We start from the raw sequence: 72089 nt of genomic DNA, 5'->3' as shown, positions 1-72089 counted from the left end.
GACAAGCTCAAGCAAGCTATGTAACTTCTCTGGGTCTCAGTTTCTGCCTTTGTAAAATGGGGACGTTGTAATAGATGCGCGCTAAGAGCCATACTCAAAATGAATAATACGCAATTTTATGCATAATTAGATACTGTCTTCTTTATCAAGATTGCTTCATTTCTTTTTACAGAAATCTGTAAGCCAGACTGTATATTTCTTTTATAACCCTGTAAGACCTAGTCCACTAATATATTTGACTATCCTTTTTTTTTTTTTTTTCCTGATCGATGGATTGGTTGCAAACTCACTTTGCTGATCATTACATTAAGTCTTTTGAGGGAGTGTCTAAATTGAATTCAAATTAACTGTGGACTTGTAAACGTGTCTTCTCCCAGAAATGGACAGTACGTGAAGGAATAATGATAAGAGATAACATTTACTGCGGACGTATTAACTGCCGGGCTCTGTTCTGGGTGTCTTGGTTTTTTTGTTTGTTTGTTTATGTATTTGCTCATTTAATTCCCACAAGAATCATAAGAGATGGGCACTCTTGTTATCTGTGCTGTAGCAAAGAAGGAGAGGTTGAGGATGTTGCTCCATGTTGCCAATTCAGTAAGTGGGCATTGGGATTTGAATGGGACTCTGGAACCTGTGCTTTCCTCCTGCCCTGCACTGCTTTCTGGCTGTGCCTAGAGGAGCAGACTGGTTTCCTCCTGTCCGGCTGTGTGTACAGGAGGAGCATGCCAGAGAGCAGACGGACAGGTGATGTTGGCCCATGGATTCTTGTCCTAGGCTTGGAGCGGGAAAGAGAAGCGAGGTTCGAGCGAACGATCTCTAAGCTCCTTCGTTCTGCGGCATGTTATTGCGATTTCACTCTAAGATAGCAATGGTTGACCTTCCTACCACTGGATAAATGTGTTTCAACCTCATCCCAGTCTTTGTCATTCCTCCAGTGAAAATGATAGGGTACACAGTGTATAAAATATTTACATAGTTAGGTACCTCTGAGTGCATACATGACCTATATGTGGGTATATATGATATATATAATGGAAAGAAATCTAAAGTGTAAACGGCCATATCTCAGGAGTGGGATTATTTTGTACCAATGATTCTCTTTCCTTATAATTTTTGAAAATGTGAATGTGCTTCCAAACGAACCGCATTTTGAACCGTGTAGATGACGGCCCCCGCATTAACCCTGGGCTGAGTCTTAGCACCCCACTTCCCCCCCCGCCCCCCCCACCCCCCACGGCAGTTTGCTGCTTTGGCTCCTTCAACACCATTTTCACTTCCTCCTTGAACTGAGTGTGTTCAGCAAAGTAAAATATCTTGCAGGCCTAAATCGTGTCTCACTTGCCTCACAATTGAAGTGGCATGGGGCTTGGGGAGGGACCTGTGGTTTCCAGAAGTGTAAAGAAGCTGAGAACGCAAGGAGAAAGACAGTAGCCTGGTGGTGAGTGAAATGAAATTGCTTTAAAAGACAAAACACGATACCTCTTTCACCCGGGATCTTCCCCTCTCTGTGACAGTCGTGCAGAAAAGAATATCGCAGATTTTTAGGAGAAAAGCTATTGACATCTGAATCCCAATTAGCCGGACGGATCTCCTCCCCTGAGTTGTACAACATGAAGTTCCTTTCACTTAGTAATTTCGTCTCCCCTAAAAGAGAAAATCTGGGGTCACAGCCTGAATTCAGGGCTCTCCTCTCAACAAGGACGTCCTTTGCTAATAAGCCTAAATATCTGAAACTGTACCTCTCCAGGTAATAATTGCTACTTAAAACTGTCTGCTTTTTTAAGGCCTACAGAACTGGAAAAGCCATTCTTTTTTTTTTTTTTTTAATTTTTTTTTTAACGTTTTATTTATTTTTGAGACAGAGAGAGACAGAGCATGAACAGGGGAGGGGCAGAGAGAGGGAGACACAGAATCGGAAGCAGGCTCCAGGCTCCAAGCCATCAGCCCAGAGCCCGACGTGGGGCTCGAACTCATGGACCGCAAGATCGTGACCTGAGCCAAAGTCGGACGCTCAACCGACTGAGCCACCCAGGCGCCCCAAGCCATTCTTTACAATAGACACTATGTAGGGGCGCTCGGGTGGCTCAGTCGGTTAAGCATCTGACTCTTGATTTCAGTTCAGGTCACGATCTCATGGCTTGTGGGATCAAGTCCTACATTGGGTTCTGTGCTTGGGATTCTTTCTCTGCCCCTCCCCCACTCATGCTCTTTCTCTTTCTCTCTCTCCAAAAAAATGAAAAACATTTTAAAAATCATTTAAAGTAGGGGCTCCTGGGTAGCTCAGTCAGTTGAGCGTCCGGCTTCGACTCAGGTCATGATCCCCCGGTCCGTGGGTTCGAGCCCCGCGTCAGGCTCTGCACTAACAGCTCGGAGCCTGGTGCCTGCTTCGGATTTTGTGTCTCCCTCTCCCTCTGCCCCTAACCCACTCACATTCTGTCTCTGTCTCTCTCAAAAATAAATAAACATTAAAAAAATGTTTTTTGATCGTTTAAAATAGACAGTATGTGTACCCAACTTGCGCAAGTTTGTGATTACAGGATAGGTCAACGGACCTGGGTTATGCTCCATTCATTCATTGCTTCCTTTACCTCTTCAACAAACATTTATCCATTGCCTGTGTGTCCTGTCCTGAGCCAGGCAGAGGGCACACAAAGAAAAGCAGTGCATCGAGTCTGTTCCATGGAGCGAAGAGTCTAATGAGGGTCTACGGTTAAGTACATAGACAATTGCAGGGTGACAGTCAGTTGCAATGCTGGATTTGTGACCTAGTTTTTCAGACAGATACCAAAATAGTGCAGGGCGTACAAGACTTTGCACAAAAGTACTCGTGCGGCAGTACAAATGAGCTTGCTTAAATGAGTGCCGACTATTGTTGAGAGCAATTTATTTCTCTTCCCAAATAAAGTGCTATTTTGTTGAAAAGGGGTCCAGCATGCCACCTACTTATACTGAGTGAACTCAAAGAGCAGATGCACATTCTAAATAATAGCAACGTTATTTGCAAAACATCTTTTATCTTGTTAGCCCATAACATGCTGTACAAACTCAATAAATGACTGTAATATATTTTTATCAACATTGGTTAAAACACTGACGTTTTAATATATTTCATGTCATAAAGTATATTCGTTTCCTAAAAAAGCCATCCAACAGTAATTTTGCCGGTACTTACTTAAAGGCTGTCACTTGCACTTCATAAAACATGTCAATCTGCTGACAGACAGAAGGTGAAGATGTTTTTCTCTTGACAGGGACAGAGTTTCCTGTGATGTTTCAGGCATGGGTCTTCGGTAGGTCTCTAGCCTCATTTTCCCTGACCCAATTTTAAAGAAGTGAATGTCGAAAGGATGCTGAGAGGAGAAGACACGCACAAAATCACCTTGCTGGGTGATAATCCTACTGTGATCTTAGTGTAACGTTAATGGGCCAAAAATGTATGTGATGTTAATTTAGTGACTTGTGAGAAAGCATCTGGAGTTTAATGTAGCAACATCGACTATGCAAAAAAAAAAAAAAAAAAAAAAAAATGTAATCATAATGCCGGCAAGGCTCAGTGCTCTGGATGAAGCCCAAATTGTTAGTCAGTGCCACGAGGGCATTTAAAGCCAAGCTGGAGAGAGGGGAATGTGCAGAAAATGCCACGACACGTCCCCCGATGCCTCCGATCGGCTACCATTTGGTTACAATACAAAAACAATTTGAGAAAGAGCTTGGCAAAAACAGATAGAAAAGAGCCCTGGGAAAGTGAAGGGAATAAAGGAACGCTCTGTTTTTGCTTTTGCTTTTCTTTATGTCATTTTACGTATGCCTCGTCTGATAGGTTATGAAGATCTATTAATAAATACTTTTTCAGAGAATGTAGACTCAGTTTGCATGCTGACATCACACTTAGAGATGTCTCTGGGTATTGCATAATGTAGGAAGGAGAGCTGGAAGTTGGCTCTGAAAATGGCGGAATGGGTCCCGTCAATCATGGTTATCAGGTAATTTTTTGGAAAAATAAAATGTTACTGAGGCACCAGGTCATCGAAGCCATTACAAACTCCTGCGATAAATCGGAGTTGGGCTTACCTGGATACTTATTACCTGGAAACAAAGTGGGAGGGGGAGAAGGCAGAAACATGCATGAACGTTTGGGGTCATATTTTCTTTCTTCAAAATACAGACAGGCTGAGAGCAAGTGTTTGAGCATTTGCTTGCTTAAGCTATGCCTGTAATAGCCTGACCTTATCACTCTCAATGCAGCTAAATAATTTGATGTCTAAATGTGCTTGTATTGGGGCGCCTGGGTGCCTCAGTCTGTTGAGCATCCCACTCTTAATTCCAGCAAGGGTCACGATCCCAAGGTCGGGGGATTGAGCCCCATGTCGGGCTCTATGCTGAGTGTGGAGCATGCTTAAGATTCTCTCCGTGTCTCCCTCTGCCCCTCTCTCCTCTGCCTGCTCATACTCTCTCTATCACAAATACTAAATAAATAAATAAGTAAGTAAGTAAATAAATAAATAAATAAATAAAATGTGTTTGTATTATGTTAGAATTTCCTGGAGCTAATGGCTGAACATATTGAGAATTTACATCATCAAAAGGACTTATTTGGCCTAAATCTTATTATAAGTTATGCACAAAATTGCTTCACAGATGTGACATGCCATTCTTCAGGGGTAGGTAGTGGGAAGGAAGCGGAGAAGGGGTCACTAACATGAGGGGCAGGGGCTATATTCACATGTATCTGAGTCCAATTTTCCTTTAAGTATAAGTGTCTCAGTGTTAGGCCTGGTTCCATCTCCTAGTTCATTTGGTGACCTTAGGCAAGTGATCTGACCCCTTTGCATATCACTTTTCCCAGCTGCAAATTGGGGACGTGTTGCACCCACCCTATGTATTTTTATAAGGTTCTAAGTAGGGCGAAAGAAGAAAATGTATACAACGTTATTGTGAAAAATATAAGGATAGATAGATAGATGTTATATATATGTATTTAACAATTTGTTGTTATTCCGAAGTGATTTTAGTACACCAGCTCACTGTCCTGAGGGTCGGAGGTGGGATATGAAAGCTCTATTGAGGAGCTATTTCCAATGAGTTTTTCCAATAGACTTTTTCTATAGAAAATAGATACCCCTAGAAGGAACGAGGAGGAGTGTATAAATGAGGATGTGGGCAGAGGTGCCGGCAGCCAGAATAGACTTCACAGCGATTCATTCTCTCCCTGTAAACTCCAGGAGGGTGGGAGAGAAACTGGTTTCAATGTGAGAGACTTCTTTTTCGCCTTGCTCAACATACAATGACATTGCTTCGTCATATATAACGATACGCCTGCGTGCAAGTCATGATTTCCAGGCTATTTTAAGGATCTCTGCCTACATACAGAGGTATGCATCATTCAATTTGTCAGAATCCTGATGGCAACAAAAATTGATGTCTGGTCAGATGTTCTTTCTCATGTTCTCACGCAGACCATATGCGACTGAACTACAGGAGTCAGGTGGGCAGAAAGAGACATGGAAAGTTTTACTCTTTTCTTCCTTCCACTTCCTATCCACCCCCGTTCTCTTCCGCTAACAAAATAGTATGAGAAATCAGGGGCATCTAAAATAGAAGGGAGAGTGTCAAAATGCTTTTTATTGTCTAGAAGCTCTTCTAGAAGGGAATCGCGGGTCTCTAAAGAGGAATCAGCATCTTCACCTATCTAGTGGCATCCTTCCTCAAACCCCACTACAGAGAGGGAACACTCTGTCTAGGAACAAGTGGCACTTTATGTCAAGTCGCCAAATAACTAGGGAAGCAACCTAGGGCATAACTACCCGCGCTTGATACAGTGTTTATAAAGTGGAAAACTGAGACCGTTGACTGATTTACCTCGAACAAAAATGGAACACCCAGAGGTTCTTGGCGGGGTGGAGCAGAGAAGGCTATAAATTGACTGAAATACCTTTCCTCTTCCTCTGGGGCACATTCTCTTCCATCCTTCCAGTGATACAAGCCACTCCTGGGCCAGAGTGCTTCAGAAGCAATACACTCCCCCCTACTCTCTTTCCCTGCACGCTAGCTGAAAGGAAAAGCTTCCAAGAAGCTACAGAAGGACAGAAGCAACCCAAAATAGAGCACCAAAAAGGAATTGTATGAGTAAGAAGATAGACGACCCTGATTGATAAAAAGGGAGAGACATTCGCTCTCTTTACGCTGAATTCATAGGATAATTCAACTGACCACTAAAAGCAGCGACTTGAAACTGTGACCTAATGAACATCTAAAGTCTACACCAGTGGTCTTCAAGGCATGGTTTCCAAACCAGCAGCATTAACATTACCCGGAAACACATGAGAAATGCAAACCCTTGGGTCCCACCCCAGATCTACTGAATCAGATTCTCTGTAGGTGGAGCCAGCATTTTCATGACGCCCTCCTTGTGGTTCTGATGCACGCTGAAGTTTGAGCACCTCTGTTCTGGAGGTTTCAGGACCAGGGTGGAGTTTGAAACATGTTCACAAAGGTAAATGGCTCAATGTTCCAAAATCTGAACTGTTGGTATATACTGTTCAGGCATATTTGCAAATAACAAACAAAACAAAACAAAACAAAACAAAAACAAATTGGAACAAAGGCATTACTGATGCTCTGCTTTAAGCTAGAATCTACTTAAAGAAAAAAAAAAAAAGCATTGTATCAGATTAAAGGACATCAGATTTGTCTAGCAACTTGTATGATCCCGAGCTCCTACATGACCTGGTTAGGGCAAGGTTCGGTAGAAGATTCGTCTGGAATTGGAAGACATAGAAGAGTCTCAACATTTAGTAAAGAGTAGCTTCTTCTAGGGCATATTTAAAGGGGCTGAGACTCCCCTGTAACCTCAAAGCTTAGAAAAGTTTTGCATAATTTTCAAACAGTATCCTGAAGGCTCAAGGAAGGTGGGTTCAGTGCTGCGGTAGGTGGTCCTATTAGCCGGGGAGTTTAGAAGCTTGCCAGGTCCACCTCTCATTTGCCCAGCAGCTGCCCTTTCATTCTTAAATCAAAAGAACTGGGGCGTCTGGGTGGCGCAGTCGGTTAACCATCCGACTTCAGCCAGGTCACGATCTCACGGTCCGTGAGTTCGAGCCCCGCGTCAGGCTCTGGGCTGATGGCTCGGAGCCTGGAGCCTGTTTCCGATTCTGTGTCTCCCTCTCTCTCTCTGCCCCTCCCCCGTTCATGCTCTGTCTCTCTCTGTCCCAAAAATAAATAAAAAACATTAAAAAAAAATTAAAAAAAAAAAAAAAAAAAGAACTGTAAAGGATAAATTCTGTGCAGGTCCTACTTTATCATGGGGCACAGCAGAAGACCCCCTAAAAACGCTTAACCCCAAGGGCTGAGTCTTAGTCACTTGGATGAAAATGAGAGAGGAAAAGCTACGCCATCTGAATTCTGCTGTCTGACCCTGCCAGCTGAGCCATCTTGCACCCAGAGTGTCAGGTTCATAAATAACCCCGCCTCCAGTCTGGCCCCTCTTCGTGTCCCATCAAGGGAGGCAAGACCAGATTTCATGGATCAGCTGGGGAGATTTGAAGGCCTAACCTTGAGGTCACATGGATCTCAAATGTGTTCCCCTGCCTGCCTTTGTTGCCTGCTGAGGCCAAAGAGATTTTCCTTTCTGGGTTAAAAATGACTCTCCCTTCCCTTCCCCTGCAAAGCCCAATACCAGGTGGGTGGCCGTTTGTCGAGAAGGTATGTACTGCTATGAGGGTCCACATGAGAAAAGCTCGGGCAAGTAAAAGACGGTGGATTTCTGTGGCTTCACCTGTGGCAAGGCAGGTGAAGGCCATGATGCACTTGCCTTGGGCAGAAATTCAAGCGTTGCCAAAAAGCTCAACCATCAGGGTAAAGGATATTTTCATGTGCCATTTTCAAAAGTCAAACTTAAAGCCAAAACAAAAAAAAATCCAGGAAGAACAAATATCAAAAAATACAAATAGAGACGGCAACAGCATCACTGAGTTTTCTTTTTGCCTCTGGCCCTGAGGGTTCTACCTAGCACTGTCTGTGACTACCAGCCACAACCGTGGGACGATGCTCAGTTCTGTACACAACAGATGGGTGAGTAATGAGTGAAGTAAAGCTAATTCTCTGGGGTCAGAACTGCCAGTGGTAAAAAAAAAAAAAAAAAGGCAAGTGGGTGATAAACAAAACAGGAAAAAAGGCAGAAGAAAAGGACGAGGAAGAAAACGACGGGTTGAGCGCTTGTAAAGGGTGAGTAGGCGTTGTCCTAGGCACGTTGCATGTGTTAATTCATGCGGTCCTCAAAACATAATTATGAAGCAAATACTGTTATTTGTCACCGCTCCATAGGTGAGGACACAGACACGGAGAGGTTAGTTCCCCGAGATCGCGTGAGTCAATGGCAGGGCTGCGATAAGGCTTGGGGGCCCGTGTTTCTGACCAGCAGGAAGACGAGGAAGAAAGGAAGGAACCAGGGAGGAAATGCAACGGAGAGAAAGCTCCCGGGTTTCCAGTCCTTTGTGAAGTCCCCAGTAGCAGAGCACTGGCGAAGAAAGAAGAAACGGAGACGCGGTGGCTGTTTGAAGACCAGTTTAGCATCTTTGAACAGGAGACAAAAGCATATTGGAGACACGTGCTGTTGTGCTGGCACAGAATATCTACTTAATGTTGGTTGTTTTCACATCCTGACATCTCCCAGTTGACAAGGAAATGCTTAGCGTGCCATGAAATGAACAGGAGCCAGAGCCGAGCAGACGGCGGTGGCAGCGGACAGCGGGACTGCAGCGCGCCCGCTTCTTTGGCCCCCTCCTTCCCAAACGGGTCTCACTCTGCCTCGCAGTCTCTAAATCTTCCTCCGTAGACCTCAAGGAACAGCACACAGGGATGGGTATATATTATTTATTTACTTACTTCTTTATAGGTGATATCTGCGTGCACTGTGTAAGTATTTAAAACCCGACTCGACCCAGAGCCACGAGAATGATGTCTCCATCGCAGGGCAGGGGGGTGGCGGGGCACGTTGCACAGGTTTAAGCATGATAGATGGGGCAACCTCCCTTGCTCTAGCAAACTGCCGTGAGAGAAAGGGAATAACCCTGAAATTAGACCCGGGGTGGGAGGGGGAGGGTCGCGCTGGTGTAATATTACTGGAACAAGATGCAGAGAGAAGTAATTTACTCTGAAGTGACAGTCTGAAGGCGAAAAATAAACTAACAGGAGGGAGTTTAGGCTCATTAGCAGCCTGGTCTCAATATTTCATTATTAATGATAATAAAAAGAAGAAAGGAGGGAGAAAAGGCATATGAGCATGTGCGTCCCCCTCCCCAAAACACACACACACACACACACACACACACACACACACACACACACAGGAGTCAGCGCACAATAGCTCCGGGACTTGGTTTCAGTCCGGCACAACAAAGGCACCTCCAAGAGAAAGGAAATGCCAGGCAGGATGAAGAATGGTTTAGCTCTGGTTCTGGTCTGCTCTCGTCTAAATGCCTGAATCAGTGGGGCCCCTCTGCGGGATTCTGCCTGATTTATTAGAACCTCTGGTACAGGCAACGAAGCCCCCAACCGATGCTCCGCAGGCCAGCCTGAAGGAGCAACACCGAAAGGGGAGACCACGCGGAGCTGCCCATGGGATTTCTCGGGCAACACCCCTCTGGGTGGGAGGCAATCACTCCTTCCTGAGATTGTATATTGTCTGCACCCAGACAGGGAAGGAACAAAGATACGGGGAATCGATAGCTACGGTCTGAATATAAAAGGAAACAGGATACATCTCAGAGATGGTAACGAAAACCTAAAAATGAAATTCTGCAGTAAGCAAACATGCTGGAATCCATTTAATTTAAAATGGCTCTCAGGGTCTACCTGTTGGCCCAGTAAAGAAAATGATAATTGTCTTCTCTGCCACCAGACTGCCACTCCTGACAAATATTTTGCTGTGAATAACTGATACATTTCCTTCTTGACTTTGACTTTCAGAACGCGGCCAGTCTGGCCTGGCCCATTTGTCTGTTTTCTTGGACAATTTCTGAAATTGTCAATATGGTTATGTTAACGTTAATCTGGTTGGGAGAAACAGTAGCTCCCCAACGGCTTTGAGCGATTAAAAACATGTTCAAAGTGGGGCGCCTGGGCGGCTCAGTCGGCTAAGCGTCTGACTTTGGCTCAGGTCATGCTCTCACCGTTCGTGAGTTCAAGCCCCGCATCCGGCTCTGTGCTGACAGCTCACAGCCTGGAGCCTGCTTCGGATTCTGTGTCTCCCTCTCTCTGCCCCTTCCCTGATTGCACTCTGTATCTCTCTCAAAAGAAAAAAATATATTCAAGATCATCTCCTCTATTGTCAGTGTCCCTGTAATGTGTTAACATGACAGAATTCTCCGTCCAACCAACGGACACAGGAGGGTCCACCCTGTTCTGGGCACCAGGCTAAGTTATAATGAATACAGAAATGAACAGATACGAGGTTTCTTTCCTCTTGTTGCTGATAGACCATCCGGGGGACCGATATGAAGCCGTAAATGCACAAATAATTATGGTATAAGTGTAAAGAAAATGATCCCTTGCTATAAGAAGCCTGGTGGATGGAAATGCTACTTTCCAGAGTGTGGTTCAATCAGCTTCTCAGAGGAAGTGCATTTAAGTTGAGACCGGAAGAAATGGCCATCTCAACAAATCAGAGGAGGAAGAGAATTCCGAGCAAAGGGACCATCCCAGGGAGGGCTCGGGGTCGGAAAAGAGCTTATTGGTTTCTTGCTCAAACAGGAGGAAGAGGCCAGCTGCAGGGAGGGCAGTGTCATATGTGACTGCAGAATGGGCGAAGAGTGCCGTGAAGTGCATCAAATATCTTTCTGGCTGCAGTGTGCAGAATAACTTGGGGGTGGGCAAGCCCAGAAGCAGGGAGAGCTGTCAGGGGGCTTCTCAGTGGGACAGGAGGGAAGTGGAACACAGGACGGGCTCACAGATGTCTGGTCGCCCCCTCTGGAGCAAATCTATAGTATAACAGTGAAAACTGCCATCAGTGGGTCTAGACGCAGACACACACTCTTAGTAAATGGTTATTTTACTTATTATTATACACGCGAGGTCAAACCTGCATACCGATTTGCCTTGCTGTGGACAACAACTGTATCCGGGCCCCAGAGACCATCCTACATAGAAAATCTGTGTTCTTTCTTCTGGTTCTGATTTTTTTTTTTCCCCCTCCCACATTCCTGAGTCCTCCTTATGTTTCTCCTTTTAGTCCAGAACCTGATGATTTCTCAGGTGAGGCGACAATTCTCTTAGTGTGGTCCCGGGACCAACCGCAGCAGCGTGACCTGGGAACTTGTTAGAAATATAAACGCAGATCTACTGAACCAGCAACTCCAGATGTGGCCACTCAGCCATCTGTGTTTTAACAGCCCCCCACGCGTAATTTTACTTGTTGTTTTGTTTGTTTGTTTTTACCTTTTGAATGTCTGTAAGAAAACTCAGCATTACATTGTAATATCTATTGGACAGCACTGCGCAAAAGCATTGTTTCCCTGAATGCAAGGTGCACAGGAATTGCCGAGAGGGGTCTTGTTAAAATGCAGATTCGGACTTCATAGGTCTGGGATGAGGACTGATGGTCCGCCCTGGGAGCAAGCGCCCAGGAGATGTTCCTGGTGCCGGTCTGCGGACCACACTTGGAGTAGCAGGGCACTGACACATGTTGGGGAGGTGCCTGAAACTAGATCTCGTGTCACTGCCCAACCACTAGATGTGAAATCAGTACGCCTGGCTTCAAGTCCCATCTCTGCTTCGTAGTAGCTACATGACTTCAGGCAAGTCATTTTTTTTTAATGGAAAATGTAGGTAATAGAAATAACAAATCACGTTTGATTATTGCATGGTTTCAATAAAATAATATTGACAGAATTATTTTCCTATGTTATCAAGGCCAAACAGGGCTAGATAATTATTCCACACACCCCCCCCCCACACACACGCATGCATGCACACACGTGCACACACACGCACATACGTGCACACACACAGGGTGAGGCACTGACCATGCTGGAGTCCGTGATACGTAGGCAATTTCCCAGTTTCTAAAATAACCGAAGGCTGGGGCGCCTGGGTGGTTCAGTCGGTTGGGTGTCTGACTCTTGGTTTCGGCTCAGGTCATGATCTCGCAGTTCAGGAGTCTGAGCCCCGCGCTGGGCTCTGCGCTGACAGTGCAGAGCCTGCTTGGGATTCCGTCTCTCTCCCTCTCTCTCTGCCCCTCCCCTGCTCATGTTCTCTTTCTCTCAAAATAAATGAATAAACTTAAATTAAAAAAAAAAAATAAAACAATTGAAGACTACATAGAGAGATCATAAGTACGTGGATGTTCCACATTTCCTCCCAGTTATCTCTGCCTGGATTCTCTGAGTCATCGTGACCAGGGAGAAGCTATCTGAGAGGGACGATTGTATTTCGCCAGAGTTTTTTTCAGAAGCATTTGGTAATTCGATGCTTTGATACTTTCCCAAGGGGCGAGGCCCCCAGGGGATGTTATTCTAAATACCCATCTAAATACTCAGCTCCAAGTCTCCGAGAATCTGAACATCCACAGAGCGAGGGGCTCCAGTAAATTAGACTTCATCAGTAATTAACAAGCAACCAGACTCTTAGAAGGAGTCACTTTGTGACCAGAGGGAAAAGAGAACAGAGCTAGCCTGTGACTTTGTCATCATTAGGAAGATGGGGAAGGCGGAGAAAGATGCATAAAGCAATAGTCCCTCAAAGCATAATTGTCATGCTGTGGTGACAACATCCATATGGCTGAGTTTAGCCCACGTCTCCCTCTAGGGCTGTAGTGCTGGGAATCCAAGATGGCAGGAGAGGGCACAACGGCTCAGAAGCTGAACGTATATTGTGCGGGAGCACTTGTGCTAGGTCCTGGAATCGAAAGTATTGCAATTAGCTGTGACGGCAAGAGAAACCGTTTTGTTACCTGCTGTCCCCAAATCCTCCCTCACCTCCTCCCACCTGACAGAATTCACCTGTTTCATCGCTTCCCCAGCAAAGAGGGTGTGGAATGGTTTCTTCTTTCATGAAGGTTATTGATACGTTGGTTTTGAATTTCTGGACAGGGAAGGGGGTCCCCCTCAATCTTTCTAACAGCAGTTTTCTCTCGAAGGGAAAGACTAGGTTGTTTAGACTAAGGCAAGATCCCTGCCTTGCCACGTCTACCGCTGGCCTTGTTGGTGCCACATCCCATGCACAGCATGGAAATCCACGTAAAACCAGAACGGCAGCTCCGAGAAGCGGTGGGTGCAGAAGACCCAGCTCTATTTATGAGTCGTACTAGCCCAGGGACCTATGGCAAATCGTTCCTCTTCCCCAGGTCTTGGTGCAACATCTTTAAGATAAGAGCGCTTGAGGACGCGACCTAGAAAGTCCTTTTCGGCCACAGTATCCTGCTATTGCAAAGGGTAATTTGCTTATATAAAATGACCCCGTGGTAGGGGCCGCTTTGCTGACAGGGTACCCGTGCATGCCTGTGGAAAGCACACACTACCGCAGACAGGCTGAGGCAGCACGAACACCACCCCCACGGCTTAAAGAAGTGAGACCTTCGCCACTGCAGAAGGAATGGTCACTGGCAAGTTCCAGGGCCACCAAGCAGGGTCAAAATGGACGTGAAGTTCGCCACCAGGGCCTTCCCCATTTCCTCTCTTGCCGCTCAGGCCCTAGCCAAGGGCAGTGGGTCCCTGGGAAAGATCTCATTAGATAGTCTGGAGCAAAAGAAGGAAATTTGTACTTAATAACCTAGAATATGCCCGTAACTTGAGTACAGGTTCTTATTTAGTTTAGTCTTTGCTATAAGGGACAACATAGTGCAAGGAGGCCCTGGCTCCTGAGGGCCGCGAGTAGGGGGTTGACTCACGTACCACTTTGAGGGCGAGCGCCTCCTTAAATTTTGCATCTACACGCCTCCTTTGCCTCACCTAGCTCTGGTCCTCTTACGTCTGTACTTATTATTCCCATGTCATAAATACGGAATCAGCCATAGAGAGACCCCAAGTCGCACAGCCCCACATCTGACATTAAGATCCATCCGTTTGGGGCACCTGGGTGGCTTAGTCAGTTACGTGTCCAGCTCTTGCTTTCGGCTCAGGTCACAATCTCACGGTTCATAGGAGATCAAGCCCCGTGTCAGGGTCTGTGCTGGGAGCACAGAGCTTGCTTGGGATTCTCCCTCCCTCTCTCTCTCCTCCCCTCTCCCACTCCCTCTCTGTCTCTGTCTCTCTCTCTCTCAAAATAAATAAACATTTTTACCAAAAAGATCCGTGTGTTTCCTCTATCCCAGCAGTGCAGTAGTGAGTCAAGGCACAGACCCTAGATAGTTTAGAAGAGCCTGCTAGTTTGGAATTCTGGTACCAATATTTGCTAACCAGTAGCCTCAGCCAACTTACTTGAATGCGCCACTCCAGTTTCCTGGTCTTCCAAAAATAGGCGATGCCAGCACCTACCTCCTAATGTGGTCATTAAGATTAAAGGCGCATCACACAGGGAACGCTGAAAACAGTGTCAGGAACGAGTATGTATTGAGATACGTGTTACCTACTTGGTAATGCGGATGACGGTGGTGGGGGTGATGATGGAGATGATGATGATGATGATAATGACGACGATGACAGTGTCTCGATAAATGTTAGTCGCTCTTACTAATGCTCTGATTATATTATCGACATATAATGCTCAGGGAATTATCCTCTGATAAGTTGTTTGCATTTTAGCAGGAATTACTTACCTAAATGCTGGACCCCCAGCCGTAAATTACTAGCTCTCATCACCGAGTCCAGGCAGATTATCTTGTGGAGGAACGAGAGAGGCGGCCACAAATCATACAACGAATGTCATTCCCAGCTCAGACGGCCAGCCCGCAAACCGATGGCTTTGCACATTACGGAAATGACTTTTTCTTCGGAATCAGGAGCTTAACTCGACAGGGAGAATTTGGCAGGCGTGGCAGTTTGGGCCCACGTGGACTCCCGCACGAGGCTAGCATTTTCCTAGACTTTTGCCCCGTGGACGCCAAGATGTTGCTCCTCGTCCGTTCACTGGCTGCTTGTCTGGGATGTAGTCTACTCCCTTGGGAGGCCCTGGCCCCAAGAATATAAGGTTGGATTGTCCCTGCCGCCCTAGCTGGCTTCCTTTCACAGTTGATTACTCCCCCATTAATTGTTGGTGTTGATAATCTGCAGAACATGTTTTATCAGCAGTGCCAAGTGCCGGAAGGAAGACAAGCGGTGGCTGGCATTATTTCATCGGCCTCCCCATTAGCAGTGCTTGTGAGCGTGGTCATGGGGCCAGGATCACAAACAGGCTAACTGCTGGTCCCCAAGCACAGCTCTCGTCAAGCAGACTCAAGCTGATCCAAGGGTGCCTTGCAGCTGCGGTGGCTATGAAGGAACTGACCGAACCAAACTGGGGTCCCCATGGTGACAGGTGAGCTAGGCATCTAGCCTGCAACGGAGCGGCCGTCTGACTCGTTCCTCTGAACTAGACCACCTTGAGGGAAGACAGACAGAGAGCAGGGGTGACAAATGAAAAGGGAAGGCTGAATCACCGCCCTTGGGGCACGGAGCCCGGCACCCAGCCAAACCACCCTGAAGAGACCATGTGCTGTGGCTTTACTTCCTCAGGCTGGTGTCCCTGGTCCCCGCCACTGCCTGTCTCTACGCTGACAACTCCAATTGCATCAGCCCAAAAAGGACCCCAAAGGAGCACTTGATGGGTGTCACCCTGGACGTCTCACTGGACAATGCCCAAACGCCCACTGAGCCCTTGAGCAGAAGGAGGCCTTGAAAGGATCTGACGTTGAAAACAGTACTCCGGGGGTAGGATATTGAAGCCTTGGGGCGCCATTACTAACGGGTCTTATGGCCCAAGCTCCTTCTCTCTTGGGCTTCTACTTTCTCTTCCTTTGCTTCTTCCCCCTTTGTTTTTTTTTTTTTTGTCTCGTTTTTCTCCTGTGATGAACTGTACCATTCCCCAACCCCCCCCCACGCACATCCCCCCCCATCCTAAGCCCAAGAACATGCGGTACCTCATACGCAGTTATGTTTATGCGGCATGCCTGAAAGAGGGCAGAAGCGTTAATAATGCGTCTCTGATTGTGACTTAGAAAAACAAGAGCCTCCTCCCCGCCTCCTTGAAAAGAGCCTTCAATGCTGACGACTCCCTTTGTGAGAAGAACAAAGACAGCCCATGTGGCGGGCCTGTGGGAGCAGGGAGGACAGTTATAGAAAAGACCAGAGAAAGAACGTGATGAAATCAGACTTCCCTGCAGCCGAATGGAAGCCCAGCTCCAAACCAAATCAGAGAGACAGATGACACGGAGGCCAGATACGGGACAGGCTACAGGTTGAGCGGGCACCCGCAGGGAGGGCTTGGGGCTGAGGAAAAGCTACAGGCACCACCTCCCAAGGGTGCACGTGTTCCCGGCGTGCTTCTTACCAATGGTAGACAACTTCTTCCTAACAAGAATCAGGACTTGGGCTACACGCCATGGTGGGCTGAGATTTTATGATGGGCCAATGCCCTACAATAAAGAGGACGGGAGGAGGATTTAAGGGGACGCTGGCTGGGTTTTGAATTTCAGGGAGCTGTACCACAGAGGAAGGTCCTGTACATAAATACAGGGAGACAGTGGTCAGCCAGCAGTGGGCCATCTTATTATACTTGCACTTTGCCCATTATAATGATCTTTTCCCTGCTGCTCACTATGCCTTCCACCACCACCCCCATACACACACACACACACACACACACACACACACACACACACGCCTTCTTGGGTACCTTTGTTTTTTTAAGTTTTATTTATTTCTTTTGAGAGAGTGAGGGAAAGAGAGTGTGTGTGTGTGTGTGTGTGTGCACATGTACAAGCAGGGAGGGGGCAGAAAGAGAGGGAGAAAGAGAATCCCAAATAGGTTCCATGCTGTCAGTGCAGAGCCCAACCCGGGGCTTCATCCTGCAAACTGGGAGATCATGACCTGAGTCAGATGCTTAATGGAATGAGTCACCCAGGCACCCCCTTCCTGGGTATCTTTTTGCCCAGGGATGGCTATCACCTGCGTGCCTGCCCTTGAATGTGCTGAATGACCAAGTCTTCAGACGCGCAATGGGAGGGGATATTTCAAAGGAAATTCAAGCACCAAGGGACTGCCTTGCCCACACCTGGAAAAGTCCAGAAGGATACAGAGAAGGCACTGCCTAAACTGGAGACAAGAGGCCCTAAATAAATGTCCCCAGCTCCTACATAGTGGTAGTGGACTGGTCTCCTGAGCTTGGTACTTCATCCTAACCATGCCAGAGGAGGCTCTGTGTTGCCCCACCATCTCCCAAGGTCACGGCGGCCGGGCTGCGGGAACAGCTGAACCGCAATCTAAACAAGCTCCAATCTTGCCTTTGATTTTTTAATGATGCAGACAAGTCAGTTTCAGATAAGAAAGAAATTACAAGACAGGAGGAGGAGGAACTAACTTAGATGAAACAGTTGGTTAACAATTTTTGCTGGGTTTGATCTTGGGAGACAGAGTGCTGAGATGGAAAGACTTGGGTTTTATTGTTAGACAAACCCGGCCGTGAATCCAATCTCAGCAACTTCTGTGAAGTCTTGGATAAACATTTCACCCTATCTGAGCCCAGTTTCTCGAGTCAAATACATATATTATTACCTGCCTCGTAGGTGTATGAGGAATAAATGTGATAATACAGGTAGAAAACCTTGAGCGTATTTGGTTATAAATAAATGTTAGCTTTATGTGCTAATATATTGAGCTATTAAAATGTATCCCCGCCACCCTCTATTTCCCCCCTTTCCTGTTTTCTTTTCCGGCAGGTAATTGTCCTTGGATTCCTTCATTCAAAGAAGATTTATTGAGAGCCTACTACATGACAGATACCACTCTAGGCGCTGGGAACATTGTGGTTTATAAAATATACAAAGCATTATTTCCTTGGAGGACAGACACGGAAAAGCAAAACATAACCAACCTTCAAAAGAAAAACAAAAGCAAGAAGTATAATGGATTTGCTTTCAAAAGCCCAAGCCACCAATAGGAGAAAGGATTGGAGTCTAGATACAGTGCTCTGGCAGAAACAGTGGGGTAAGCATGGTTTCCAGACTGAAAAGCGACTGTGCGGGCAAGAAACTGGGGAGGCAAAGACAGACGGGGGCACTGCGCGCAGTCTTCCTTGCTCCTGGGAGGCTGCTGAACTCCGGAGAGATGTGGATCCGGGGTCCATCAGGGACATTTTGGCAACTGGCCGCCTGGCACGTAGGTTTTGTTTGGCCCAGGCTCCATTTGAAAAAAAAGGATTATGGCCTGAAACACTTAAGAGGTAATCGGGCCCACCTCTTCTGTTATAGAGGAGGAATGTGAAGCTGAGAAGAGTGAAGTATCTTAGCCAATTCACATAGTAAGAGAGTGGGTCACTGTGAGTGTAACCTAGATGTAGATAGTACTGACCAAGGGGGCGGGGCAGGCTCAGAAAGACGGTCTCATTCAGTGTGTATAAAGGCCACTTGGAGGGGCGCCTGGGTGGCTCAGTCGGTTAAGCGTCCGACTTCAGCTCAGGTCACGATCTCACACTCCGTGAGTTCGAGCCCCGCATCGGGCTCTGGGCCGATGGCTCAGAGCCTGGAGCCTGCTTCCGATTCTATGTCTCCCTCTCTCTCTGCCCCTCCCCCGTTCATGATCTGTCTCTCTCTGTCTCAAAAATAAATAAATGTTAAAAAAAATTAAAAAAATAATAATAATAAAGGCCACTTGGTTGGGGGGGTAATTAAAATGCAGATTCTCAAGCCCCACGCTAAGGGCTTCTGATTCAATGGGTCTGTAACAGAGGCAGCGGAAACTGCATTTAATACGCACCCTGGGGTGATTCTGCTGCAGAGGGTCTGAAGACTAATGGCCACCCTGAGCCTCTCCAGTGCTAATTTGTATGGAAACCCACAACCTCTGAGATGTAATAAGGTGGCATGAATTCCATCAAATCCCTGGCTAGTGCAGCTCCCTTCCATAGGTACCGGCCGAACCTCTTCAGCTGAGTTATGGCGTGTATTTGCATAAATTACCATGAGAAACTTGTTAATATTTCCTAGATATCTCTTCTCATTGCTCCATTAGACAAGGCTTTGTGCTTTTGTTTGGGGCTGAATGTCAGCCAATTGGAAGCCGCAACTGCGATGGCAGAGAACTCGAGGTGGTAATTTATTCCCCTCATGGAGCCCTGGTGTCACCTATCTGTTCTAAGAAACGCTATCTGAAATCGGTTGAATTTTATCATGCAAATTATAGGAAGTGTTATCATTATAAGCAGCAGGAGGTTCCTGATTTGCTATCATTTACACGGTAAATGAGTTCGACCAGTTAGGGATAGGGAACGAGTTTGGGAAGTAGATGGGAAGGGATTCCACCAGGGGTTGAGCACCCCCTCCCCTCCCCAGGGCTTTGTGCCTTCAGGAAAATGAGGCTTCCAAAAGATGATTGGATTTGCTGGATAGAAAAGACTCAAGAAGTTTGCTTTTTGGAGAAGCTAGTCCACCAGCCCGCAGTGTAATCTGGGCTGGCAAGTATTGTCTCCAGCGGTCCTGCTCAGATATGTTCTCCTCCCAGGGTAATTGCAAATAAAAGAAAGTGTAAAGGAAACCATGATACTTTAACCTTTGATATTGAAATTTCAGCCACAATTACAGCAAGCACATTAGAAACATCTCCAGGAAGAGCTGCTTCTTAATGACTTCCCTCGGGCTGGGTTGGCAAGGAATGAAGAATTTATTTTCCATTCGGCCAGTTCTGTGTATCCTCCTAAAGGTGAGGGAACAACAGCGAGTGATAGTGGTAGCTGGGTGTGGAGGAAACACGGGGAGAGAAGGCACAGGGACCGTAAAGAACAAGACGGATAAAAAAAAAAATGAGTTGTAAGATGCTCAAGCGAGTGAACGGGGGAAAGCAGAAATTTAACCCTGGAGTTGGAGTAGAGGCATTGAAAGCGGCTAGTAGGGGACTCACTGACCAGAATGATCAGTGATTTGGGATTTTAGAACGCCTAAATTCTCTTCCCTGTTCAGCCACAATTATCCATTTAAACCTGGATAATCCATTACAGCTCTCTGGCCTCTGTGTCCCATTCTAGAACTAAAATGTTAAAAGTGAATGATCTCTATCATTGTATAATTCTAAATGACCTTATGTCTATGGGAATCATTGGCAACAGGCCTGTACTAACACTAGGATTTCTGGAAGAGACACAGCCCCTGTGGTGGCTAAAGATTTCAGGAAACTGGCCAAAATAAAGAGAGGATCATTAATAACCAAGAGCTAGCAGGACAATGATGGGTAGTCAGATGACAGAGACAAGAAGAGAACAGGAGAGGGAAGGGTGTGCTGGTTTCATATTCAGCCTTTCTCAGAAACCATCCATATCATCGCTCAAGAAAAGTAAGGAAGGGGACGCCTGGGTGGCTCAGTCGGTTAAGCATCCGACTTCGACCCAGGTCATGATCTCACGGTTCATGAGTCCGAGCCCCGCATCGGGTTCTGGGCTGACAGCTCGGAGCCTGGAGCCTGCTTCGGATTCTGTGTCTCCCCCTCTCTCTCGCTGCACCTCCCCAGCTCATGCTCGCACTCTGTCTCTGTCAAAAATAAATAAATTAAAACAATTTTTTTTTGAAAAAAAAAAAGAAAGAAAGAAAGAAAAGTGAGGAAGTCACCTTCCGCCTGACTAGCAAGGTGATAGAGCACATGGGGCCAGGCTTCACCAAAGACCTGAATTACAGTGATCAGAGTCCAAATGCACTGGACCAGTTACTCCAGTCCCCCAGGTCTGTCTTTCCCTATTATTAGGTCTAATATCGGTGACCAGAATCTTCCTTTAGATGGCATCACTTATTTTCCTCCGGAAGAATTTTGAGCTCAGTTGGCAAATGGAAAAGGAATACTTATTTGGGGAGTGCCCCAGAGCTGCAAGGCCATGCAGAGTTTTGGGGAGGTGGCAGGATTAGGAAGGGGGGGGGTGCTAATAGCAGGGATTAAGAGCTTCTCTCATTCCAAATCTGGAAGCTACTTTTAATTCTAGCTTCCTGGGTTGGTATATATATATATGAATGGGATGCACAAAGAATCTGGGAGATCTGTTCCCTTCAGTCCAGCTCCACCTGTGACTGTATTATGATGGAAGAATAGAAGAATCTCTCTCTTTAAAAAAAAAATATATTTATTTTTGAGGGCTAGAGAGAGTGCGCACATGCACACGAGGTAGGGGGGGGCAGAGAGAGAGAGGGAGAGAGAGAATCCCAAGCAGGCTCCATGCCGTCAGCCCAGAGCCCGATGACTCAGGGCTTGAACTCATGAACCGCACGATGGTGATGCGAGCCGAAATCAAGAGTCGGTCGCTCAACCCACTGAGCCACCCCAGGCACCCCAAGAATCTCTTCCTCATAAATTATAAGCAGAGAAAACAAAGTCAAGACCTGTATTCTTCCTTGAAGCCTTAATATCCATTATGCAGTAAGCCCTAGGACTGAAAGTCAAGAGTTCCTTGAGAATGAAATGTTCTTCCGAATCTGAGTTGTTGAGTAGTATGAAACTATGTACTAATCTCCCTTATTAATTCAGTGTGCTGATTCTTCTCTGTCAGTGACCAAACCCGTGTGTTTTGACAGCTCCCAAGCTGCAATCGTTTGGTTACTTTCCCCCTTCCTTGTTCCTCATACATTCTGTCAAACATTTGGTTCAGGAAGTTTAATCCCTAGACAAAGACGAGAGTGTGTTGTACGTCTACGAGGATCCAGCTGGGGGTTGAGGTTGTAACACATTTAATTACTGGGAAAACAGCACTCAAAATAAAGGAGTGGTGTTTTGCCTCCCGCCAACATCTTCTTGGCCAGACAGACAAAAGTAGGGAGCCCAGGGAAGCCAGCCTGCAAGCGAACCTCGGTGCTTTGTCTCTGTGATACTCTTCATGCACGGGAGGTATCAGTGCCTAGTAGCCATCCCCCGGCTGCCATGTTTGACAGGATCTCAGACACACATCCTGAACATGGGCTGTCCCTGGAGAAGCTTCAGCACTTAATCCTGTCACCGTAAAGCATCCATGCACAGCCAGGCTACAGGCAGACCCGATGTTCTCAGGGAATGGCTGTCAGTCATCAGTAATCCTACAGCCAGCAAGATTACACACGGAACCGGCGTGCAGATGGGCTTGAGCAGAAGTAGGAGAGGACTCGGGCTGTAACGGGCACCCCCCACGCAACCAGCGTGAGATTCTCTTGTGCTTTGAGGAGTTGCAGATGGAAATTGTTTCCAGGATGGTGTCCTTCCAGGGTTTGTTACTGGCATGCTTGGAAGGGGTTACCTCCGTGGTGTCTGAGACATAACCTGCTGTGGCTCATCAGGCCATCGCTTTGAGGAAAATATCTAGAAGCTCCTTAAAAAAGCCAGTCATTCATCCATCCATTTATTTCCCCTGTAACCTGTAGTGAGCAACTGTTATCAGGCATCGCATGGACCATATAAAGTTGGAGTGTGGAAAAATGTGTCTCAGGAAAGATCACACTTCATATCTTTGGCCACCAAAATGAAGAGACTATTGTTCAGGGTCTGGGGAACTGTCCTGCAGCCATCACTCTGTTCTCTCTTTACACGCTCCAGCCCCGCCCCCAAATTCCTTTCTCTTTGGATAATGGGAGGCCTAGATTAAGCAACTATTTCTTGAAATATGCTATTTTCCTGATAAGCTGGCACACAAAATATCTTAACCCGACACACCCATGGGGATATGTCATAATGCTATTAGAGTCACTCATCGATAATGTATCAGAAAGTAAATAAGCCTAATTGACAATAGTAAATCCCCAGCCAAATCTCTGAATCTTCTGCCTCCCAGTCCAGCTCTGGAGTCCTCTTTCCACACCTCTGGGTGACTACAGGTCTCGCCTGTTGCCTGCTTGTCGCCGGCTGGACGAGCGAGTCATGTGCTTGGCTGAGCGACGGCCTCTACAGAGCAGCCTGGGCTGGTGGCCGTGTCCACCACAGGACTAGAGGCACCCTAAGAAAGGAATTCCTGGCTCTTGAGAAAGTTTCCAACACCCTCTAACAGAAAATGCGCATCCAAGATTGTTGGCAGTTTCTTCACAGGGAATTGTTTTCAGCAAGCTAGGTGGCTTGAACTTATCAGGTGACACCAGGCCGGGCTACAAAAGTGACTCTGAACAACCCCTGGTGAAACATGTATCCTGAAAGCTGTCCAGGAGATAAAAGCTCTCAAGGTTATCGTGTCTGTTTTTCTTGTCTCTGTCACCTTTGATTTGAGATGGGAGGACATTTGTGATGGCCTAACCTTTTGGTCTCTAGGGATTTGTGTTTGACATTTGATTGAAGGGTGATTAAAAAAAAAATGGGTGCATATATTTCCAGAGCTGTGAACTTTTCAACAGGGTTTAGTCCCCGGTGGGGTGGGGAAGTGGGTGAGATTTACTTCAGGACTCTGCACCTGCCTTTTGCGGCCCTGCCCTTAGCGTCTCTTGCAATTTCTTCCTTGATTCCTTTTCTCCGCCAGGAGCAGTAATCTCACATCCCGCTACCCTTCCCCCCTCACCCAGCCACACGAACACATTCTTAGGCTTTATGAGGAGGGGATTATGTATATCTAGGAGTCAAGAGTATTTCTGTTATTTTTAAATTTTTTTTAAGTGTATTTGTTTTGAGAGAGAAGGAGCAAAAGACAGAGAGGGAAGGGGAGAGAGAGAGAATCCCAAGAAGGTTCTGCACTGTCAGTGTGGAGCGTGACACGGGGCTCGAAATCACAAACCACGAGATCAACCAACTGAGCCACCTGGGCACCCCTAGAGTATTTCTATTTTAAAGATGCTACCCAATAACGCGTCCACAAAGCCGAGCACCAGCTGGATGGGAAGGATAAATCTACGGGAGGGCTGGGGAATTTTCCCATGCCTCCTCCCCACCCCCCCATCCCATCCTTGAGTCTACCACGGGCTTGGGCTGAATGGCTGGTCGTGCCCCCCGATCTCAAGGTTGATGTGACAATACCTACACATATATTTTCACTTACTCGGGGATACCAGAAAAGAGTATGTTGGGACAACAGAGTGGTTTTTCATTGTTGCCTGTAAGTCTTCCCATGGTCTGAGGGAAAGGCTCAGTTCACACGGAACCTCAAAGGAACAACTCTTCACTCGTCTCGTTACATTGTGCTTCTGATGCCAACGTATCTAAGAAAACTGGGAAGGCTGGAGGGGAAGCAAGCACACACTGAAAGGGGTGGCGAATAGAATTCCCAAGTAAGGATGAAAAGATTTGTCGTAAGCAAGGGATTTCTAAAGGGCTTAATGATGGGCTTTAAATATATGAAGGTGTATTATGGACAGAGCAGGGGCCACCTGCTCCCCATTCCTCCCTCTGAAATCCTACAGCACACATTGTCTGTAACTTTCTCTCAGCCATTCATCGAATGCTGCCGTAGGACTCGTCTTCTGTTGTCCAGAAAATCCATTTAACTTTATCATGAGCTTCTCTTTCTTCTTTCCAATTAAGACCATCGCTCCTTGAGAGTAGGAACGAGTTGCTTCTGGTCTTCCTACCTCTCTCAGTTCTGACCACCAAACTTCGCAGATGCTAGATATTAAAAAAAACCAATAATAAATACGATTTTTTGACTTGGTGATTGATACTGAGGGGAAAAAATAACTTTCACTCTCAGGGATCTAGCTTGGAGATAAGAACATAAGATTTGACTGCAATGAGTTCGAGAGGCAGTAGGCTGAGAAAGACAGTACTCTGAGGAGTGAAGTACTTTGGTACTCGGTAAGCCTGAGTATAAATGCAAAATAACCTCTTCCTAGCTACATTCTCTTAGTCAAATACTTAATTTCTAGACCTCAGTTTTCCTACATATAAAATGGAGATAATAATGCCTACTACGAAGGATATCTGGGTGGCTCAGTCGGTTGAGGGACCAACTCGATTTTGGCTCAGGTCATGAGTTCAGGGTTCACGAGTTCCAGCCCCATGTCAGACTCCACACTAACAGTGCAAAGCCTCCTTGGGATTCTCTCTCTCTCCCTCTCTCTCTCTGCCCCTCCCCTGCTCACTCCCTCTCCTTCTCTCTCTCAAAATAAAGAAATAAACTTTTAAAATTTTTTCCAGAAAAAATGCCTACTAGTTAAGAACTGCTCAGCAGTTATGTGGCCTTAATGTATGGCCCTCAGTAGCCACACAATCACGGGGATTTTTGAGTCAACCTTCAACGTGAAACATGGTTCCGCTCCTTACAGATGGTGGGACCTCCAGTGTGTTACTTTCCTCACTAAGCCTCAGTTTCTTGACAAGAGTAAGTACTCCTCAGGGTTGTTGTGCATGTTACATGAGTTTGTGTCTCTAAAATGCTTAGCACAGTTCAGCACACATTAGGTGTTGGATAAACATGAAATATTATTAGGTTCTTTTCGTAAAATTCCTCATTTTCTCTGGGACAAAGCCTTACGAAGAAAAAGATGATCTCACCCCTTTCTTCATGTCTCTGCATGGCTTTCTTACTAAGAGCAAACGGGCGGATGACGGCACCTCTTCCAGAGTGAGGTAAAGTAAACTCTCAGCTGCTGTGAAAGTGCCTTGAAGTCGATCATCAAAGAGGCATTGGAGAATTCTGTTGCGGAACCAGAGGTAGTTAAGAGTAAAGTCCAGGTCCGGCTAGTCTGGTATAGACTGTTACAGAAATTACAAACTGGTTAGAGATCATCTGTTATGTCCACTGGAATAGTCCCCATCTTGGATAATTGTTTGTTTTATGGAAAACATCCTGCTTACATTAGAGACTGGAATTAATGGCTTCGGTTTGGGTTTCTTTTTCTTTGGCCTGGCGTAACACTGGAAAAGAGAGGCACTTAGTCATTATTTCATAAAAGTGTGGAGGATTATATGGCCTGTTGGACAAAGTTGATCATCCCTTAGAACAGAGGCACATGGCCAGATATGAGCGATAAGGCTGGTCCACAGACAGACATGTAGATAGAAAAACCAAAACTAATACAGAGAGAAAGAAATGGAATCGGAGATAAAGCTAAAGGTAGGAAAGAGAGAGAAAGAGAGACACATCGAGGAAAAATAGGTACTGCTTATCTTCGAAGGTATGCAACCCACCTTTAAATGGAAGGGCTGGGGCACCTGGCTGGCTCAGGGAGGAACATGTAACTCTTGATCTCAGGGTCATGAGTTCTAGCCCCACTTTGGGTGTAGAGATTACTTAAAAAACAAAAAACCAAACTTTTATTTTCTTTTTCTTTCTTTCTCTTTCTTTCTTTCTTTCTTTCTTTCTTTCTTTCTTTCTTTCTTTCTCTTTCCTTCCTTCCTTCTTTCCTTCCTTCCTTCTTTATTTTTTCTTTCTTTCTTTCCTTCCTTTCTCCTTTCTTTCTTTCTTTCTTTCTTTCTTTCTTTCTTTCTTTCTTTCTTTCTTTCATAGAGAGAGAGAATACGAGTGGGGGAGAGGGGCAGAAGAAGAGAAAGAGACTCTTAAGCAGACTCTATGCTCAGCTTGGAGCCTGACATGGGACTCAAATCACACGACCCTGGGATCATGACCTGAGCTGAAACCAAGAGTCAGATATCAACCAACTGAGCCACCCAGGTGTCCCCCCACCAAAAAAATAAATAAACTTTAAATGAAAGGGGGTCCTCTCCCTAGAAATTTCATTTTTCTTCTCTTTTCTTTGCTGAAATGGTTTTAAGCAATACCTTACCTTTGAGTTAGTCCCAATATCTCACCCGCACATACCTTTCTGAGAGAGAAAATAGGAACTTTCTAGTTAAAGTCTTTGCTTGCAGCCCATTACAGTAATAATTACACTGTAATCTTCTCAAGAGATGCAGGGTGCCATCGTGCAGCCTCCAAGGTCACAAGCCTCATCATAAACAAACCACTTTATGACAATTTCTGAAATGCAATCTCTCTCTCTCTCTCAAAGGTCCATCGCTTCATTAATGAACCTGTAATCCCATGCACACCTGTTTGCCTGATTTATAGGTGTTTCTGTCTCTTCAACAGACCCATACATTTCCATGCCAGTCTCAAGTGCCTTCTCGTTTGTCCTATGGTATAAAATGTTGAGAATGGTCCACCATTTTTCTCCGATCCCACACCCTGAGACCCACACACCCTCTCTGGGGCACTGGCCACAATACTCTCTTGCTTTCAAGCCTTTGTGAAACCTAAAACCATTCACTGGCAGCTCCAAATCAGAGTAACACTCTCTGCAGGTCACACTGAATCAAGACTCTGTATTTAACCCTATAAACTGTTTTATTGAGGGGCTAGCAGAGATAAAGGGTGCCCTTGGTGGTCTTAGAAGACAGTGCAAAGGGCATATCTAGAAGATCATGTGCGTTGTCGTTTGGGAGAGCACTGACCGAGAAGAGCCCCTCCACTCACATCAAAGTGTGACACAAGCAACCAATAAACACTTATTATGTTGAGCGCCTCTTCTTTTGGGGTTTTTTGCTGCCGTTGACATTAATTACTGTGAGCGACATACCTATCCATCCTTCAGGGTTAAGATCAAATATTACCTCTCTCAAGAGAGCTTTCTCTACATTTGTAACCATCAAAACATTCATTCCTGCATACATCTAATAACTAGATCTGAGTCATTTTGCTTCATATCCAACTGTTGGAAGGGTGACATTTTAGCTTCATAATTAAATTTTAAGCTCATGGGACAGTTTCTTCCAAGTCTATTAAATCTCCTACACATGGTCTTTTAGGTCGACAATAAAGACACGGAACGAAGGAAGGAAGGAAGGTCTGATTATTTGACACCAGGTACTGGTAACACCCACGTTGTCAATTGCGCGGCCCAAGGTGAACAATTGCTATTTGTTTCGCAAAATGCATGGAAAATAAAAGCAGAGGTGAAAATACCTGAGGGCAGGTGGTAGGGTAGGAAAGACGGAAGAAATAAATTCTGTAATTTGTAAGAAATTTTGGTAGTCTCTGTTTAGGGAGAATAGACTCCGTGGATATTTATTGAATGTGTATTTCATGCCAAGTGTTACAATAGGATATTTTGCAAACATGACTCCTTACAACAGTACCATAAATTAGGTTTTGCTATACGACTGTATGGCTGAGGAAATATAGCTGGGATGTTCCAGAGACTTGCCTAAGGTCACACAGCTAATAAATGGAAAAACCTGTTTGGGAGACCAAACCAGGTTCTCATTTAATCGCTTCTTCAACAAATATCAGTTAAACACCAGCCACATGCCAGGCACTTTTCTAGGAACAGAGAACCAAAGATAGAATCCTTGCTGTTATGAAGTTTGCATTCTAGGACAAAGAGATATAACCAATAAATGAATGTGCTTTAAAAACATCATGCCACGTGTTGATGACTGTTATGGTAACAATACAGTTTGGAAAGGCATAGCGAGTGGGGGGCTGTGGGAATGTGGTGGCTACAATATTAAATATAATGGTCAGCAAACACCTGAGAAGTGAAATTTGAGTAACTTCAGTAGAAGAGGGGGTATGCTACAGAGATGCCAGCAAGGACAAAGATACCGGGGTGGTAGTCTGTCTGACCCAACTGAAGAATAATGAGGAGGTCATCGGGATTGGAGTAAAGTGGAAAAGGGGGAGGAGAGGAGGAAATGATGAGGTCATGGAGATACTGTGGGGTCTGACCATGCCAAGCCTTATAGGCTTTTACTGAGTGGGTTCTGAAGTTATTAGTGGATCTTAAACAAAGAATAACCAATATAATTCAATTCTTGGAAGAATCACTTTGGAGGTGAGATTAAACTTCACAGAGGAAAGGCCAGCAGCAGAAGACCAGTTAGGAGGCTATCACGGTAATCCAGGCGAGAAATAACAGCGGCTTAGACCAGCCTGGTTGTTGACTTCAGTTGTAGTTTGAGTGTGGGAGCTTAGAAGATTTGCTGACGGATTTGAGATAATATGTGACAAAAGCATAGGCATACAGATAGCTACAAGGTTTTGGAATGGACAGTTGGAAGGATGGAGTTTCTGTTTACTGAGACGGAGAGATTGAAAGGAAGGAGCAGCCTTGAGTGAGAAGATCATGTGTTTTGGGTTTACGCATCTGAGATTTGATATGTCTTTTGGACCTCCGCATAGAGCTGTTGAACAGGAGTTGGGTATATTATTCTAGAGATCAGGGAGAAGTTTAGACTACAGATATAAATTTGGACTTCCCAGCAGACAGGTGGTAATTAAAGCTGGGAGCTTGATTAAAGACACGAGAGTAGATAAAGAGCATATAGACATTGGAATCAGATATAAACAGAGACTAATAATGGTGTTGAATTCAGCCCAGACATTTCCAATCTTAGAGTTTCCAGAGATGAAGAGGGAGATTGAGAAGAAGGCATCAGTGAGTTAAAACGATTACCAAAAATAATACTGTCTAGTGGGGAACATATAGCAAGGGAAAGAAAGGGATCAGCTTGAGCTCCATGCAGCTACGAGTAAGATGAGGGACGAGAACCAGCCATTGGGTTTATTAATATGGATATATCAATATTGGCATTTACAAGTGGTTTATTGTTGCAGTGGTGGTGAGGGAAACTTGATTGACATTGATTTAGGAGATAAGATGAGGAAAATGGTGGACGATAAGTATAAAAGACTATTTTGAGGTGTTTTGCTATAAAGGGGAGCAAAAACAAAGAGGCAAAAGTTTGAGGGGGGTGTGATCTCGAGAAAATATCTTTAGCACAGGAGGAATACTTACCATGTTTGTGTCTCGATGAAAGTGGCCTAGGGAAAAACAGATGATGTAGGGGAAAGAGCAAAGAATTAGTTCTGTCCTCAGGGAAGCAAGAGGGGACAGCCCCCAGCACAAAACTCAGCCGTTGAGATATGACCCTGAGGTGAATATTCAGGCAAAAAGTAACAGGAGGGTACAGATGCACAAGGGAGACGGCTGCACTGTGGAAACTTGGAAGGTTCTCTTCTGAGTGATTCAGTTCCTCAAAGAAGCAATGTAACCAGTTGAGTGTGAGGGTGGGGTAGATTTTGGAGGCTTAAAGAGAGAGAAGATGGTATGTCTAAAATACAATGAGGATGGGGCGCCTGGGTGGCTCAGTCGGTTAAGCGGCCGACTTCGGCTCAGGTCATGATTTCGCGGTCCGTGAGTTCGAGCCCCGAGTCGGGCTCCGTGCTGACAGCTCAGAGCCTGGAGCCTGTTCCGGATTCTGTGTCTCCCTCTCTCTGCCCCTCCCCCGTTCATGCTCTGTGTCTCTCTGTCTCAAAAATAAATAAATGTTAAAAAAATAAGTAAATAAAATAAAATAAAATAAAATAAAATAAAATAAAATACAATGAGGCTACACGCATAAATTAGACAGACGTTTGGACTTGACTAAGGAATGGGATTTTTCCAGACTAGCACAATTTGAAGAGAGAGAGGCAAGAGAGTTGAGGAAATACCCAAGGGTATGATTACGATGATGGCGAAGGAGGGAAATGACGCCTTGAAGGGGATGTGTGACAGAGAAAGAATGGTTGTGTCAATGTGTGACGGCTTCCGATGTGATAAAACAATTATTAGGTTGGGGGCCCGGAGGGAGTGAGAGAGCCAGGACAGGGCTGGACGGTGGGACGTTATGAGGTAATATAGAAATTGCTACCAACAGATGCTGCAGTGGGGGTAATACAACCTCATCAGAGAAGACAAAGTCAGGGGCTGAGAGGCAGAGGGGCAGATGCTGTGGGTGCCCTCCTACACCTCCTTGGTCCCCCCTGGAGGTCACCCTAGACAGTTCTCAGAAATGCTCGTAGCTTTCCGCATCTCTGCCTGGGGATGTTCTCTGACCACAGACGTTTCCTTGGCCTACATGACGTGCAAAGTTCATGTCTCAAAAGCGACTTCTAATCACGGAGGGAAGGAAATTAATGGGGAAATTCCCCAACCTCACCACCCCTCTGACACCCTGTTCTGAAGTATGTTTTACAATGTCTCAGAAGGCCCTTAGTTGTACTGAGCCCCAGTTCCCACACAAGAAACCCATTCAGTCATTCACCTATGATCGGTCTCACTGTCTTACTGGGCCACCTGGAATCACATCCTAAATAAATCACCTACCTCAAAATCCTTGTTTCGGGATTTGTTCGGGGGAAACCCATTTTCTTTTCTTTTCTTTTATTTTCTTTTCTTTTATTTAAGTTTATTTATTTTGATAGAGATAGCATAAGTAGGGGAGGGGCAGAGAGAGAGGGAGAGAGAGAATCCCAAGCAGGCTCCACGCTGTCAGCGCAGAGCCCAACACAGGGCTTGAACTCACGAAACCACGAGATCATAATCCGAACCTCAATCAAGAGTCGGATGCTGACTGACTGAGCCATCCAGGCGCCCCAGGGGAACTCATTTTAAAATAGTTGGGATTTGGGAAAGATAAGCTATGCGGACATTGACGTCAACTAGGAGCAATCGGAAGATCTTCAATTATATATGATAATGGTGTTATTTGCAGGCCCATTTTTAAAAGCAACAATATGCCGTGTATGTATATATGGAGGCAACCGTTGGAGATTGGCTGAATGCAGCATAGAATAGTTTTATCGTGAAACACCACGCATCTTGAAAAAATAATTACAGCTCTAGGGGCGCCTGGGTGGCTCAGTCGGTCAACCGTCCGCCTTCGGCTCAGGTCATGATCTCACAGTTTGTGAGTTCGAGCCCCGCGTCGGGCTCTGTGCTGACAGCTCAGAGCCTGGAGGCTGCTTCACATTCTGTGTCTCCCTCTCTCTCTGCCCCTTCCCTGCTCATGCTGTGTCTCTCTCTGTCTCAAAAATAAATAAACATTAAAAAAAATTTTAAAAATAATAATTACAGCTCTAGATACAATATAGTCTTGAAAAGATATTCATGCTAAGGTACATGAAGAATGAAAAACGGGTAACAAAGCAGTATGTGGGAGGGCATTTGTGTGTGTATATATATATATATATACACACACACAAATATACAATTCCATAAATACAAATATATATATATGTGTATATATAATACATGCATATATATGTCTATGCTTTCCTCTCTTTCCACATACGTGCATGCACACACACACACACACACACGTCTTAATTTTTCTTTAACAAGTATACAATATTTGTATCTATACATTTAAAAAACAATAGCAGGTCCTCTTACCCCTAGTGCTGGGAACTGTGTCACCACAGAACTCAGAAATCTCACATAAAACATTGGGAGAAATTCTGTTGACCAACAGTCCCTGTCCCGATTTGCCCTTGACTGAGGGCTTCCTGGGGATGCCATGAGACTGACTCTCAGTACTGAAACCCGTCACACCGAGGTGGTTGGTCACCCTAGGAAACATTTACAGTCTCTCTTCCCTCCTTCCCCATAAGTGGACAAATGACAAAATAGAATCCTTCAGAGTCCTGGAAAGGAAGGCATGATGGGAGTGCAAGACATCATTACTATTCAGGAGACATACATTTTTTGCTGCAAAGACCCAGGGATAAAATCAACACATTTGGTTGATAATCCCTTTCACATGTGCATGCTAGTTTGGCTTTCATTTTCATCTGCAGGGAGTCTTTAACAGCTGTTACTGTCAGGCCTTTGCACTCTGTTTCCAAACCTATAGGAACCACACAAGGGCACGAATGTTCAGAGAATGAAGTCGGAGGGGCTTAAGGAAAACTAGTTCGTCTGCATTGTTATCTAGAAATTCACACCCGTTCTCTCCCTCTGCTTCAGTTCCTTGCTCTCCTGCTTTCTCTCCCTGTGTACCAGGCAGAGATCCTGGGATGAACACCAGCGTGCCTGTTTGGTATGCATACCGTGTGGATGGTCCAGACAGGAGGCTCTCTCACTTCATTGTTCATGAAGGCTCTCTGTTAAATAATTTTTAATGTTATCTAAGGAGTTTAATGGCACAGTTATTGGAAATATTACAAAGGCAAGAGGAAAAAGAAGTCATCCCTCTTACATTTTCCAGACCTGTCACAGGCTCACTCAGCCCCAAATCTGCCCCTGTTAGCTCCGGAAGCCGTGTTCATTTTTGTTTAATTTATTGAAATTATGTAGGATCGCCTTCTGTCCTAAAAGAATTGAGTTGCCCATAGGTCCATTTAAAGAAAGCGTGTGACCCTCGTCCCACACGCATTTATGTGGTGATATGACTTTGGCTGGGGAAGGTCTATGGGAGGCCTAGATGGTAACCTTTGCCATGGGTGGAAAAACCCAACACAAATAGGAAATCTCTGGTATGGATCCTAGGCATTAGTATGTTTAGATACTCCACTAGGTAATTCTTTTTTTTTTTTAAGTTTATAATTTACTTTGAGAGACAGCGAGAGAGAGAATGAGAGAGAGAGAGAGAGAGAGGTGGGGGGGGGGGGAAGGAAGGAGCAGAGGGGGAGGGGGACAGAGGATCCAAAGAGGGCTCTGGGCTCACAGCAGAGAGCCCAATGTGGGGCTTGTACTCACGAACCACGTGATCATGACCTGAGCAGAAATCAAACACTTAACCAACTGAGACGCCCAGGTGCCCCATCTGCTAGGTGATTCTACTGTGCAGTTTGTTCCAGTTCCTTCTTGTATTTCAACTCATTCATTCATTCGTTCATTCAAACACACAGGTGAAGTGCCCTATAGAAGATGCTATTGTCATTAGTGAGAGTAACTAGGACATACTTTACCTACGAGGCCATATTCCACAAGGTGAGAATTTAAGTCTGCAAGCCCAGAGACCTGAGTTTGAGTCCTGGCTCCACCATGGCTAACACTGTAAGCATATGCAAGTCATTCCCTTCTATGAAACATTGTATTCCCTCCATACAAAACATCCTCCCAAGTTTGTGAGGATCAGCTTAGATAATGCATGAGAACAAGTTTTGTAAGCTTTCGAGTGGACCAGATATTTTCATTGTTAGTGACTGCATACTTTCTATAGAGCTCTATTCCCTCTAATCCGTCCCCGACCTAGCTTTCCAAATGTACGTTCAAGTTTCTAGCTTTAAATCCGAGGCTTTTTCTTTATTGCATATTCATCTATAGCTGGACTGATTTATTCTTTCCTAAAACCTGCCATGTGTATTCCCATAGTCACGTCTTTGCTAATGCCATTTAGTCCTGAGAATAGCTCTTGTCCCCAGTTCCTTAATCTTTACTTAGCTTTCCCAAGTCGAGTTATTGATTGACTTGAATATCAGGGACTTTCTAACTATGCTAATGCACACTGAACCCCCTTTCCAAGGATCTTACAGCCAATAATGCATTGCATCATAACATGCCTTGGTTGAATTGTTTTCCACATGTTTCTATCTTATTTCTCCAGCTGGTTTGTAAATTCCTTCAAGAATAGGTACCATGGGTTACATTGCTTTGCTCAACTACAAAGGCTTATGCCAAATTGATTTGTATCAATGCATACTTAGAAGAAAGGAAGAAGGAAGGAAAAAAGGAACAAAGGAGGGAAGGAAGGAATGGATATGTCTTGGCAACTTGGTTAAAAATAAATTGATTATTGATTTTTAGACCTGTTTCTAGATTCTGTGTTCTATTTTATTGGCCTGTGTCTCTATACTTCCATCAATATCACTCTGTCTCAATAGCTACAGCTTTACAGTGAGTTTTAAAACCATATACTGTGAGTCCTTAAAAAAGGAAAGAGGGAAGGAAGGAAGGAAGGAAGGAAGGAAGGAAGGAAGGAAGGAAGAGGAGAAGATAAAAGGATTGGAAGGAAGAATTATTCCTCTGAGAGTCCTCTCATGATAGCTTCCTGGCAAAAGTATTTGAGATGCCTACCCTTTGGTCAATGCAGCTCTCAGACCAGGGAGAGAGAGTTCCAGACCCTGGCTGGAATCCTGTATTAGAGGCCCTTTTCTGCTTGTCATCCGGCTACAATCTCCCCATCAGGCAACTAGTCCTTGGAACCACGACTGGTGCTTACCTAGATCCCATGTCCCTCTCTAGATCAGGTTGTGAGACTGTAACTTCCCACTCACCTGACCCCAAGCCACTCTCCAGGGCCTGTATGTACCTCCTCCTGGGTCTGTCTTTGCAAGAGTGAACTACACTCTCAGTGTGCAACCCCACAGGAATGGCCAATAGGCAGTGCTTTGTGGGCCAGGTGGGCAGAATTTGCACATAGAAGTTGAGATGTCCATGTGCGTTATGTGAAGCATAGATAGATAGAAGGAAAATTGGGGTGGATGAAAAGCTAACAGTCTATATATATGACAGTGCTCTAGGTCATGGGAGTCCCAGAATCCTAAGCTCAAATCTGGCTTCCAGGTCATAATTCAGGTATTTGTGTGAGGGTAAGAGGTCAAGAATATATTTTATGTGAGACTTTTTATCTCAGTATGATACTTCCTAAATCTTCAGACATACAGGAATCCCTGTTTATACTCTTGCTATGCTATGGGACCAACAAATTAAGGACATGCCTAAATTTGAGAATTTTAAAGCCCTTCCCACTCTTCACTTTTTCTTATTAACTTTGAAATAGAACTTAATGAGATACCACTTATCAATAATGAAATGCATAGATTTAAAGTGTACAATTCACTGAGTTTTAACAAATAGAGACCTGTGTAATCACCATGCCCGTCAAGATAGATCATATTTCCATAATCCCTCAAAATTTCCCTGGGACCCCCCTCCCTTTTTTTTTTGTTTTGTTTTGTTTTGTTTTGTTTTGTTTTGTTTTCAATCAATTCTCCCTCATTCATGATCCAGAAAACCACTGATTTGTTTTCTGTTGCTATAGATGCGTTTTCCTTGTTTCAGAATCTTATCTAAACTGAATCACATGGTATTTATTCTTTTGTATGTAGCTTCTCTTGTTCAGCGTAACGCTTTAGCTTTATCTTCTTAACTTTAGTAAATATAAGTTGTAGCATTGTTTAAATTTGCATTTTCCTGATGTCAAATGATGCCAAGCATCTTTTAATGTGCCTATTGGCCATGATTAGATCTTGCTTTGTGAAGTGTTCGTTCAAATATTTCGCCTTTTCTTTTTAACTGTGTTTTTTTTTTTTTTTCTAAGTTGTAAGAGTTCTTTATTCTGGATACAAGTCCTTTGTCCAAGGTACGTGCTATAAATATATTTTCCCCTTGTAAACTTTGTCTTTTAAAAAATCTTTTCAATGGTGTCTTCCGAAGAACGGAAATTTAAATTCTGGCGAAGTCCAAATTACAGGATTTTTGTGCTTTGTCTAAAAAATGTTTGCCTATCCCAAATTACAAGTATTTTTCCTATGCATTTTTCCTAGAAGTTTTATAGTTTTAGTATTTATATTTAGGTCTATAACCCATTTTGATTATATTTGGTTTTGTGTATCCTGTAAAGTAAGGGCTGTGATTCACTGTTGCTGTTTGTTTGTTTTCTTTAGAGATATCTAACTGTGCCAGCACCATTTGTTGAAAGCATTATTCTTTCCCTATTGACATGTCTTGGCAATTGGTCAAAAATAAATTGATTATTTTTAGGCCTATTTCTAGATTCTCTATTCTATTTTATTGGTCTGTGTCTCTATACTTCCATCAATATCACTCTGTCTCAATAGGTACAACTTTACAATGAGTTTTAAAATCATATACTGTGAGTCCTAAAACTTTATTCTTTTTAAAAAATGGTTTGAATAATCTAGGATTTTTTTATACCCATCTAAATACCAGAATCAGCTTATAAATTGCTATTTAAAAGGCCTGGTGGAAATGTTGAATAAAATTGATATGATTTTATAGATCAATTTGGGGAGATTGACATCTGAACAATTGTGAGTGTTCTAGTCCATAAATATGATATGTCTCTTCATCTATTAGGTTCTTTTAAATTTTTCTCAGCTAATTCAACCTTACATTCCTGGCATAAATCTCATCTCTCAGTTTATAATCCTTTTTATATATTGTGGACTCAGTCTGCTACTATTTTGTTAAGAATATTTACATCCATGTTTAGAAGGGATATTGGTCTGTAGTTTTCTCTTGGGAGATGTCTTTGTTTGACTTTGCTATAAGAATAATATTGGTCTCATTTTTGAGTTTGAAAGCAGTTTCTGAGTTAATTTGTGTTGGATTGGTATTATTTCTGCCTCAGATATTTGATATAATTCAATAATTTGGGTCTGGAGTATTCCCTGTAGAAAAATTTTAAATTATGAATTTAATATATCTAATAGATGGAAGGCTTTTCAGGTATTCTGTTTCTTCTTGTATCATTTTTGGTAATATCATTCTTTAAAGGAATTTTTTCCATTTCATCTAACTTGTTTAATATGTTGCCGTAAAGTTCTAATATTTTCTGATTTTTCCCCCCCATGGGAAAATGCTCAAAATTGATTAAGTGAAAAAAGTTATACCTGATTACCTTTTCAGTGTTTGGAGAGTCTATAGTGATATTCATTCATTTCCAATATTGGTAATTTTCCTTTTCATTTTTTTTTTCTCGGTCGTTCTAGCAAGATATTTAATAATTTTAACTTCTCAAAGAATCAGTTTTTGGCTTTACTGATTGTCTTCTATTTTTTATTCTCTATTTCATTTATTTCAACTATTATTTTTATTTTCTTTCTTCTACTGACTTTGAGATAATTTGTTCTTGTTTTTTGGCTTTTACAGGAGATCCTTGATTTTAGGCACCTCTTTTCTAATGTAAACATCTACGTCTTCTCTTTAAGCACTCTTTCAGGTGTTCTCACAAATCGTAACATATTATGACTTTATTATTATCAAGTTCAAAATATTTTCCAATTGCCCCCGAGATTTCTTCTTTGACACATAAAGTATTTAGGGGTCTGTTGCTAATTTTCCAAAGATTAAGTGATTTTCTAGAAGTATACTTTTCATTTATTTCCAATTTAGTTATATTGTAGTCCAAGAATATACCCTGAATGACTCCAATTCATCTAAATTTACTAAGACTCGTTTTTGTCTTGCATATGGTCTATTTTGGTGAATATTTATGTGCACTTTAAAAGATATATATGCTTTCATTTTTGTATACATAAGTGTCAATGAAATTAAAGTAGTTGACAATGATGTTCGAATCTTCTCTGTACGTATTACCCTGATTTTCTTTTCACTTGGTCCACTTGATTTTTCTTTTCAATTGCCAAGCGAGGTGTATAGAAATCTCCAATTATAGCGAAGTAAATGTCAAGTTTTCCAATCACATTTAGGATTGATTATTACACTTTCCTCTTGGACTGACCCTTTTATCATTGCAAAATGTCTTCTTTTGTCTACAAAAACGTTTCTTGTCCTCAAATCGGCTTTTATTCATATAGTCACTGCAGTTCCTGTGATTCTGGTTTCCTTGGTATACTTTTCCCGTCCTTCCCCTTTCGTCTTACCTCCATCTTCATATGTAAAAGACTTTCTTCTAGGCCAGAGCTAGTTAGGTTCTGCCTTCCCATCCAATAGGACACTGGCTGTCTTTCACTTCAACTATTTTATTCAATACACCTGTGGATTTGTTTGACTAAGTCTGTCATATTGTTATTTACTCTCTATTTATTCCATGTTTCTCTGTATCTTTCTATCTCTTTTTTTGTCCCCTTTGAATTTTTTAAGTATGTTTTATTATTTCACTTTATTTTATTGTTGGCTTATTATCTTTAAAAAATTAACCATTGCTATAGGGTTTACACATCTTTATCTTAACACAATCTACATTTAACATATTACTTCTTGAACAAAATGAGGAGTTAATTACAGAGTTCCTAGATCTTCCCATCTCTCTTTTGTGCTATTATGGTCTTATACTTATATATTATGGTTTTTTTACTTTTGCAAATGTCATAAGCTCCACTTGCATTATTATTAATTTCGCTTTAAATGGGCAATTATCTCTTAAATAAGTTTAAAAAAAAACATATTTACTCATACGTTTATCATTTCTAGTGTTCCTCGGTCCTCTGTATAGATCTAAACTTTTACTACCATTTTTGAAGGGTATAGTCATTGCTTTTAGATTTCTAGGTTGAGACGTTAACTTTTTTAAAAATATTTTTGTGTAATTTTTTAAAGTAAGCTCTACACCCAACATGGGGCTTGAACTCATGACCCCAAGGTTAAGAGTCCCATACTCCACCAACTGACCCAGCCAGGCACCCCTGAGAAGTTGACTTTTTGTCTTTGTTTTTGTTTTGTTCTTTCAGAACTGTAAAAATATGTATACGCTATCTTTTGGCTCCTATTATTTTGATGGAAAGTCTGTAGGTTTTTGTTTGTTGTTTTTTGGGTTTTTTGGGTTTTTTTGTTGTTTTTTTGTTTTTTGCCCTGTGTATCTTTTTCCCTCTTAGACGCTTTTTTAGATGTTTCTTTATTATTGGTTTTCAGTTATTTCATTATAATGCCCTGTGGTGTGGTTTCTTTGTTTATCCTGCTTGAGTTTTGTTAGATTTTTTATATCTGGAGGCATATATCTTTTATCAAATGTGGGGGGGAAATTGAACTTATTCATTCAAATATATTTTCTTCTTCTCTCTTTTCCTTCTAAGATTCCAACTAAATACATTAGGTTATTTGATATTTTCTCAAACATCTAGTCTTTCTCATTCTTTTTGCCTTCAATGCTTTAGCTTGGATAACTTCTATTGTTGTACTCTCAAGTTCATTGATTCTTCCCTTGCAGTTTATAAGCTGCTGTTACTCCCATTAAGTTCATTTTTAATTCTGGATACTGTATTATCCAGCTTTAGAAATTCCATTTGATTAAATTTTACATCTTTCATTTCCCTCCTTTTTATGCTCTTATTTTTTTTAATCCCTGAATATATATATAATAGTGATTTTATGCTTATAATAGCTGTTTATCTGTTCTTTCTATCACTTCTGCATCTGCTTCTATAGATTGGTTTTTCTCTTAATTATGGGTCCCACTTTTCTTTCCCCCTCTCCATGGTCCCCGGCTTCTTTTCCATATCTGGTTATTTTTTACTGGGTGCTTGGCATTGTAAATATTATATTTTCAAATACTGATTTTGTTGTCTTCCTTCAAAGACTATTGAGTTTTGTCTGGGTTGGCAGTTAAAATACATGAGACCCTCTTAATCCTTTCAAAAGAAGAATTTAAAATTTTGTCATGTTTAGAGTAACATTCACTGTATATCTAGTTTATATCTGAGCTTCTGGATTCTCTCTAATCTGACAGCTTGGAACTTGACCATATACTAGTCTGCTCTCTAAGAATCATTCAGCTTGTAGCTACCCATTTGTTTTGTTTTGTTTTGTTTTGTTTTCACGATATTTGTTCTTTCCTCCTCCTTTACAGGGTCTTACCCAACAAGTATATAATTTAGTATTCAACAACCAACTCAGAGGAACCATCCTGCTGGTTTTAAGGGTTCTTTCTCTGTGTAGTTCCTGCCAATATGGTTCAGCAGACTTAAGCCTCCTCATCCTCCCCAAATTTCAATCACTGTATCTTCAACTCAGCCAGACAATTGCGCTTTGCTTGTGTTCCCAACCGCACACTGTGCTCAAAAAAATTGCTTCCAAGCAGGAAGCCAAGGCAAAGGTAGGACTCACCTGTTTGTTTCCCTCCCTCAGGGATCATGGTCCGGTGCTGCTTTTTATCTGTGTCTGAAAACACTTGCTTCTTATATTTTTTTTTCCAATTTTTCTAGTTTTTTTGGTTTTTTGTTTGTTTGTTTGTTTGTTTGTTTATACCAAGGAGGACAAATCCAGGACTAAGGATTAAAACATAGCTGGAAACATAAGTCACCTCCCATGGTTTTTAATTCCCTCACACTTCTGATGTTATCTGTGTCCTGGGAGTGCCTGTCACTTTTCCTTTGGAAATCTTCCTTGTAATCTCCCCCCTACTTATGCCAAGGAAAGGGATCAGAGAGGGTGTACAGGTACGTTTTAAAAAGGAATGGGACACACTTTTCTGAGAGCGGTTGGCAAATATTTAATTCTGAGAAATAGAAAATAGGTGCCCATGTCCTTTAGGAATCCAGACAATATTTGAGTATGGGGGATAGACATCAGCCAGCTCTGGGTTAAACATCATCAAGTTTGGCAAAAGCTTTCTTGGTGATGCTTTCAACTTCTGGGAATTTCTGACACACATTTTCCCGCTAACCCAGGGACACAGGCTACCCTGACTCTTTTCATCTTTCTGGCTCGAATTCGGTTATCCACTAAGTGTGAAATAAATTTCTTATGAGATGTTAATGACATATAAAACTCAATATGGTATGCTACTAAAAACTTTTAGAACATCTAGAACCGTAAGTTGAAAGAATGAATCACTAATGAAGGCAGTTTAAGGCCATACCAGAAGTATGGGGGTGAATAGGAAAGGACCGGATGTCTCCCAACACCCCTTATATAGACTAGAGTGAAAGACGGGACAAAAACAGCATTCTCACAAAGACCTAAGGAGAAAAGAGAACGCTCACTGTTCCACCTTTTCAATAACCCCACAGTCATTACAAAGCTTGGCCTAGTCTGGCAATAACCTCCACCCCTCCTTCCCCTGCCCATTAGCTGGAGACAGTGAATTACGGTGGAAGGCAGGAGCTCTTCCCGCTTCTAGGGGGAAAATAACTTTAATCTCGTCAGAGCCTTGGAAGAGAGACTATTAAAAGAGTTAATGGAAGAAACTTCTGAATAGATGAGTCAGGCTGTGACAAACCAAAGTCATTTTTTGACTTAAGAAGGAAAAAAGGAAAAGAAAGCTGGTGATGCGACCCTGTGGCTCTCATGGCCCCCAAGTCCCCCATCAAATCAATCCCAAATGCAGTAGAGTCCTGATAATTTAATGAAGGACCCCAGAGGCGATGTGGTGAATTTGGTCACAAGGGTAAAATGGGGAAGTACAGTCCGGTACAAAGAGTGTCATCCCACATTGTTAACCTGGATTATAACTGGGAGGAAATGAGTCTGTTTTAAAACGTCGAAAGCAAGTTGTTGGCGTTTCAAAAGATCCTAGTTAGGAGGTTCTCCTGAAATTGCAAACATATATAAGAATAAAATTAGACTGTAATTTAGCAAATAAAATAACCAGGCTGAGCAAGAAGTGAGGGAAGAATAAAAGGTAGCTTTTAGAGTCTAGTCAGCAGTGAAAATATGCCTCCAAACAAATGTTCCCAGTCACCCCAGGAGAAACAATGAAGTTACCATATGCTGATGGTTTAGATTTGCCAAACTCTCTGGGACATTTGTAGATTTAGTTTGTAATCAGCAGAGATAAAAAAGGGGACAAGTCTTTTTGACCACGTTCATTCTGAAAAGATCTATCAGAGATGCACAATTTACAGACCAGAAGGGTGATCATAGAACTGATTTTCTTTCATAATGAGCCCAAATGTAGATCTTCATGTACGTCTTGGGAACAATGATGTATGTGACCACAAGTCCTTAAATATCACGAAGATAGTGAATTAGACAGTTACTCGGTTTTAGCTACCTCTATGGGCCCCAGATCTGAGAAACTGCATCTTTAGAAACTCTTGGACTCCTCTTGAAGCCCTTTTGTGAGCAAATCATGTCTCATTCCAGGGAGATGGAAAACCACAGAGATCTAGGATTCTCACACTCTTAAAAATTATTGGGCTAATATCAAAATAGTACCGAGTAATAGCTAGAACCCCAAGTCAGCTCCACCTAGTGTGAACCATCTGATTGCCTTAAACGAGACGAGAAAAGTGAGACTAAATGCCATACGCTGAGTTTCTATTAGGTATCAGGCACTCTCCAAACTTCATCTATAGAAGCCACTTTTGTTTTATGGTGACTATAATCGATGACACTATGTCGTATAATTAAAATTGTGAAGAGGGTAGAACTTCAGTGTTTTCACCAAAAAAGGGATGAAAAGATAAATATGTAATAGAGGTGTTAATCAACTCAACTATGGGAATTCTTTTACAATGTATATGTATATCGTATCATCACATTGTATGCTTTAAATATATTACAATGTTATTTGTCAATCATACCTCAATGAAGCTGGGGCAAAATGAAGGCATTTTTGTTTTAGGCTCTCTGGCATTCATTTCCCCCTTTCTAATAGTATCCCATTTCACTTCATTGGAACACCTTTATCTCACGAAATATTATCCGTTAGAGAAATTGCAATCAGTGATGCCCCTTACTCCTGAACAAGAAGTGGCCTCAGTGACCCAGTCTGGAACGATTAGATGTTTTCTCTCTGATATTTCAAATAAGATCAGAAAGTCAGAGACTGACCGTGTTGGGTCAGTTCCACTCGACTGAGCATGCTCAGACTAGTTTCTGTTACAAAATTATTGCTAGATTTTCAACCTCTGCCTCCAGAGCTCCTTTGGTTCATCCCCATTGCCACCGCCTGATTCTTCAGGCTCTTGTGGACATTGTAAAGTCCCAATAGCCTTGCAATAAATTACTTTTTTTTTAAGTTTTTTTTTTAACGTTTTTATTTATTTTTGAGACAGAGAGAGACAGAGCATGAACAGGGGAGGGTCAGAGAAAGAGGGAGACACAGAATCCAAGGCAAGCTCCAGGTTCTGAGCTGTCAGCACAGAGCCCAACGTGGGGCTCGAACTCACAGAGTGTGAGATCATGACCTGAGCTGAAGTTGGACGCTTAACCGACTGAGCCACCCAGGCACCCCGGGCAATAAATTGCTTTTCCTGAATTTACGCCAAATTTATTTGCTTCTAATGAAAGCATCCTTAATGATATATCACCTTACTCACATAATTCTCAGATATTAACAATTATAACCATTCTACAGAGGAGAATATTATAGCAAAGAAAGGTTAAATGGCATGCCCACAATCACAGAGCTGGTAACTGATATAGGTGGAGGGCTCAAGTCTGGGTGTGTCTGATCCTGAGTTTCACGTTTTTAACCTATATCGTGCCGATTCCCGTCTGTACTTTTCAAACCTCTTCCTCAAAGATTACCAATGTCCCACGTGCTGATCCAAGATTTTTCACCGCGGAAATTGAATAATGTCAGTGTTGCCCATTTTGAAGAAACAATAGCTTAATGGATAGAATGTTTTCCATTTTAAATTTTCTTCCCATAAATTTTTCTTAAATCTTTGGTGGTTTCCACTGCTTGTCTGTGAGGCAGACAACAAAACAAATGAACAAGCAACAAATGAATATTAATGGCAAGACTCAGAAACAACAGATCGTGCCTCCCTCAAGAGCCTGTTTTTTGCATCGACATTTTATGTTGCATACCTATAATATAGTCATTTTCTGCCAGTAAAATTGTCCCCAGTTCAAATGCTGGAATTAAATACATCCATATTTCATAGTGTTATGCAAAGAGCACTATGATTTTCAAGCTGTCTGACACCTCACAGAGTTTAGGAAAAATTGCCCCAAATAAGTCTAAGACAATGGCAACGGGACATTTTGGGTGGTATCGGTCACATCACCTTTAGGAAACTCGGCCCTTGATCTACATCCAAAGCCATCAGATTTTGAGGATAAGGACTTTGGCACCTGCTGGATTCGACAAGAATAATGTCATTTGTCAGCCTAACTGCAAGACCCAGAATCAGTTTAAGGGGCTTGAAATCTCATTTTAATTCTTGGCCTGGACACAAGTAAAATGCCTTGGGCCTTGAGAAAGGCCAGTGTATGGTATATTTATCGGCTGTGACTACAAATCTGGTTAACTTGATGGGGATTTATAGAAAAGGGATAGAGCAAAGCCAGATTGTGCTTTTGGCCACAGATGCATCAGGTTAATAAGACACAGGATAGTAGCTTGGCCTTAAGTCGGAATAGTAGCCCAGTCAGACTTTCCAAGGTCTGAGGATTAATATAATGAGAGTAGAAAGTGGACCCCTGGACCTTCCTTCCAGCTTCCCAGCTTCTTCTCCAGCATCATCCTTTTTTTACCTGCACCCCTTCCTGTTATATGGTCCCCCCTGCCCCCAAGTTACCTCTCTCCCAAGATGTCTGCTGCTTCTGAAATTGCCTGTTCACCAAGAAGCCAAGCCAAAATAAAATTATTTAACATTTGCTTTGGGCCAGCAGTGACCATCCCATAGGTCATCCTGCACGTGTGGTTTATTGTCTAGCAAAGCAAAATTTTTCCCCAGGAGATGAACTATCTACTACCCTTCCCATCCTGAATATAAAGCTTTTACCATTTTTAGTTGTGCTGGTGTGCTCTCTTTCGCATCCGGGGCGGGGGGGGCGGGGAACAGGACTGTAAACACCCCTGTAACCTGCTGACCACGTGATCTAATTCGACTCAGCTCTGCGTTGGCACCGCTATCCCGATGTCTGTACATCCCGTAGCCTGTGGCTGAAATGTCCTGGGTTGTAACAGATTGGAGCTCATCAATTTAGGTGAAGTAAACTTTCAAATAAATATATAGGTAGCGAGACTTCAGGGAGAGACCCAGGGATCATGGTCCCTCAGTGCGCCATTCCCTTAAAGAGGCAAAGCTGCTTCTCATCTTTCCTTGCGAGAAGCTGTAGCGATCTCCATATGGTCTAGTGTCCCTGTTTTCCAGCATTCTACCACCCACGGAGTTTAAGAACTGCTTCTGTGACATCTAGAAATGGCCGGGGAGCCCTTCCATCCCTCACCGCTGATCTTTATTACCGCATGTCACCAGGCAGTGCACTGGGCTCGTTTTGTTTACTTCCATCAGCCATTTATATTGAGGTATAATCCCGGATCCTAAAAAGAAGAACACTTTATGTCCCGAGTGAGTGATTCACACTCAACACCGCGTTGACACATTCTGTGGGATGTAAAAATCTCTGTTCCTGTGATTTCAGCCCCATCAGCATAATTTTCTTCCACATGGTACAGGTAAATCATGGTTAAATATTGAATCATTTATCACCCAGTGCTTTGTAAGCCAGATCTCATAAAATCTCGGGAATAGATTGTGCTAACAAAGCAGCCAGCAACCAACTACGATTATCAAATTTTTTCCTTCCACAATCTGTTCCTCATTTAGAGAGAAAATGCTAAGGAAATTAAAAATTAGTAAGCTTTACCTTTTTATTGGTAACAATATGAAAAGTGTAATGATTTTCTTTAGAATAAAGATCTTATTTGAGGGTTTTATAATAGAAAGGAAAAGTTGGAATCTCTGGTTCTTCTGGAAGATGAATGGTAGTTCCCTGTGAGACCAATGCATTTCAGAAAGTAAACCCCGTCTTATGCACCCCATGCTTAGACTTCAGTCCACAGGGAAAGTGCATTGAATGAGAAAAGTTTATGCTTAGATGAAGGGGTTCTGTGACAACCAGGGAAGTCGACCCTTAAACATTCCGGTAAGGAAAAACAGTACCTGAGTAAAGATGTTCTAAAGACAAATCTGTCTGCAATCAAACCTCATTTACTTCTGAAATGGTACCACCAATTGCTTTGCTGGGAAATGAGATCAAATCAAGAAAGCATTTTCTAAAGGCCAAGATTTCAATTTGACTTGTTCATTGCTTGGTTCTTTATGTTTACAAACAGGGGCATACAGAGAGCGGTTCAAGAACAAAGGCGATCATAGTTTCCCACCGGCAGGCTCCTCTGTGCATACCTGAGTGCCAGACACCTGATTACAGAAAGGAAGACTATGAACTTGAATCAACAGAGGGCATAGAAAATGATAAGGAGACGTGACCTCAGGTGGAAACTGAACAGAGCCTGAATATGTAAATGGTTGGATATGATTTTAAAAGATGAGATTAAGAAACTTTAATTCCAGCCACTATGAGCATTCCTTTCCTCTTGGAAATGGTAACTATCATTATTTCTGCAAAGAAACAGTGATTCTTTCTATTTCAAGACAGTGAGGTCATTGCTATTTCAATGATCGGTGACCCTAGAAACAAGGTTGAGTAAACAACTCTCTCATTTAGAATGTCGAATGCCCAACCACACCTTCTTGCCTTTGGGGATTGTTTTAGAAAAAACCACCCATCGGTACACTTCCAAAATAAACTGTGTTTGTTCTTGGGCTGTCAGAGGGCATTAAGGCAAAGCCTAAACTCTCTTCAAGATAAGGACACGCTCCAGGCGAAACCTGGAAAGTGTATGTCCCCCTGTCATGAAAGGAATGTGAGTACAGGCTGGATAGGTCTAGAGTTTTCTGACACTAGAAGTCCAAGTAGACCCTGAGGGACAAGGTAGGCTGGAAGTTACTATGGGGCGAATCAGAAAGAGACAGGAATCTAGAAAGCAGGTTCCCCAAAGAGGTGATTACTTTGAGGCCCAGAAGGAGAAAATAAGGACGGGAGGGAAAAGCAGGGTATTGCTCTCGGTAAAGATGAGGGAAGCAAACCAAAAAGCTCCATGCAGGCTGAAAATCTGCACCGGTGTGGAGTGAGAGGATGTAGGGAAACGGAAGATCTTGCGCCTGGGGACAAGGGTTCACTACGCAATTCAGTGGTACAGAGCACGAGCCCACTTTCTTGGGAACAAGGAGAGCCCCGTGACCAGGTTCTTAGAAAACCGGAAATCGCTGATGCCAATTCCATGAGGAACAGAGGGAAGGCGCCTTGTGACACTTGCCTGTTATGAATATTTGTGCCAGATTGAACCTATGTGTACAAGGTTGAACCTGCAGGGGAGGATGGGTAGGGTGTAGTTATTGGGAGTTAGAGAAAGAAGGTTCTGGAAACCTAACGGGCCAGTACCATACTCCTTAGTATGTTAGGCAGGCACAGTGGAAAGGGTACCGGTTACAGCATCTGAAACCCTGTTACTTGGACTCGAAGCCAGTTCTGTTGCACTGGGTACATTTCTTAATCTCTTGATGTCAGTTTCCTTATCTACAAAATGGACCATAATTATAGTATTATTCCCAACAGTTGCCGGGAATATTAAATGAGTGTAAACACTTAGACCTGTGTCTGAATCCGCTGATAACACAATCAACATTAACTATTATTATTATAAGGCGTCAAGCAGGGTGCTCGGGCTCTTTTAATTTCTGTTTTCTCACCTGAAAATAGACACAATAGCACCTGTCTCACAGAGTGATTATAAATAGTTAAATGAGATTTAAGTGAGATATAGAGAAACTACATCATGTTTGGCCCTGAATAGGTGTATCAGTTAAGACTGCTTTTGTGTCCTAGCAACAGAAAACCCTATTAACAGTGACCTAAACATATGTAGAGTGAAATTTCATCCCAAAGACAATAGTCCAGAGTTTGGATGTTCTTCACGTCCAGTCGGAGACTTCCTGAACAGCGTCTCTATGATTTCTTTGATGGTCACAGTCCTTACTTAAGACGGGAAGAAAGAGGAGGGGACACTGGAAGCTACATACAAAGCAAAAATGTATGCATGGGTAAGGTTGCCAGATAAGATACAGGAAGCTCAGTTAACTTTGGGTTTCAGATGAATAAACGAATAAATTTTTAGGGTATTTCCTAAGCAGTATTAGAGACATACTTCTACTAAACACTTGTGGTTTATCTGAAATGCAAGTTTACCTAGGCGTCCTGTATTTTACCTCCCAGATCTGGTAGCCCTATGCCAGGAACACCTAGTCAATCGCTGCTGTAACCTGATTGGCTAGACTCTGTTACACGGTAGCCATTAGCCGCAAAGGAGTCCGGGAAAACAGGATTCTAGCACCCTTTCTAGCTGGCAAGGGACAAAGGGAGTAGGGAATGAAAGTAGGTTGGTCAACTAACATTCCCTGCCTTAGTAGGCGTTCAGTAAACGTGCATTTCCTCTTCTGACCCCCTCCTCAAAGACCTGGTTGTCCCTTTACAGAGAAAAAAGAACACGCTAAGGCTTATTGATCACTGTGACGTATTGTATAATTAATGTCAACAGATGAAATCAGCAATTTTCATATTTTTAAAAAAGAGATCTGGGGCGCCTGGGTGACTCAGTCAGTTAAGCGTCCGACTTCGGCTCAGGTCACGAACTTGTGGTTGGTGAGTTGGAGCCCGGCATGGAGCCCTGGGCTGACAGCTCGGAGCCTGGAGCCTGCTTCGGATTCTGTGTCTCCCTCTCTCTCTGCCCCTCCCCACTTGCACTCTGTCTCTGTCTCTGGCAAAAATAAAGATTAAAAAAAAATTAAAAAAAAAAAAAGGGAGAGAGAGATCTGAAGCTTCATTGACCAATCTACTGGTAGACCACATAAAGGTGGTGCAGGCTGATTTTTTTGCTCTGCAATTATATCTGTGCTAATAGACCTCCCTGCCCCATATGGAAGTTTCTTTTCCACGTTTGAAAGCAGGGTTAGAAAAAGGTAAAGTAAGGCACCCAGGGAGCAAATTTTAAGGAGACACTCTCACTCATTTTGTGCAATCTCCTTAAATTATGTGCCCAAGATACCTTACTGGCCTCACCCTGGTACCTGGCCTGAGTGAAACACAGCTGTGTTTCCCTTACTTAAGCCACAGAATGCACCACTGATGGCTTTTAGTTCTTAAACTCCCAAATACAGTTACAGACGAGGAGCCATCAACTACGTTGGTTAGTTCTGCAGAGAAAGCTTTGGGTGACTCACGTTACCTAGTTTAGCTCAGGTTTAGCCTAGGTTTTCTGTGCATGCCAAGGGTACTCTTTACCGCCACCCTTTCCCCCGTGCATGGGAATATATGTATACGACTTTCACTCCTTGGGAGATAACTCTGTGTCAGAGTATATTAGGACCCGTCAAAACACTATGATCTGGTCGCAACATGTCTTCGATTATAGACAGCCTCCCGCTTTCTACCAGACAAGAATACAGCCTCAAGGGTCTGATGTGATTTGACTCTATTTCCTTTATGTGCCATAGAACACTGTAAAATTATCACTTTTTAAAATTTCTTCCATCGTCTCTCTTTTTTGTCTCCGCACCCTCTACGTCTCTCTTGGATGCTCATTACAAGGCGGTGACAGGATAAACTGACAGCTTATCACTACTCTCACCCTAAATCATGGGAGAGATTTGAAGGTCAAAGGACAACTAATAGTGGATGGGACAGCCACCATCCATCACAAAGGGCTCAGACAGAGGCCTTCTTAGCTAATGTAGAGACCATATGAACAGGCAAGTAAGCTTAAGAAAGAGAAGGTATGCCGCCTTGGCAAAATACAGATAGAGTTTATAATTTCACAAAGAGCAACACTATTTTATTTTTTAAGTTCATTTATTTATTTTGAGAGGGATAGAGAGAGCGCAAGCAGGGGAGGGGCAGAGAGAGGGGAGACTGAAAATCCCAAGCAGGCCCCGTGCTGTGAGCACAGAGCCTGACACAGGGCTTGAACTCATAAACCGTGAGATCATGACCTGAGCCAAAACCAAGAGTCAGACGCTTACGCGACCGTGCCACCCATGCATCCCTCTTTTTTTTTTTTTTTTTTTAATAAGTTTTACGCCCAGCGTGGAGCCCGGTACAGGGTTTGAACTCATGACCCTGAGATCAAGACCTAGGCTAATATCAAGAGTCAGACGCTTAACAGACTGAGCCATCCAGGTGCGCCAGAATTATTTCTATAGAAGGGTAGCATGCATCTCACAGAAGACTAGACCTAGAAGAAATTCTAGAAGCAACTGTACCTTCCTGGTGCTAAAAATATCTACCTTCAATTATCCTGGAGATATCTCAGGCTCTGTGCCGACAGCTCAGAGCCTGGAGGCTGCTCCAGATTCTTTGTCTCCCTCTCTCTCTGCCCCTCCCCCCGCTCCCGCTCCCACTCTGTCTCTCTTATTCACTTGGGACAGCTCCCAAAGGCCTGGACCATGAGATGGCATGTGGCCCCTTGTGTGGCAGAAGCAGACTGATCAGCTGAATCAGGATGTAAATGACAATCCGCTGACTCAGCCTCCCTGGAAGACGTACTGAAACCTCTCATGCACAGGTCGGCTTAAACCGTAACTGGAGTCCAGCGTGTGCTTAATTTTTGGATAACGTACAAGGTGATACGGAGAAAGGGCAAGTTCTGCTTCCTGGTCACCACACCACCCCTCCCCCATTTCTGAAACGATGGCAGGCAGATGACCCCCCAGGGCGATAGACTATGGGCTGGTTTTCCCCAGACTCCCACCCCAGTTTGCACCTTCCCCAGAGAAGAACAAGAGTAATTCTTGTACACGAAGGAGGAGACTGGTTACAATGCATTATTCTGCTAACTGAGACATGGAAGGGAGGGAAGGGACTTTACGGAGGTAGCGGTAGGCGGAAAATGCCCTGAAGGCCGTCAGCTCCAAAACAGAAAACAGAATCTAACGGTAGTTATAAGGTGACTTTGATCAAGAGGCAGCAAACCAAGAGCTGAGAAAAAGCAAACCTACACTCTGTCATTTGAGATGAAATGTTTTAGCCTTCTCTCTTTCTGCATCTTCTCTTTCTGTCTCCTAAGCAAATAAAATAATGTTTGGGCGAGAAATGGATTTACAAACAGACATCTATTTGGATACGTGGGCACCCAAAGGAAAGGTTTTGTTCTTCCCCCCCAAATTCCTGCACAGAAAATGCACACAAATGATTTCAGTGGTCACCGTCACAACTTAGAGAAAACGCAGATGGTATAAAATAATATTCACAACTGGCTAGTAGAATTTTAATAGTACAGGAAAGAAGAGAAAATGAAAACACTGAATCTATTTGGGATGTGAAGAAAATGAGGAGGTTCCGGAAAAGTCTAACAGCTCCGGCACAGCAACCCTTGATTTTCCCCATGTTTAGAAGTGGCATTCCCTGGTGCATTGATTTATGTGAGGATTAGGCAGCAATCATAGTCTCTATACTAGCCTGGAAGGCATGTGCATAAAGTATGATATTTGCAATATGCAAATGTCATGTATGATGAATGAAATGCTCAGTATGTCTCGAGGACACCCAGATGCTAACCAGCCACTGCTTCCATGCTGCAAATTGGAAAGGAACTTGGAGCAAAGGTATCTTTCTAGAGCTAATTGATTTTTTTAATAACATGGTCTTTGAGTCTAAATACCAGTCACTAAAGCATAAGTCATTCTACCCATGTTAGCTTTGGGGGACTTGAGATATTTCTCAATGATAATAAGTGCCAGAACGGGGGATTAAGCAATGGAAATCTGGGTCAACCTCAGTATATATAGCACCTCTAGGACAAAGTCACCAAGCCACAGAGCCACAAAGCCAGTGAAGACTGGACGAAGGATGACTTAGCTAACCAACAGCTAGCTGAGTTCAGCAGTAGAAATAAAACTTGGAAACTGTTCTGCAGGTCAGAGGACAAATGGGTCACAAAGGTCCTCAGCCAAAGTCCACGCTGACTCAGAATGAACGAGAACAGTAAAAGATAGAGGGCCCATAAAGACTCCAGATCAACATCTGGATGGTTTGGGGAGAGGTAACTAAAGAAGACAGGTTCAAAAGCAACAATGCATTCTCCGTTCTCTGTTTGCAGGCAGGCGTTATATCACCGTGGAAGGAGGATGGAATCTCATCAGTGCAGACCTGGGAATTCAAAGTAAGACCAGGAGAGTTGAACTGAAGGCAGCCTATAGATCTAGGGACCTCTCTCTTCCTGTGCAGAAGAGGTTTGAGGGTCTTTAAAATCTAAGAATGAGCTGACTCCAACTGTACAAAATAGAGACACAATGTACAGATCCTGGGCGATCATCCACATAGTACCCATGCCTGACCCCCTGTAGAGGCTCCAAATGGTTTGCCTCGCAGTGATCCGAGTCTCCTGTGTGTGAGAGGATCTTTCTTATTACCAGTTCCTGCCTTTATCTTCTCTGGCCCTTCTTTGACTAGAACTAGGTGTGCAGTCTAGAAGACTGCCTGCGAAATGCAGAAGTCATTCAAATGCAGGTCAGAGCAGCCCGCCCCCGGGGAGGCAGCGGCCAGAGCCTTGCTAAGTGCGCTCCTGGGGAAGCATGCTTCAGAGGCCACATAAAGAAGAAACCAGGGAACAACTTTCCATCGTTTTCAGCGGCTGCCGGTTCTGAGCCTTTGTGCGAAGCGCCTAGACTATGGCAGGACTGGGAGGCCAAGGAGGCCCAGGCAGTGAGGCTGCAGAACTTGGAGCATACAGGACCCACATGGCCCTAAATAAGTGAACAGTTACTTCTCAAGGCAGCCTCTCAGAATTTCATCCTTCACAGACCTAGGGTGAATGTATGCACTCATTTGCTCATCTAGTCAAGAAATGATGAGTAGTTACTATGTTCCAGGAATTCTGCTAGATGCTACAGCTACAAGAATGAGTGAGACATCGGGGCTGCTCACAAGATTGCAGTGTATGGTGGGGTGGGGGGGTGGGCGGGGACGGGACTGAAACACACACCTTGCATGACAAGACATGGAGTGTGGGCCTGGGAGAACGACAGTGGGATAAGGTTGCCATGAGCCGAAGAACTCAAGGAACTCTCTGTGGATCCTGGAACAAGTCATGCTGCCCTCTGAGGCAGCTCCTGGTGAAAAGAGGCAGCAACGAATTTGAGAAAAAGACCAATGGTTTCAGATTCAGATTGAACCGGGTTCGAATCCAGGTTTCTCTGTTTATAGGCATATGGCCTGGGACCTCAGTTCCCATCCCTCTAACGTGGAGCTAGATTGGGGCACCTGGGTGGCATCCAACTTCGGCTCAGGTCATGATCCCGCAGTTCGTGGGTTTGAGCTCTGCATCAGTCTCTGTGCTGACAGCTCCGAGCCTGGAGCCTGCTTCGGATTCTGTGTCTGCCCCTCCCTCGCCCGCCCTCTCTCTCAAAAATAAATCAACTTAAAAATAAATAAAGGAGTGCCTGGGTGGCTCAGTCGGTTAAGTGTCCAACTTCAGCTCAGGTCGTGATCTCGCAGTTCGTGGGTTCAAGCCCCGCGTCGGGCTCTGTGATGACAGCTCCGAGCCTGGAGCCTGCTTCGGATTCTGTGTCTCCCTCTTTCAAAAATAAATAAAACATTAAATAGATAGATAGATAGATAGATAGATAGATAAAATAAACTGGGGCTCGATATCCCCACTGAAGAGATGTTGCACGTACTAAGGGAAGTAACAAAGTTAAGCACCAGGCACATTAGAAGTGCCTGCATAAACTTTACGTTCACCTTTGGCCAAGACAAGATTTTTCCTGTGAGGCTGAAACTACATGGGGGTTACGTGGACCCTGCTCTGCAGACTGGAGAATCACAGGGTCAGGGTGCTGGACGAACCACTGAGGAAGCAGTGGGCTCCACTGCTTTCAGGCTAGACTGAACAGAAACTTATGTTGGTTGGATATCAGGTAGATAAAAGGAAGAGTTTTCAGTCGTTTGAGTCGGTGTCTATGTGAAGTTGGGAGTATCCCAGGTCCCTGGCGTGCCAGAGACTTACGTGTGAGTTGCAAAGACTAGTGTGCATTACAAACCACAGTAACAGATGACGTGAGATAACGGACAGGCAAGAGCTTTGGGCGGTGGAAGGGGCTAGTTGGTGCACGGCGGTACTGTTATTACATGCCATCTTCTAGAAAGGCGAGGGCTGGGAAAATGGGCAACATGCAAATGCGAAGAGCTTGTTTTACACAGAGCCAAACAAATGGGTGGTCCCTCCTTGAAGAAGCTGACATCTGATTAGTTGTAGGACCCTGTGTCCCAGCTCTGGGAGCCAGTCCAGGTCCAGGGGGTGGACAGCTGCCAGCCCGGGGAAGAAGAGCCAGCTGATTCAATGTAACATCAGTCATTTAGTGGCACAGACAGAAGGCAGGGGGGGAATGAGAGGTTCCTGTGCGTCAATAGCTCCTGCTTAAACAAAACCAAAATGAAGTGCCCAGGCATTTTTCTTGCAGCACCAGGCAGTTAGCTGGGGGGTGGGGGGCATATTCAATCCCATTGCCGATGTCTTTAAAAAACACACTATCATGGATCACCGCATCCTTATGCAAATGTGGTGGCAATCTTAGAGCTCTAATGGATGTGTATTCTGTGTGTGTGTTTCCACAATCAGCTATGCCTAAGGTAGCACTGTAACCAAGAGGATTTTTTTTTATTATTTCCATTTGATACAATTACTATTGTTAACTGGACTCACAGAAATTAAGATAATAAAACTATATTATATGACTGTTCTGTCACCAGCTCTAGGCTCTGAGCTGTCAGCACAGAGCCGGACACAGGGCTCGAACTCACAAACTGAGAGATCATGAGCTGAGCCGAAGTCGGATGCTTAACTGACTGAGCCACCCAGGCACCCCACATTCAGCTCTCTTGCTTAACAGTGATACATACCAGATAAAGGTTTGTTTGTTTGTTTGAAATCCTCCCAGATGATTTATGCAATCAACCACAAACCTGATTAACTTGGGATTTTTTTTTTTTTTTTACTAAATTAGCTGAATTTATGTAACAGTAAGGGAATCATGTATGTGTAGACCCGTCTCTGAGGTTGTGAGTGTAGAAGTGTGTACATGTGCGTGAGCAAAGTGTTGGAACAAGTTGAGTTTCTGCAGACATGGGGCTTTGTAGTTTTGATATTGAAAAATCACATCCAAGAGACAAAAGGACACAGTTTAAAGACTTTTTTTAGGGGGAAAAAGTCAGATATATGCAGGGTTGTAAATAGTTTCTGGGAAAATTATATAGAAAGCAGTGCTTTTCGGCAAAAAGCTTGGGGGAGGCAGTCATGAATATAATGAAGACCACAGGGGACAGCGTGCTGGACAATGCCACAGTAAACAGACCTGGGAAAGGTCGGGAGATGTCTATATTTTTATACCCTCTTATTTTACTTTTATTTTCTTTTCTTACTGATTTCAGGAGGTCTCAAGTGGGGCCCAGGCATCTACATCTTTAACAAGCTCCCTAGGTGATTCTGATGCACACCACAAGTAGAGAATCACCTACACACACACACACACACACACACACACACGCACACATTATTACTTAAAAATTACATAATTGCTTCAGAAAAAATTAAGAAAATAATCATAAAAGACGATGGTTATTCACAATTCTACCATCGTAATTCAACTCTCTAGAGCACTTTGGGATATCTACTTCCAGATTTTTCTCCCCATGTACATGGATTGTTGTTATTTTATAAGCAGAGTTATAGCTCTGTGATTACTCTCCGCTGGATTGTGAAAGAAACGTACGGTGAAGGTTCTAGTGACTTTCTTTGGGAGGCTCTTTCTTACTTAATACATCTGCCATTCAGGAACATTTATCTCCTTCCTGGACTCGGCAGCCAAATCACCCTCTCCTGGGATTAAGCTCAGGGCACCTGACTACCTTTGTGTTAATTCAGTTGTTCTCTTGGTGCGTGCCATACCTCTGTCAGAAAGGCTTGAACTTAAAGCAGCAACCTGGGGTAGCAGGTGGGGATCTTAACCTGGATTTATCCATATTTTCCACTGTGATTTCTATGTTTATATATACTAAGGGATATCAAAGCACTGCCTGGAATCCCTCGCCTCCCACGAGTTCATGAATCTCTCCCTTTCACTTACACTGCAGGGATATTAAACACATTATTCTGTTTTGACTGAACGCCAGTAAAATTAAATTCCATCTTTCCATCTGCGGCACCACACCGGGACCACTGCCTTATGGAGAAGGGGAGCATAGCAATGGAGGAGGGACCCCTTCAGGACACTCATGAACATGCCACTTTCTGCTAGACGAGACGAATTCGTCCCTTCCATGGCACAAATCTCAACATCTGCTCTGTCTTCGCCTCCCAGACACCCTGACAGGTGTAGCCATCTTTAAACCAGCGCTAAAGCAACATATGGATTGTCATCAGTGAATAAAGGAGAAAACGACACAGGGTGGAAGAGGGGTTCTGCTTCTGCTCTTCCGGCCTTTATTTGCATTTTTAAAATTTGCCTTTAGTTTTTCCAGGCCTTCCTGGGTGCCCACCTCTCACTGCCCCCACTGACACGCTTGGCAGGGAATTCAGATTTTTCACTCTTGCCTTTTCCAGCTGTTTCTCACCATTCAGCCCCCTCCCTGTCTCCCCCCCCCCGCCGCCCCCCAGGGAGAGGAAAGTTAAATGATGTTAATCTGCCAAACATTTCTGATCATTAGGAAGCCATAAAAATTAACATAACCATCAGAGGAAATTAATTGCCAGAGAAGACAAGGTTAGAGCGGGATGGGGGGCGATAGGAGCAGAGGGACAAGGCGCAGGGGCACTTTGTTCCTCCTTTGTGGTTCTGAACTAGGTTTAGGCTGCAGCCAGAGGCGCCCGGGAGGCTGCGCAGAGGTCGGCTTCCCCCGCACTTAATTGTGAGCACAGGCCCAGAAAATCAAGGAGCGCCCGTAGTAACAGCCTGCGAAGGGATACCCTTAATGCCTACCCACCCCCCCCCTGCTCCTCTGGGGGAGACTTTTGGTTATTTTTTTAATTCTAGTTCAAAAAAGAGGTTGGGGAGAAAGAAGCCCACACAGGCCTCCTGCAGGAAATGCCATTAATAATTAATACCCAATAATAATCAAATCCATGGGAGACTCGTTACAAGTAACATCCTGACAGACCCATCGATGGATGCCTGTAGCTTTACTTCTTCATCAGCTTGCAGGATTGGTTCAGCAGGGATTTGCGCGCACATAAGCGGTGACAAAAAAAAAGGATAAATAGCAGGTTTGTTCACGGAAGAGGCTTATTCATCCCTATAGGGTTTTTTTCATTTTAGGTTTATGGCTTGGTGGGGAATTCCCCTTTAATTGGGATTGTAATATAAGGATGGGACCTGTCGACATTTACAAGAGAGATGGGAGGCTAATTCTTCCTAACTTGTTTGTTGTTGTTATTACACCGCTGCCGCCTTTAGGAGGCTCTGGATAAAGGAAGCAGACAATCAAACCGATCAGAAACAAAGTAAGCCAGTGAAAGGGGGAGAAGAGATCCACGCTCTGGACCCAGGTGGAGTTAGCATTCCTTGCGAGTCAGATTTGAGAGTGTGCGAAGCGCGAGACTTGGTCATTCCGGGCAGCTTTGCGCGTTGCTTTGTTTCACTGAATCTTCACGATAGCCCGGTAACGTAAGTGTTAATAAACCCACTTTCCGGATGAAAAAACTGAGGAATCGAGTGGTTAGGCCGTTCCCCAGGATTTTGCAGTTAATCAGCAGGAAGGGAGGCCGGCGGGCGAGTCAGCTCAGACTTGCTCCTGTTTTCTGCTACTTTGTTACTCTTTCACAAGAGATGTGAGAAAGGACTCTTGACCGGCCAGATAAACACGGTAGGAGAAGAGGTCCGGCCTTTGGAGGCAGGAATGTCCTATTATTCTACCCCATGTTCGAGAAAATATTTGAGAGTTATCAGGGCTTCTTTGTCCAACATCTTCACAGAGAAAGCAAGTAGGGTCACAGCAGGGAAACACAATCGCACTCTGATGGCTTATCCAAAGAGAATTTAATGCAGAGACTGTATGCAGGTGTGTGGCGAGGACAGATTTAAGGAACCCAGAAACAAGCGACAGCAGCCATGGCCGCTAACACCTAATTCTAGGGCAAAAATACGATCCTCGACTCACTGGAAAGCATAAAACGCTTCCTTAATTTCAAAAGAGAATTCTACCCGAAGCAGGCTGAGTAGGTATTTGAAGGGCCAGCTTGGAATTTCGTTATTATTGGCCACCAAGAAGACACACATTGGGACGTAACCAAAAGCATTTTTGGGGTCTTAGGGATTGCACTACAGGAGACACAGTGCCCACCCAAATCAAAAGCGCACTCCAAATTCCAAGCGGGGAAAGCAGCCTTATAAAGGCAAAACCCCCAAGGTTTACATAACTTGTTTTGAAAGAACTATGGTTGGTGCCCACGGAGTTAAACAATCTAATACGCCATTGGCTATTTAGCTAAGATATGTTACATTCTCTCTATTTCAGCCCCAAGTAGAAGAAGGTGTGCCAGGAAGTGGTCCAGTTGTAGGCTGCACGTTGCAACTGACAAAGGTCTAAGGTTCATAGCATTGGCAGAATTGAAAAAAGCAGCTGACTTCGGCTCAGGTCATGATCTCACCGTCCGTGAGTTCAAGCCCCGCGTCGGGCTCTGTGCTGACAGCTCAGAAACTAGAGCCTGTTTCAGATTCTGTGTCTCCCTCTCTCTGACCCTCCCCTGTTCATGCTCTGTCTCTCCCTGTCTTAAAAATAAATAAAACGCGGGGCGCCTGGGTGGCTCAGTAGGTTAGGCGTCCGACTTCAGCTCAGGTCACAATCTCGCGGTCCGTGAGTTCGAGCCCCGCGTCGGGCTCTGGACTGATGGCTCAGAGCCTGGAGCCTGCTTCCGATTCTGTGTCTCCCTCTCTCTCTGCCCCTCCCCAGTTCGCGCTCTGTCTCTCTCTGTCCCAAAAATAAATAAAACGTTTAAAAAAAAAAAATTAAAAAAAAAAAAAAGAAACTGGAGGCTTGCATAGGCCCCTGTTCTTCCGGGCCCTTCCATGCTAGTTTGAATGACTTTGTTAGCAATGCTTACTGCATCTTGGAGACTTCTTTCACATTTCAATTAAGAAAAACATTACAATCAACAATACTGGAACTAACATAAGAAACCCGATAAAACCAACATCAGAATTTATCAAACGCTAATGCATTGTTGTATATACATATACAAGCTCCGTGTGTGTACATATTTTTTATTTTCAAAGACATTAAAGTTATGATGTAACTAAAGGCATACCCCCATGAATCTGATTCATCTTCCCTCTCCCCATGAGTAATCAGTAGTCTGGAGTTGGGGGTATATCCTTAGCAACTTTTTTATACGTTTACTACACGCTGATGTATCTATAATCAGATTTGTTATTGCTTTGTGTATTTTGAATTGTATATCAATTGTATTTGTATGTACAGTTTATATGTGAACTATATGTATTTGTAAGCACCCGGCTTTTTTTTCCATGTCACATTATTTTTAAGTTAGTTCTTATCATTATAGAGACACTGAGTTTGTTTTATTATCTGTCGCTCTGCCGTATGGCTACACCACAGTTCATTCCCCCCTTTGTCGATGATATTTAAGTTGGTTTTAATCTTTCTCTGTTAAAAGCAATGCTTCAGGGCGGCTCTTTATGCACCGGGAGGGAGAAAAATAGCCAGCGATGCTGCAATAAGCATCCTTATACACATCTACATCAGCACGTAATGCAAGCAATTCTCTAGAAGAAGAGTCGCTGACTTATAAAGCATTCTTATCCTTGATTATATTAGATTGTGCCAAATTGCCTTCCAAGGTGCCAATTTTTATACTGAGTAACACTGAATGATAGTTCGCTTCCCCCACATTGTGGTTTTAATTTACACCTTCTGGTTCTAATTTATATTTCCTTTACTACAAATGAGATTGGACTTCTTTTCCTATGTTTACTGACCACGCATGTTCCCACATTTACGAATTCTCTGTTCAAATGTAGGGGGTTTTTTTTTTCCATTTTTTTTTTTCCTGGATGATTTTTATCTTACTCTTTAAAAGAGTGCTTATTATTCTGGTCACTGATCTTTATAGGTGTTACAAATACTTATCTTTTCATTTCCGTTCCGACATTTTTTTGTTGTTGGGCAGAAGATTTTAATTGTAATATGGTCAAAGTTGTCAATCTTTTCCTTTATGGTTTATTGTGTGTGTGGGTATGTTTCTTGTTTAGGAAAATCCCTTTTACACTGCAGGTTCACAAAGATATTGTTCTATGTTCTTCTCTGAAAATCAATTGTGCTTTTCACATAAGGTTTCAAATATACCTGGAATTGATTTTTTGTGTGTGAATGGTGTGGGATATATATTTAATATATTAAATGGTCCTGATATTATCTGTTAAAATTACACTATGTTGTTCCGCTGATTTAAAATAACACTCTGAAAAAAAAAATGCCACTCTGTAATATGCTTTGTTTGCCCATATAGGCAAGTGTTCATTTCTAACTGTGGTCTACTCTTTCGTGAGTCTTTTTTGATCATTCCTATTCCAGTACACCACTGTCTCAATTAATGTATTTTTCAATAGGCACTGATAAATATATACATATCTTAATCTTCTTAGATGTTCTTGGCTTTTGCTCTGCTATCCTAGTTTTAACATTAGTTTATCAACTTTCATGAAAATCTCTGTTATACTTGATAATGGTACCTTGAAATTTTATTTTCATTTGGAAAGACTTTTTATCTTCCAATAAGGGAGTATTCCCACTCCCAACCATAACAATATCACAACTAGGATACCGACATGGATACAGTCAAGAAACAGAACATTTCCAGGGGCGCCTGGGTGGCTCAGGCGATTAAGTGTCCGACTTCAGCTCAAGTCATGATCCCGCAGTTCGTGAGTTCAAGCCCCGCATCAGGCTCTGTGCTGACAGCTCAGAGCTTAGAGCCTGCTTCGGATTCTGTGTCTCCCTCTCTCTCTGCCCCTCCCCCGCTTGCACTCTGTCTCTCAAAAACAAGACATTTAAAATAATTAGAAAAACAGAACATTTCCACCTTCACAGGGATCCCTCATACTGCCCTTTTATATCCTCGCCTCCCCTATCTTCCCTTCCCTGGCCCTTCACTTCTGGCAACCACTAATGTGTTCTCCATTTCTGTAATTAGTTATTTCAAGATGATTATATCAACGAAAGTACACAGTATATAACCTTTTGGAATTGGCTTTTTTTTTTTTTTTTTTTACTGCGTATAATTCTCTGGAGATTAATCCATATTGTTCCATGTAGCAATCGTTTGTTCCTTTGAGTATTTGAGTAGTGTTCCGTGGTATACGTGGATGTGTTTGTTATATCATTCGCCTGTTCAAGGACATCTGGGTTGTCTCCAGTCTTAAGTATTTACGAATAAAGCTAGTATAAATATTCACGCGCAAGTTTTTATGGGAATATAAATTTTCATTTCTCTGGAATACATGCCCAGGAGTGCCATTGCCCGCAATGGGGAAGCCACCCGTTTAGTTTTTAAAGAAACTGCCACATCGTTTTCCAGAGTTGCTGTACCATTTTACGTTCCCCTCAGCAATCAGTGAGTGATCCACTTTCTCCGCATCCTCTCCAACCTTTGATGTTGTCACTACTGTTTAGCTTTGCCGCTTTGATCGGTATGTTTTGATATCTCGTTGCAGTTTTAATCTGCACTTCCCTAACGTCTAATGATAGCGAACATTTTTTAAGTGCTTGTTTGCCATCCGCATATATTTTTTTTAGTGAAATGTCTTTTCCTGTATTATGCCCATTTTCTAATTAGATTGGTAGGACTATTTATTTATTTATTTATTTGAGTCTTGGGAGTTCTTTCTATATTCTAGATACTAGTCCTTTGATGGAGAGATGATCTGATAATATTTTCTTCTCCGTGTATAGTTCACCCTTTCATGTTCCCAGCCAGGTCTTCTGCAGAGCAAACGTTCTTGTTTTTTTCTTTTTCTTTTTTGTTTTGTTTTCCATACGTCCAGTTTCTCCAGCACTATTTGTAGAAAGGACTAATTTCTATGCTGTCCCATGAATCCATCCGTCTTTCCCTCTACTGCACTCTCTTGAGTACTTCAGCTTGAAATTGGGAAGACTGATTCTTTCCACTTTATTCCCGATGCGCAAATTTGTTTTAGCTAGCATAGCATTACGTTAGTTTTGGGTTTTGGTTTTTGGTTTTATTTTGTTTTTTTAACTTTTTCTATACATTTTAGAATCATTTTTTTTTTTTTTTCTGTATCTACAAAACACTGCTCAAATTTTGACAGGAATTGTGTTAAACCCATTTGCCAGTTGGGAAGAATTGACATCTTTAATATATTGAATCTTCTAATCCATAAATATGTCTCTCCATTTTTTTTTTTTTTTTTATTTCTTTCATGAGCATGTTGTAGTTTTCAGAACACTGGTCCTAGACCGGTTTGTATATCAACACCTGTGAAGGCTTTTTAAAAATTATATATTTATCTCCAGTCTTTCTGAACTCATTATTAGTTTTAGGATTTTTTTCTTTTTCTTTTTCTTTTTGAGATTCGTTGGGCTGTTCTATGTATATGACCAAGCTGTCTGCAAATAAGGAATGTTTTATTTCTTCCTTTCTGATATGTATGTCTTGTCTTTTTCTTTTTTCCACCTTTCTTTGTGTTACTTGAACACTTTCTTTAGAATTCTATTTTGATTTATCTACAGTTTTGGTGGGTTTATCTCTCTCTCTCTCTCTCTCTCTCTCTTTTTAGTGATTGTTCTAGGCATTCTGTTATATATAAATAGCATCCAAGTTCACTGGTGTTGACATTTTACCAGTTTGAGTAAAGTACAGAAGCCCTATTTCTTTTCATTTCTCTTTAAATTCCCCACCTCTCAATGTCTTAATATTTTCTCTACATATATTTAGAACCATCTCGGACTGTATATGACCATGCTACCTGCAAATAAGGAAAGGAATATTTCTTCCTTTCTAATATGTATGTCTTGTCTCCTGCTTGAAGTGCTAAATATTCTCGAGAAAACTCAAAGGAAGGAGCATGTATTGGATTTACCCATATTTTTACTCTTTCTGTTATTCTTTCTCCCTTTTTGATAATCTAAGATTTCTTTATTATTATTTCCTTACGGTTTAGAATAGTCCTTTATGCATTCTCTTAAGGCAGGCCTTGTGGTGAAAAATTCTCTTCATTTTCTTTCAGCTTGGCATGTTTTTTATTTTCTCTTCTTTCCAGAAAGGTATTTTTGCTGGATATAGAATTCTGGGCTGACAGTTATTTTCTTAGTGCCCGGGGTGCTCAGTCAGTTAAGCAACCAACTCTTGATATGGGCCCAGGTCGTGATCTCATGGTCATGAGACTGAGCCCCGCGTCGGCTCTGCGTGGAGTGTGGAGACTGCTTGGGATTCTCTCTCTACCCCTCCCCTGCTCACGTTCTTGGTCTCCTTCAGAAACTTTATGCCAACTCCTCCAAAGCTCCGTGGCTCCCAATGAGAAATCCACTGTCATTCACATTGCTTTTCCCTCATAGGTGAGGCATTGCTTCTCTCTTGCTGCTGTAAGTATATTTTTCCTTTGTCTCTGGTTTTTAGATGTTTGACCATGATGTGTCTGGGTTCAGATTTGTTTTCAGTTTATCCTGTTGGGGTTTCATTCAGCTTCTTGGTTCTGTTTTATGTCTTCTGCCAAATCTGGAACATGTTCAACAGTCGTTTCTTTCATTACTTCTTCAGGCCACTCTGTTTCTCTTGTCCTCCCAGGATTCTGATGACACCGGTTTCAGAACTTCTGTTATAGTTGTGCAGGTCGCTGATGCTCCTTTCATTACTTTTTTCAGTCTGTTTTCTCTCTGTTATTTACATTGGATGTTTTCTATTCAATCTTCAGGTTTACTTATTCTTCCTTATTCTTCCTCCATTCTGCTGTTAAGGATATGCACTGAGTTGATGATGATGACGATGATGATGATGTATTTATTTTTTGGAGTGTTAAACAAGAGAGTACCGTGTGTTTTTCGTAATGTTTATTTATTATTTTTCAGAGAGAGAGACAGAGTGCAAGCGGGCAAAGGGCAGAAAGTGAAGAGATACAGAATCTGAAGCAGGTTCCAGGCTCTGAGCTGTCAGCACAAAGTCTGATACAGGGCTCGAACTCGCGAACTGTGAGATCATGACCTGAGCCGAAGTCAGACACTCAACCGACTTGAGCCACCCAGACGCCCAGAGAGTACCATGATTTTAACTACATTTTAAGATCACTCTGGATGCTACAGTGTCAGACAGAAGAAGGAAGAAATGATGATGGTTTATACTATCAAATAGCAGTGGAGATGGCATGAAGGGGTAGGGCTTGAGATATATTGTAAAGGACATCTGACAGGATTTTCAGATTGACCGAATATGTAGTTAAGAAGAAGGGAGGGGTGCCTAGGTGGCTCAGTAGATTAAACATCTGACTCTTGATTTCGGCTCAGGTCATGATCTTACAGCTTATGAGACTGAGCCCCGGGTGGGGCTCTGCCCTGACAGCTCAGAGCCTGCATGGGATTCTCTCTGTCCTCTCTCTCTCTGCCCCTCTTCTGCTTGCATGCACACACTCTGTCTCTCTCTCTCTCAAAATAAATAAATAAACATTTTTTAAAAAGAAGGAAGAAATCAAGGAGAACTCCCAGGTGTTTGGCCTAAGCAACTGATGAGTGGTGAAGCAATGTTTTTCGGTTTTTTGTTTGTATATTGAGAGGAAGCGAGTTGGGAATGAGAATAGGTAATCCAGAGTATTCAATGGACATCTTGATTCTAAAATGTTTACTAGACATCCAAGTGCATATATTGAGGAAGCAGCTAAATGTATACTTCTGAATCACAGAAGAAAGTTGATTTTGGATACTTTTTCTTAAATATTTTTTAACTTTTTTTAAATTTATTTTTGGGAGACAGAGAGAGATAGAGCACAAGCAGGGGAGAGGCAGAGAGAGAGGGAAACAGAGAATCCAAAGCAGACTCCAGGCTCTGAGCTGCCAGCACAGAGCCCGACGTGGGGCTTGAACTCACAAACCGTGAGATCATAACCTGAGCTGAAGTCAGGCACTCAACCACCTGAGCCACCCAGGTGCCCCAATTTTGGATATTTTAAATATGGGAATCATCAGTATATCCTATATTTCATCAAATCAAAGTCACTAATGATTTCAAGATGCCTTAAGCAAAACAAAACGAAATAAAATATCCTATTAACTGGAATTAAAACAAACGAACAAATAGTAACCTTAAAAAAAAAAAAAACCAAAACCTACCAATTAAGCTATGATACATTTACTTAGTAATCGCCCTGCCTAATGTATGAATTGGTGACACTTGTGTCACTTACAAGCTTGTATTATTTTTTCCAAAGCATTTGATGGCTTCTCTTGCCTTCATCTGCATTGATAAAAATGTGATAGATAAACCTCGCATAGATATCTCAGTAACTGAATATAAAAGAGCTTCTCCTGAAGGTATCTTCTCTCTAAAGATTCATAAAGCAGTTTGTTGTGGTTTTGAAGGAGAAAAATTGAAGTTTTGCCATTTCACGTTCTTTCTTTTTAAACTTTGTTAAAATATTTATTTATTTATTTTTGAGAGAGAGAGAGAGAGAGAGAGAGAGACAGAGAGACAGAGAGACAGAGTGTGAGCAGGGGAGGGGCAGAGAGAGAAGGAGACAGAGAGAATCCGAAGCAGGCTCCAGGCTCTGAGCTGTCAGCACAGAGCCTGCCGCAAGGCTCAAACTCACGAACCACAAGATCGTGACCTGAGCCGAAGTTGGACGCTTAACCGACTCAGCCACCCAAGCGCCCCTGTCATTTCATGTTCTTTCACATTGCTCTATTTCCGTGCTTTTCTGCATATATGATAATGATTTTCTTTCAATGCCAAATCAAAGTACTCATTTTTGGATTCATTTTAAACAGCATTAAACCCAACATGTTCGGTGCCATTCAGCCATACATTTCCACTGAATAAATAATAACAACAAAGACCAAGCTCTCACAGTGCAGACAGTGAAGGACTAAATCAAGACTGCTGTCTGGATGATGACAACTATTCGAGGAGGCATCTCATTTATAGAGATGTAAAAGGTGAAACCATTTGTGTCTTAGATTGGATGAAATGTGGCAAGTACTTCACCAGTACTTGGAAAGTACCAGTACAAGGAAATTGAGGTCTCAAAGGGACAGTGTCAAAAGAGTAGAGGTGAGGTCTGAGGTCAGAGTCCCGAAAAAACGCTAGCGGCCAATGGAATAGGAAGGAAATGCTCCAAATGGAGCAGCCAATGAGGTAGGAAGGAAACTCGTGGACTGTGGTTTCTGACAAGTCAAGAAAGGCAAATGCTGATGAGGACTGAGGATTGACCACTAGTATTGGAAAGAGGCTAACTTTTTTTTAAATTTTATTCATTTATTTTGAAAGAAAGAGAAAGAGGACATGTAGGCAAGAGAGACGGAGAGGGACAGCGAGAGGGAGAGACAGAATCTCAAGCAGGATTGTACTGTCAGCACAGAGCCCCATGCCCTGCTCGATCCCACAAACTGTGAGATCATGACCGGAGCCAAAATCAAGAGTCTGCTGCTTAACCGACTGACCCACCCAGGGGCCCTAGAAACAGGCTAATCTTTGGTGACCTTAACAGATACCGTATCTTAGGCATGGTGGGGAGAATAACCTGATTGAAATAGAATTAAGAGAGAATGAGAAGAAGATAGTAAAGGCAACTCCTCGAAGGCTGGTGTGTCGGTGTCTATTTGTTTGATTTTGTTTTGTTTTTACAAAGAGAAGCAGGAAAACAAGGGCAGCAGTTAGAAGGGGAGAGGAGACTAAAAGATGGTTTTTTTATATTGAGAGATTTTATCGTATATTTGTATGCTAATGAGAATAATGGTAGCGAAAGAAACCTTGGTCATGCAGAGAAAAGAGGAGAAATGCCCTTGCTTAGACATGAAGGGATAGGGTCCAGCATCATCGAAGCCTCTGGAGGGTGCCCACGTTGTATAATTACGTATATGTCTAAATCCCCTAGGCTTGGAATTCCTTTATGGCCGGAATCATGCTCCATTTACCTTTTCATACGCAGTTCAGACAGAATAGCAAGTTGTGCATTAGTGTGAACTTTGGAGGCAGACCGCCTGGGTTTGGACCCTGAGTCAGACACCTGCCAGCTGTGTTCCTGAGAAATTCTATGCGAAGTTTCCTATGCCTCAGTTTCCTCTTACATAAAATGGGATAATAACATTACTTACCTGTTGTGGCAAAGTATGAATGTGTGCAAGGTGCTTAGAATGCTATCTGACATGGGTAGCAGATGTTCAATAAATGTTAGCCACTGGAACCTGATACAGAACGTAGCACGCTGTATGCACTCTGGGAGTGAATGAATGATTGAATGAATCAATATTATTTTACAATATCTTTATAGTTTAAATTATTTCCTATCAGAGCCCCCTCTGGTCTTCTGAGATCAATTCTAAACTTAGAGAAGAAGGGTTTCTAGGGTTTGGGCTGAATGTTGAGTTCTTTTTTTGATGTTTGTTTGTGTGTTTGTTTGTTTTGTTTTGGATGTTCCGTTCTGATCCCATGCCTTGTTTATGCAAACTAAGTGGGCATCTGCCTTTTTGATTTTCTTATGTTCAGGACCTCTTCTTTCTTAGTAATTCTTGCCTCTCTGGTTGTTTCCATGTCTGTTTCTCTTTTTCCTTCTTGACTCCATATAATCCGGGCTTGCTTTGCTGTGCTTCCAAGATTGTAAACTCAGCTTAGCTCCATGCATGACTTCGGAATGGGCAATAAGCTCCCAGGGCTCCCCTATAATTAATGTTCATAATTAGTGTAAATACGCTGCTGAGATCTACAGCACAATATGCCACATGTGGACCTAATTGGGACCAAAGGACCAGTAGCCCCAATTCTGAAGCCTTTAGGATAAGGGAATTAGAGGCATCTAAAGGGTTCTAAGGGAGCTAATAAGGCACAGAGAATTAGGTAATTAATGGATGTAATGCTGTCCTGGAAAATGTTGTAAGAGGCTTCTCACCAGCCCTACTCCTCTGAAGGCAAATTTCTTGATGTGAGATGATTCTTCATTGCTTTCCAGTTTGTGGGGGTTTTCCTCTGGGGGGACATCTAGGGAGAGTATAGCTCAGGTTTGCATTTGCTTATGCCCGTGGCCTTGGAAGACAATTAAAGCTTTAGCAGTCAGGTGCCATGGAGGGGAGTGTTGAGGCAATTACCTGGATAATCCGAGGAAGAAGGAAATCTTTATTTCTTGTCTTAGATTATGCTGCATGGATTTATTTTTGTGAATCAGCCTGTCGAACAGCCATGCAGGGGGCATAAGGCACAGAACAAGAATTCGTTCAATGTTTGCCGGGAAGTTGACTCTTTAAAATATCTCATAATATGAATAATTTTTAATAATTCTAGGCTGCACCTAGATTTCATCTCTTGACTTGGCAAGTTAATGAAGAGAGATAGGAAGGCCTAGTTCCATTTCCCAGATGGGCTTTGGTTTACCCAGCTGTGGAAGAGAGCTTGGCTTTTACTAGATGGTTTCTTGTAAAACTTTGTGCTGTTTGTGATGATTCACCAGACAATGTTGCACCTTTACTCTTCTCTTAATCTGAGCAGTTTAAACCTGATACCACAGGGGCCTTTGAATATGGTAGTGGGGGGTGGAGGAAATCCGGCCACTGGTTTGCCTTTCTGTAGCTGAATTGGTGAGTTGGTTGATTGCTTGTTTTATTTATCTAACCGATTTATGAAGGACTGTTTCCAAATCCTTTCTGCTTGGGGGGCAGGACATTGGCTTCCATGTTCTAGACCTTCTGTATTCCTTGACATTGGTGCCTTTGAAGTATATTTATTATCACACGTCCCTCAGACCTTGATCAATAACTTCTACAATTTGGAAGCTAGAGATTTCCAAACCAAGAGTTAAGACACAGGAAAGAAAAAGGACAAAGGTGATGGACACAGAAGTGTCTGGATTTGGCGTTTTTTAAATTTCCTATTTGTTTGCGGGGGAAAAAAATGATAAAAGAAAAACTGCCTGGTTGTACACATCTGGGGAAAAAAAAAAGATTGTATCAGTGCATAGGATATTAGTGAGAATCGTGTGAAAGGCCTGTGAAAAGTTTTAAAAATTACTAGACAGCTTTTGAGTATACATGCGAGGCCAGAAATACCAGTGATATGAATCAGTCTTGACTTTCACATTGTAGAGGTATCCCACAACCAGAAACTTGTCTAATTCCATCAAAGAACTTGCCATGGCAATATCTTAGAGATGGACCAAAAAGAAACAAGGTGGTATACTGTGTGAGAATGAATTCTGTACCAGGCAGACGCCTAGGATCTTGTCCTGATTATCCTGAAGTGTCCCTAGTGCAAAGTAGTACAACCAGCTGTTTACAAAAGCAACAAACTGTATTTCGCAACAGGTAGAGGATAATATCCCCTCCCTTTCCCCCCCAATACCACCTGTCAGAGCACCACCTAGGCTAACAGAACCTAGGCCTGTGAATTCCCCTCCAGAGGTGCAAGTACCCACAGTTTCTTCCTCACAGGACACAGACTGCTAGATTCAAGATGACTCTTGGTCAAGGAGTGTTCCCTATACCTACAGCCTAAGTCTCCCGCCCACCCAATGTTTCCAAGTCATTGAAAAAGCCCATGTGCTTGAAAAGAAAAGAACTCTGGAATTTAAGAAACACAACAGTTGAACACAGGGGAAGGGAAGGAAAAATCAGGTAAAAACAGAGAAGGGGGCAAATCATAAGAGACTCTTAAATACAGAGAACAAACTGAGGGTTGCTGGAGGGGAGGGGGGGATGGGTGAAATGGGTGACGGGCATGAAGGAGGGCGCTGGTTGGGATGAGCATTGGGTGTCCTTCGTAAGAGATGAATCACTGGGTTCTACGCCTAAAACCAAGGCTATATTGTGTGTTAACTCACTTGAATTTAAATATAAATAAACAAACAAACATTAAAAAAAGAAAAGAAAAGAACTGGCTGTAAGATATAAGCTCTGCTTCCTGCTAACTGTGAGACCTTGAACAAATCACTTAACCTTTCTGAATCTTCATTCCCTCAATCTCTCTCAAATTTTCTCTAAATGTGGAAAACAAACGCCACCTCGCCTGTTTGCTGTGAGGTACTGAGATCACCGCGAGGGGGTTCATCAACGTCCGCTTCCTCTAAGGTTCTCTCCCACTGGTTGACCGAGGAGAGCCAGGTGAGCCAGCCCTTCGCACAGCTACCCAGTGTCTTCCCATTTCCCCCTCTCCCCCCAGCGCAAATGGTCCCCAGTTATCCCACTGATTTTTGTTCTCACTACACACAAGGCAAAACCATCACAGGACCTAACACCCTCTGAGAGCTTAGTATCAGTACAAAGACTCTGTCCCAGGCCAAACAAGCCTTGAAAGAAGGAGAGAGACTGAGAGAGGAGGGGAAGGGGGGCGGGGGAGAGAGAATGCACAAACAGGTCTACTTTCAGCCTGTCTAGAAGGAGCTCGAAACAAAGAGCAGCTGGGAAGGAAGCCTAGATTACAGAGAACCTAAGGGTGGTGAGAGAGGCAGACAGAAAATAATTGACGAATGGCCCTCGGTCTCATCCATTTCTGTCCAGTAGTATGTTCTGTGTAATGGGAAGGGAATGTGCTATTCTACTTCCGTCCAACAGGGTGACTACCAGCCACTGTGGGCACTGAGCGCTTGAGACGCGCAGCTCCTGCGGCCGAAGAACAATTCCTTATTTCATTTTGTTTACGTTCATTTAAACGTAAAGAGCCAGTTGAAGCTAGAGGCCGGGTATGGGTAATCTGTTGTCCTTGGAGACGTGGATTCCTGAGGGCTCAGATAGGTAACAGAAGGTGATTTCCATCTTTGCGCTCTTTCTTCTGGCACCAACAGAGTCACCAAAGCTCTTTCCGATATGTAACTGGATTGTGGAGAGCGGGGAGGAGTGTGGAGACGAAGCTGATGTATCCAAATGCAGCCAAATGGATCCGACACCAAACAGGCCTCCATTTATAAGCGCCTATCAAGGGCACCGGCTAGGTTTCCTCCGGACGCGGTCCCATCAGTCTCAGTGTTAAGGACGGCCGTCTAGATTGTGTCTGCCTGTTGTCACTTAAGAAGCAGGCGTAGAGAAAATTCCCGCAGAAGTGGTGGTAAAAACAATCCATAAACCTGCTGCTGATCCATCACCGTCTGCATCCTCTGGGAGAGGGTTCTTTGTACAGAGCCAATCCTTCAAAATCCTTTTTTTTTTTTCGGTCTTCGAGGCCCATCAGCAGCCATTTATCTCTGAGCCTATCATTTTCAGAGCCCAAGAAAAAACCGGTTCCGAATTAAAGTAAGATAGAGACAACAAGGAGATTTAACTGAGTACATACTTTATTCTCTCGGCGATGTTAATTGTCACGCGGCACACACTGCGATAAGGTTATATTCTAACCTTAAAGAACTAGATACCTACATTTAGGGAAATGAAATAAACGCAGGGAGCGTGCAAGGCGGGTTTTGTAAACGGCGATCCAGTACTGCCTCCTTCAGTTCTGCGTCTAGACTTTTCACCCTGGATTTCTGTCCTCATACGTTCTGACCATCTACCACGGACTAAGGCGGAGACTTGAGAAGCTCTTCTCCACCCCCAGGTCAAGTCTATAATGAGTCTTACCACCATCCTGCACCTTGGTTCTTGGTAGCTGCTTGGAAACAGGCTTCTATGCCAGGGGTCCCCCCCCCCCACCCCCACCCAA

The 72089-nt window shown here is 43.3% G+C and overlaps 1 long non-coding RNA gene across 1 annotated transcript; it reads right to left on the bottom strand.

Annotated features, from left to right (window-relative positions):
- Positions 1 to 25532: 25532 nt before the first annotated feature.
- On the bottom strand, positions 25533 to 41976 carry LOC131496225 (uncharacterized). The gene is made up of 3 exons (XR_009254385.1): positions 41888 to 41976; positions 25833 to 25892; positions 25533 to 25730 (listed from the first exon to the last, which is right to left on the bottom strand). It is a non-coding gene; the product is annotated as an uncharacterized LOC131496225 (long non-coding RNA).
- Positions 41977 to 72089: the final 30113 nt, after the last annotated feature.

Source organism: Neofelis nebulosa, chromosome 15 (genome assembly GCF_028018385.1).
Source record: "Neofelis nebulosa isolate mNeoNeb1 chromosome 15, mNeoNeb1.pri, whole genome shotgun sequence".
Classification (NCBI taxonomy): Eukaryota; Metazoa; Chordata; class Mammalia; order Carnivora; family Felidae; genus Neofelis; species Neofelis nebulosa.
Note: the sequence above shows the minus strand (reverse complement) of the source record. Positions and strands in the feature narration are given on the sequence as shown.